General features: G+C 41.5%; 1 protein-coding gene and 1 long non-coding RNA gene across 11 annotated transcripts; one reads left to right on the forward strand and one right to left on the reverse strand.

The window, feature by feature from the left end:
* Positions 1-13,934: 13,934 nt before the first annotated feature.
* On the reverse strand, positions 13,935-30,143 carry LOC121079057. Of its 2 annotated transcripts, none has more exons than XR_005824849.1 (3): positions 30,018-30,143; positions 29,568-29,821; positions 13,935-14,080 (listed from the first exon to the last, which is right to left on the reverse strand). It is a non-coding gene; the product is annotated as an uncharacterized LOC121079057 (long non-coding RNA). The 2 variants fall into 2 exon arrangements; XR_005824848.1 differs by lacking the exon at positions 13,935-14,080 and adding an exon at positions 26,265-27,108.
* Positions 30,122-56,205, forward strand: KCNA6 (potassium voltage-gated channel subfamily A member 6). Of its 9 annotated transcripts, none has more exons than XM_040575840.1 (4): positions 30,122-36,548; positions 37,156-37,242; positions 38,759-38,944; positions 53,709-56,205. In XM_040575840.1, exon 1 carries the CDS (start codon positions 30,122-30,124, stop codon positions 31,955-31,957), a length of 1,836 nt encoding a protein of 611 aa, XP_040431774.1. In that variant the 3' UTR covers positions 31,958-36,548; positions 37,156-37,242; positions 38,759-38,944; positions 53,709-56,205. The 9 variants fall into 9 exon arrangements, with proteins under 9 accessions (XP_040431774.1, XP_040431783.1, XP_040431812.1 ...); XM_040575849.1 differs by having other exon boundaries at positions 38,780-38,944; XM_040575878.1 differs by having other exon boundaries at positions 37,178-37,242; positions 38,780-38,944.
* The last annotated feature ends 15,884 nt before the right edge of the window (positions 56,206-72,089 follow it).

Here is a 72,089-nt window from a genome sequence, read left to right on the forward strand (position 1 = left end):
GTGGTAAAAGTCCCCCCAAGAGGACCAGAGCCTGTGAATATGGGTCTTCTTCCATTTGTCTGAATAAAGCCTCATATATTCCCTCTGCTTGATCAGGCAATCTGTAGCAGACAACCCAAACAATGTTACCCATGTTGGTCTACCCACTAATCCTGACCCATAAACTGTCATCTGGCTCATCATCCTTTCCTAGACAGAGCTCCATGCATTCCCATTGTGCTCTCACATAAAGGGCACATCTTCCTCACCTTCCCTGTCTGTCCTACATAAAGGGCCTGTACCTATCTACTGCAACATTTCAATTATGTGAGCAATCTCATGATGTCTCTGTGATCCCAATGATACTGTAGCTCAGTAATTGGACATGGACTTCTAATGCCTCCTCTTTGTTCCCTGTGCTGTATGCATTGATATACTGGCACATGATAGAGGTGTGCTGGCATGCTGGTTTCGCAGAAGAGGTATGAGAGCTTTCCCATAATGCAGTTACATAGACATTTCCTTATTTATGTGCATATGCTTAAGGTGACCCCACTTCAGCCCTGTGTTGTTGACTACAAGGTCTCTTCTGTTAACATCAACCCACACTCTTTGCCTGCTAACACCATGCACCACTTCCTCACTTGGTTGCTGGTCACTCTCCCTCCTTAATCATTCATTCTTTAGAGCTCTTCTTACCAGGTTAGCCACCCTGTTGGCGAAGATACTTTTGCCTCTCTTGGTCGTATGGATCTTGTCTCTTTCAAAGAGGACCCTGCTGCAAAAAAAAGAGGACCCTGAAGCCAAAACCCTGCTGCAAATACCAGGTGTACAAACAGTTGTTGACCTGCAGGATCTGTCTACTCCTCCTCAAGGCCTTCCACCTTACTGAGAGAATCCACGGGAACACCACCTGGATCCCCATGACCTTGACTATCACCCCCTAAGCCATGCAATCATGCTTGATATCCTTCAGATCTCCCCAGGCAGTATCATTGGTGCCTACGTGGAAAAGCATAGTCTGAGGACTGGACAAGCCTTGGCAGCCTCTCCTTCAGTAAGCACGGTCACAGTTCCTTCTGGGAAACTCTTATTTTTTCTTGAATGTTGTTACTTCTCAGTGTTATTTAAGTTCATGTGAAAAGTAGCCTTTGTGTTCTGTACTCAAAGAAATAATTGTTCAAGTTTGCAGGAAACCTGCTTCCGATAACAATGTCCTATTGTATTTGTGCTGTCTCAATATCCTTGCACAGGATAATATAATATGCTAGTAATGTAATACTGGTACTATAATACTGATATAATGATGACCTGGAATGTGTTTGTCTGCAGGTACAACTATGTGTGTACAAAATATCTTGATTTTCTTGTCCAAAATGCTTTATGATGATGAAATGCTTTATGATTTATGAAATGTCACACATTAAATACTTGCGCATTATGGAGCTCCCTTGTAATCTACACTGGAGACTGAATAAAGACTTTGCTTGCTTCCTACTATGTTTTTAGTCAAAATGTAGCAGTCCTGGCAAAGGGCCTTGTTTACCTTTGTTTAGCTCTGGTGATTACATTGCTTCAAGATCAGTAGTAACAGGAAAAATTCAGTGAACTTTGACTGATAAACACAATGTGGAAAACCTTACAAGTGTGCTCCAGTTCTGCTCTAGAGTAGCTTCCAATAATGCTGTTTACAGTAATTTCTCATTCACACACAGTCCACGCACCCTGTAGGCCTGCATTCATCTGCTCTAGTCTTGTGATCCTCTCTTTTTACCGTATGAGTTATGATATCTTTCCCTGCTCCCAATTGCTTTACAGGAAAAGCAGACCAAAAGAGGAAAATTCCAAAAGACAAACCCCATAAAGAAAAAAAGGTGTAAAAAGAGATAAAAAGAAGCAGATGGAAAAGGGAATGACAGTGGAAAAGGCTGAGAGGAAAGAGAAAGATGGCCTGGCTGAAGGCTCTCCACCACTTCTCCTACTTTCCGTCCACTGCTAGATTGCAGAAGGTTGTTTGCAGTGTTAGGAGTTTGCAGTAAAGGTGCATCAGGTTATTCTTGAGATTTGTTGTTACAGGATATCTTCAATTTTTCAATTTTCAGTTTTTCCAATTGGTCAGTTTATTTGCTCTTTATGAGCCTTAATTTTTCTCAAATACAGTCTTAAAAAAAAAAAAAAAAAAAAGACGCGGCCCATACTAACAGTAATTAAAAAGTTTGATCTATTGTCTCTGACACATTTTAACTTACTGAGCAACATTATTTACAAAATAACCCATTGCTAAGAAATACTAGTGACTTTCAGAGCATCAATTTTGAAAAGTTAAAGCATTCCATATTCTCACCCCTCTCTCTCCTCTTTTTCTTCCGTTCCTCCCCAGCCCTCTTTTTAAAAACTCCAATACAGCGTCAAGTCCAAGGCCTCCTATGACTACTTTAACATCATATCTGTATTCCCAGAATTGCAAGAAGTCCATTAAATCCTGCAATCTCAGAACTGGTCAAGTTCTATACCAAAAATAGTGATTTTGCCCACATATTCCTGCAAGGTTGTTCTAGAACTTCATAGCTTGGATTGTTAGAAATTTCTCCTAAATTTTCAGCCCACATCCTTCCTTGGAGAATATAAATAAACAGACCATATGCTCTTCTGTCGACATTGTATTTTAGCTTAAACGTTCCTCCTCCTTTGTATTTTCCCTCCCGGGGAATAAAAGAAGCAATCATATCCCTTTTTCAACTTCATTTTTGTCAGGCTAAATAAAAGTAGGCATTTTTTTTAGTCTCTTCATATGATAAAACATCTCCTTCCTGGATCATCCTACATGTGTTTGCTCTGTTTCTGTTACAGTTATAAAATATCTTCTTCAAACACTGGCATAAGATTCATATACAATATTTCAAAGGAAAGCATACTGATACCTAGTGCAAAGTAATTTGTATTTTACAATTTGATTGAAATACTTTTCTTGATTCATACTAGGCTTTTCTTAAGTGTTTTCATAAGCTTGTCCTATAAATGTCTCATAATTATCTCATAATTATCTTGTAATCAAGAAATATATGAAGTCTTTTTTTTTTTTTTTGTCTAGGAACACATACTAGAGAGGAGAAATTTTTATTCATTTCTAACTATGCACTCTTGTGCTTTACACTATTGAATTTCACCACAATTCTATAATTCCAGTCCTCTGGCTTATCCATTTTTATTTGTTTTAAATTTATTTTCCTATCTCTTTCTGCAAAATTCAACATTTCTGGCAATAGGAAAAAGAAATTAACAAAGCAACTAGATCCCTTTGCCCTCTTCACCTAAAGAAAGAATATTTTAGGCAAGACATGGTCAGTAAAAAAGTTGAAAAGGTACAAAAGTGCTTAAAGAAGGAAAAGGGCAGGAAAAAAAAATGGCTTCATTTGAAGTGGGAATATTGGGTTTACATCAGCTTTGAAATTAAGGCTGTGGAGCCAGGTAGGTTGTGGAATGTACAAATTCGCATCTATCTGAGCCAGTTGTGGAGTATAGGGAAAGTTTGTTTCTGTTAGGTTGAATGAAATATGTTTTGAGTCCACAGGCAAGGACATTACAATTGATTGTCAATAGCACTAAGAAACCTTAGAAGGAATCATTGATTTTTGCAAAATTAGTTTTTACCCACGTAAACACTTGAGCCTGCAGCATTTCTGTCTGTCAGTCCTGTGCCAGTGTAGCTAGAGTTTCCTGAAGTGTGGAAGACTGACCTTTCTCTGTAGAGGAAATAGCATGAAGATAGCTATCGGTATTTTCCAAGGAACCGTGCTTTCACGGAAGAATAATAGCTTTGCAACTAAAGCATTCAATGGCATTTTGCTTCCAGAAAGCTCCTGAGAAAACATAGGCAGAAGTCGTCTTTGCTTCTTGCCAATCTCAAGGCTTGGAGAGCTCTGGCTTCTGCAGTCCATGGCTTTAGAACAAACTTGTATCCTATCTCAAGGTGAAAGGCAGAGGGTTTCCTGATTACTGAGTGTGAACTCTCCACAGCAGGGGCCATAGGAGGGTCTGGGTCTCTTCTTTATGATCCAGAAAATCTGTGCTATGCTTGAGCAGATGAGACACTTTAGAACTGAGTAAGGCACAATATTCAGACCCAGTGTCTGAAATATTTAATTTCAAAATGAAAAAAACTGAACAAAATGACAACATTTTCCAGCTGTGGAATTTGGGGTTGTGACAAACTGTAGTGAAGCAATCTGCTTACTTTGTTTAACATGTCCTTTACAAGGCTCTCCCTTCTTTCTTTCAATATTAACACAACCATGCATTGTAGTACTGCAACCTACTTCATGCTGCAGCGTCAGCTACCACTGCCACTGAAGGGAGAAAATGGAAAGCTGTGTCCTCTCAGGTGGGTGCTGCATGGCTGAATAAGTAGCCTCAAGTCAGCTCTCATTGGCAAAAGATCCCATGGAAAAGAGGAGGTATTTCCATTCGTTAGGACTAATAGGTACTGCATAGAGCAAGTGTAGAGCAAATTGTCAGAGCAAGGACCCTTGTAAGCTAGCTGGTGGAGTCTGTTAGTGGCTGAAAGAGCCAGAAATGTTTGGAGGTCACTAAGGAAATCACTTCGGGTGAATTCTAGCGCTGATGTAATGCTACAGTTCAAACCAGATGGCTCAGTGCAAGTGGATTAAACACAAACACTTAATGTTTGCAAAACTTAAGGAAATATTCGTAAATCAGAGGAGTTACTGCTTTTCATCTGCAACAGCTTCTGTTTTCATTGCATAATTCTTGGATAATGCAGAGATTTAGAATTTCTTCTCTGAATTGCTCCTTTGTGTTCCTGACAGCTGTAAAATTGATATTATCAGACACACACCCACACGTGCATACACACACAGACACAGAAAACAAACAACAAAAATAAAACAAACCAACCAAATGAAGGAAAAAAAAAAAACAACAAACAAAACAAAAACCAAAAACCAAAACAAAACCAACAAAGGCAGTTTCCAGGTTGCCCATTTTATCAATGGTTACACAATTTCTTTGGCTCATGTACTGTATTAGCAGATTTCAGGGTGTAAAGTTCAGCTGGAGATTGGAACAGGGTCAGAGAAAGTGTATGGAGCTGTAACAGGGATCAACTACTCACAGCATGGTTAGAGTCAGGTAGTGCAATAGAGTACAAGTCAAGAAGATGGAAGGAACATCTGTGACCAAAATTAGAGATCAGCTTATATGCTATGTACAAGGAAGAAATTGAAAGAATGACAGTCTTATCTGGGATATGGAAGTTCAAAGTCTTAAAGCTCTAGTATCACACACTGTGGAAACACTAGAACCAAATCTTTTGCAAGTCAAAGTACATTTTTAGACACACGAGTACATTTTTAGGGCAAAATTTTTTGAGCTGTTAAGTCACATGGAGCAAGAGAGGATCTCACTATGGAAAAAATTACCTAGTAGTTTACTGTCTCAATCTTCAGAGTACACCACTTGAAAAACTATGGGCTCTGGATTTGGAAAGATTAAAAATTGTTGATTTTGCTCACAAAATTTTAAATTCCTGCTTTAGAAATGTCAGTTCATAATTTTCCTGTGGGCTAGCTTTCAAGAAAGTAGCACCAAAACATTTTTTGAACAATGCACTAAAGAATATTTTACCATATACGGGATCTCCAGAAATCAGGTGTTGATTGATGTTGTCTCTGAATGAAACATTGATGTAATATTGAAGGCTGTTAGATGAATAACATTCTAGGAGTTTTCATGAATCTTTTGATATTTGCAAAGAAATTCATAGAGCTGGTAGAGTAGGTGTGATTTTTTATTTTACTTTATTTTATTTTTTATTTTGTCCTGGCAGAATAGTATTCCAGCAGGAAATACAAATTTCATGGCATCAAACTATTTTGAAGGCACATAATGAAAATCCATTCTGTTAGAAGTTCTAGCAGCTTCTAAGAGGCTTGGTCAGCTGTCCCTGACCCAAGGGTGCCTGGAGCCTTGTTGCAGCTACCCCCTGATTAGGGAGGGTCGGCAACAGGGTTTTGGTTTCTATCACCATGAGACTCTGTCTGAAGATTACCTGGGAGATATGGGATCTATGTCACTAAGCAGAAAAAGGATCTTTTCCAGCAGGATGGCTGACCTGGTAAGATGGACTTTTAACTAGGAATGATGGGCAAGGGGGATAAGATACCAGTAGCCCTACGAGGGAGTGAAGGCAGGGTTGATGACCAAAGGGCCTGTGGTGATGATAACAGAAAGGAACATAAAATCAACAAAATGGGTCTTAAGTGTGGTCACCTCCAGCATTTGCATGTGAGCAAGCAAATGTAGACAAGGCATCATTATGGGGAAAAAAAAAAAAAAAACACGAACCATTTCTGGGAAATCAGCATGCTGGGTTGCGTATTTGAAGTGCCTGTACACTAATGCACACAGCACAGGAAATAAGCATGAAGAGTTAGAGATCTGTGTGTAGCTGCAGGTCTGTAACCCCACTGGGATCATAGAGATGTGGTGCAATGTCTCCCATGACCGGAGTGTTGCAATGGAAAGATACAGGCTCCTCAGGCTGGGAAGATGAAGGGGTGGAGCTGCCCTTTGTGTGAGAAAGCCGTTGGAGTACCTGGAGCTCTGCCTGGGAATGGGTGGTAAACCATCTGAGAGCTTATGACTGAGGATTAAAGAGCATACAGGTAAAGCTGATACTGTTGTGGGTGTGTCTGCGATAAGCTGCCTGACCGGGAAGAATAAGGGAGCAAAGTCTTCCACGGACAGCTAGCAGCAGTCTCATGTCCACTGGCCCTAGTCCTCATGGGGGGACTTCCTCCATGCTGGTATCTGCTGGAGGAACACAGCAGGGCACCAGTAATACAGGGGGTTTCTGGAGAGCACTGATCACTCAAGTGATAAAGGAGACAATGAAGAGAGGTGATCTGTTGGACCTCACACTCAAAAGTAATGTACTTTTTGGGGATGTGAAGACTGAAGGAAGCCTTGGCAACAGGTGAATTCATGAACACTGACTCATCTGGAAGGAGTTAGACTGACCCCCTATGAGACTGCCACAGTAAGTGGGTATGATCAGATTAACTTCAAAAGCACAGTTCTGATCCAAAGTAAGCAAACATGATGAATTTCCCAAGACTATGAGTAAATATATCATATCATAGCAATGATCTGTGTATTACTGCACTAGGCCTCTGTGTGAAGGAGCTTTTGCAGGTCTGCAACTAGAACGTGGCGAGCAGATAAATTTTCAGTGTTCAAACTAGTCATGGCCTTATCAGACAGCTCATGAGGAATGAACATCTTTAAAAATCAAGCTTAAAATGAGTAAGGTAACATTGCAGCTACTGTGCAGGTTTACGAGGCTGAGACAAATGATGTTGATACAGCTTCTGAGGACAGCAGCACACAAGTAGCTGGTGAAGATGCTTAGGCTAGAAATGTAGTAGAAGTGCATATCCCAGTGTTGCGCAACATGCCAGCAGGCAGACCTAACTGGGGAAACTTTGCTTCTGTCAAGCAACTCAGACACAACCCAGCTGAAATTAGATGCACACTTCCCTTTCATCCTGCTAGACGAATGTTTATACTTCCCTTTGTGAAAGCTAACAGGGGACTTGGCGGTACCATGCAGTATGACTTTACTGTGCAAATATTTGCTTCCCTTGCATGTACATTTGCAAATACTATTCTCCTTAGAGTATCACCAGCATTACACAGCATTTAAACAAATATCAGTTTTGGAAGTATATCTCAATGGGGCTGTTTAAGGCTGCAGGAAACTGTAGAAGAAATGCAGCATGTTTTTCTTAAGGTACACGATTGTGCATAGCTCCGGTCTAGGTCTTCTGACATGGTAATACAAAATTCTAAGCCTGCAATTTCAGGTTTGCTATGATTACCCCTGTATCTTCTCTGATCCAATGTAAGGAAAAACTTTTTCCCCATCAAAGTGATTCAACACTGGCAAAGCTCCAAGGGGCAATAAAATCTCCATCCTTGCAGCCTTTCAAAACTGGGTAAATTTTGAGCAAGCGAATCTAAATTTGAAGTTTTGACCTAGGGAATTGTCCTAAATGACCTCCAGAAATCCCTTCCCACCTTAATTCCCACAGAACTACTGATTTTGTTTGTACAGACACTCCCTCTAGCTCCAGTATCTCCCCTGACCATGCTGTGATCTGTCCTGTGGGCTGTGTTCTTACAGGGAAGGAAGGTACCACCCTGTGTACTCTTCTTTTTTTTTTTTTTTCATTTGAGAAAGCTTGACTAGAATCAAACTATTGTGCTATACAGAGTGATGGGGTGGTTACTGTCACTGCTGGTAAACAAAGGAGTTATGTACCAAACCATGACATCTCCATCTGTGGGCAATGGATGGCAGGCACCCAGAGCTGTTAAGTTTAAACGGAACTTGAAGAATTTTGAGACCACAATTTAGGCAGCTTTTGCATCTTCTTAGTGTACAGTTGTGGGACAGCCTGGGAGCTGAAAAAGTGGGGGCAGGAGCTGGTACGGGTTTTAAATTGGAGGATGGTCTACTGCAATTTATCACTGGGGGTGTCTGAGAGCAGAAACTATGCTCAATAAACCCATTTTTTTTTGTCTTAGACTCCAGGTGCAAGATGCTACTGGATGACAAAACAACTCTGCCATATGCAATACCTTTCCTCATGCGAAGCAGGGAAAATGAGTAAAAACCAAACTGTCCTAAAGAACCAAAATGGTAAAAAGTAAGACCCCCCTCCCAGCCCTGGCTCCCAATGAATTTCTCTTACTCAGCCCACTTGTGAGTTCTTGCTGTGAAAGTTTTCACAAAGCTTGCTCTTGCACCTGCCCAGGCTCACGTTCACCCCAGGGATGCTCTTCCTAGCCCCAGACCCCCGGACCCAGCTCTGGCTGCAGGGCAGCCTCCAGAGGGGCGCAGGTAACACAGCTGCGCCCGAAGGCTCGCTGTCCTCTTCATTTAACGGCACAGAAATCTCAGACCCCAGAAATTCGCAGACCCCAGAGCCGAATGTACCCGGCAGCCGGCTTCCTGCGCCTGCTCTGCCACCCCCAGGCACGGGCGCGAAATGCGTCCTGTCTCCGTTTTTTTTTTTTTTTTTCTTTTTTCCTCCTGATTAATTACTTTAAACCCTACAACCTCTCTGCCTTGGCTGCTTATCGTCAGATTTCTGCAGTATCAGCTGGGTATTAGTAGTGCTTAGTGTTGAAGGTTTTTTAGCCATGTGGTTTAGTGCACCTGGTTGCACTTGCTGATATATCACCTGTATTTCCAGCACTATGGCTTATTGTAGATACTGAGAAATGCACTTACTCCTGAAAGTCTAGATGAACTTCAGAATTTATTGATGGCAGGGTTTCTTTTTGTTTTCTTTTTTTTTTTTTTTTCCATGCAGAAATGCCATCTTGGTTTTCTAAATTTCCATTAAATTCTGCATGTGTTTTTTGCATGTCGAACTTTGCATTTGAAATGTTTTTTTCCTCTCCTTAAACAACCCATGAGATAAGAGTACTATCACATAAAAATTGAACTGTTCTTATACTTCAGAAATCGTTCCTACAGCTTTGAAATGTGTGTGTGTGCTGGGGGAAGGGATTTCACCTTGTCTTTCTTCTCTGGGACAAAGCCATAACAAAGCTTCAGATCTTTTCAGGTTGAGAAATGCAGCTCCCATCCGTTCCTTGTCAGTACTTTTTGAAACCTATACATGAAAGCTACACAGTTCATCAGAAGAGTCCTGGTTTCCAAATGGTTGAGTTGTATCCCACTCCTAGATTCACCCACGGTCTAAAGCCGTGAACATGCAGTGAAGTAGGTGTGCAGGGATTTAGCCCCAAATGTGTCTGCCCCCCAGCTTTTCAACATGTTAACAGAGCTTGTTAAACAAACTTACAGCAGGCTTAATATGCGGGCATCCAGCCGAAAAACCCTCTGCTGTATTTCTTATGTACAGATCAAAATGCAGGCTCTGTGCAGCTCTTTATGCTGACTAGCTGCTTGCCTAACCACCAACTTTATATTTTTGTAAGGAACACCTACACAAACATCGCACTATACACGTTAGTAGCAGTCTGAGTGTGGGAATAAATAAATAAAAAAATAAAATAAAAATAAAAAAAACATTAATTCCTATGCATTTGTGCTTCAGGGATGAATTCTATAAGGATTTTTCCATGTTAATAGAGTTGAGGCTTTTCCCTCTGGCACAGAAATTTCGTTTTTTTCTCTCTTCTGTGTTTAGCAATTTCTGTGAAAAAGTGGGAACTTGCTATATCAGAGATCTATGACTTTCTGTCAACTTTCTCTTGAAATTGGCTGGTGGTGGAAGTGATGGCTTCCAGAGAGAGACAGTCATTTGGTCAGAGAGAAATCAGGTGGCACTTGAGTAAAAAGCAGTTCTTGGACAATTTTAGCATGACTCCTGTCCTGAGGCTATGTTTTATGACCCGTTAGCAGTTGTGCTGGCATGATAGCTTCCAGAAAGTGAGCCAAGGAGGGTTTCTAAGCCTGATCTTGTTCCGATTCTGTTCACCTTCTTACTGAAGCCCCCCACAGCCCCCATGGGTGTAGTAGTGCTCCTGGAAAGCCATTCTGATCTCAGATATGAAAAGTTGCTGGAGCTTGGCTGTAAGTTGTTGGTGCCTTGAGATCCTCAGAAAAATGATAATTTCTCATATAGTCCTATTAAATTTGCAAAACTAGTCTAAAAATAATGTAGACAGGCTCAGTTATTGAAAAATGAGGTTTAAACCAACAGAAAGTATGCCAGTTTCAAAGTTGGACCTATCTTCTCTTATAGCTATGCTACTTAGAAAGAACTTGAAGAATCTGTGGTTTATTGGATCATCGTCACTTTAATCTTAACATATAACTTCACAGATTACCACATTTCAGTTACCAAATAAATCAGAAGGCCTCTCAGTTGAGTATAGTAGATTTTGTACAAGGCCAATCTGTGCATTAAATGATAGTTTTTGACAACTGTGCAAGTCAACATGAAAGAAATGTAGCCTTAGCTACAGTCTGTATTTCAGTGATAATAATAATGATAAAAAGGAATAGACACTTTGATAACAGATACTATGTCTTAAAAAGATTTCTTCGACACTCTGAGTAATAAATCTGGCTTCATAATGGTGGTTGTATTGAGGCTATGAGCCTGCAAACACACACTGGTATGGTCTCCTTCTCCTAGATGGAAAGAGCTCCAGGCTTTTGTGGAGTAAATTTTCATAATATTGTTCTTAGTATAAATCCTTGGTCCTAAGGTTTTCTCCTTTGGCTAGGAAGGTTCATTCCAGATTGACAGCTAGCACAAAAATGTCGGTGTGACCTCATGATCCAACTTTTGTTTTTGATACATCTGATGGGAGCAAAACAACTAGTTGAATACTTCTCATCAGTGGACAAATTTCAAAACAGGAGTATGACAAACCTCTGTAGCATGGGATTTAAAACTGAATGACTCCTTTGGACAGGAGTGCTGTCTCTGTCAGTGTTTGTACAACAGTGAAGTATAACATAGCCTGTATATCACCTGGTAACTTTGCCCAATATTTTAATGTATTCTTGAAGTATCTACTTGTTTAGTTTTCACAGATGCTGTAGAATAATGCATCTAGCCTAACATGCTGAATTATGGGGGAGAGTATGACACTTCACGTAGTTTTTAATATGTGGACACAAGTGAGGAGTTGTGAAGTTTCTGTTCAGAAACAGCCACGAAAAAAATGTGCTTGATGCATTGTGCATTTTGGTGCATTTTCCATGAGCAAAGTTGATTTAATGAAAATTGGCTGGGTGCAACATCATCCTGTGCTGATGCTGTTATTTGTATTCACCTGTGTAAGGTGGCATACTGCACACAAAGACAACATATGGGGTAGACTTGGGCATGGCGTTGCAGTGGGAAGATTTTCGAAGTACTCAAATGTACTTAGAATTTCCAAGTACTTTCATGTAGATGGAGAATTTTGGAGAAATTCCTCACAAAAATGTGAGGAGTGTCCCACTTCCAGTTTTAAAGAGCATCCCAACCTGGACAGTTTCTGATTCACTACAAAAATACAGGCTGTGTATTACAATATCTCAGTCTAGAGTGTAGCATGGCAATGTACTTTCTGGCCACTTGATAGAAAAAAAATATACACAGGTATTGCTCCCTGTTGAATGTTAATCTATTTTTAAGAGATTCCCTGAAATAGCTGTTTATGGTTTAAGTATTTTTTATATTTCCTCTAAAAGGATGGATAATAATAGATAAAATATTTTAATTGGATGTCCTATAGGCCTGTGTTCAAATATATGAGCAGAGCACCTGCTTCACATTTCCTTGACATTCTGTCTGGGTCATCTTCTTCTTTTTGTGTCATGTCCCGTGTGTCCCCCCCCCAACCAGGAGTCCTGTTTTCTTTCCATGAAAACAACACGTTTTTTTACTTTGGACTTAAATGAAGCTGCAAACGAGGTTCTCAAAGTTTTGTCCTACTCCTACTGCCTGTTTCATCAATTAGGCCAAACAGCAAGGAAGTGCTGCTTAGAAATATACATCTGTGTTTTGTCTGAGTATTGCTGTGTATGTCATATCACCATGTTGAGTGTTAAACAATGCAAGTAATTTACATTAATAATGCAATTGAATGAGCTTTTCTGTCAATTCATCAGAGCATATTATATATAAAGCCAGGCTTCCCCCACACATCACTACAAAAGAATGTTCCTTCCCTTCTCAGACTTGGTCAAGAAAATTATTTCAGGAATAGAAATGAATTATATAAGGCTATATCCTGGCCATCTGACAATCTTACGTCTTCCCAGTAGGCACAGTACTAACTTTATCCCAGCACAATGCTCGGGCTAATATGAGTCATCTGATAACCTCCTCATTGTGCATTGACCTCAACCTTGGACCAAAATAAACATAAATTAAATTACAAACCTATACTTGGTATCCTCACGCTCTCTTTTGTGTCTCTGAAGCTCTGAGAAGTGTGGCAGACTTGGAGGCTTCACTTTCCTTCCATCTGGCTGTCGTGAAATGGGAGCTGAGTCTCAGAATATATTGTTGCCTTTGTCCTTTGAAGAGCCTCTTGGGCTGATCCTGTTTTCACTGGGTTCTGCACTTATGCTGCTCTGTTCATTTCAAGTGAATTTCTTCTGGCTGATACTCGTGTAAGTGTGAGCAGGTATCCTCTGTTATATGGGAAAAACACTTCGTCTTCCTCTGAAGACAGGACCTTGCTTACACTATCTAATTGACTTTGTGTCTGATCGTATCAATGGATGTGAAAGGTCTCTGAAGCTTTAGGTTTTTTGAATTGTATTTTATCATTCTCCCTGCCTGAAAGACACGTGTAAGTTGAGCAGAAAATAGACCTTTTTTTAAATTTTTTATTTATTTATTTTTTTATTTATTTTTTGTTTGGTGGTGGTGGGGAGGGTGTAGATAGGCTTTTTGAGATAGACAGTTCTCTGAAGCAAACCAATCTAAATCTCTGTCCATCCTGGCCCCTCTAGGTAAGGGTCCCTCAGCCAAATGCTGTATCCAAGAATGGGCAGCTGAGAAGATGTCCTTTGAGTGTGATGGCACATTGCCACACATGGATATGGGTTTATTTAGAGCTCTGAACAAAAGTAACCTCAGCTCTAGGGTTTGGTCTGCTACTGACTTACTTTGTGTCCTTTGGTAAGCCATTTGGCTTGCTTGTTTTTTCTGCAAAAAGGGGACCCTCAATAAGACTGACCCGTTCCAAAGCTGCATGCTTCATCTGTTTTTTGATAGTGCATCTGGAGAAGATATCAATGAGAACAATGTACAAGTACTGGTGAGTGACCCTCCAACAAAATATGACTGCTCATTTTCTAAAGCATTGGTTTAAAGCTCACTAAGCTCTTTTCAGTGAGTAAATTATACATCAAATTAACTTGGATTTAAGCCATCCAGTCCTGATTTATTTTTAAATGAATATTTGAAACTTTGCACTGAATAGCAAAGGTGAAGTCATCTTATTCTGCAGGCTGTCTTTGAACTCCTTGCTTTAAAGTAAGCCTTCCACCCTTCACTGTTTTTCTTGGTAATTTGCTCCCCAATGTCTGAAACTTTAAAGCAGGAAAGTAATTAATGAAGAGAGAATAGTGAATGTAACACTTTTTTAACATACATTTCCAGATACATTGTACAAAAACTCCCTAAATGATTCAAAAATGTATTCTTGCATAAATTTACAAGGATACGTATTTTTATGACCCGTGAATAATTCTGCAAGTAAGCACAGACCTGCAACCAAACATATGCATATAAACATGCACACGTACACAAAGAGATATGTGCAAATCTCACCATTATTTGTTTTTAGTAACTACCTTAATATCTGGAAAGAATAAAGAAATTTTAAAGGTGAGTCAAGAAGTTTGGGTGGAAGATATTACTGAAACATGAAATAATTATTTCTAAAAAGACCCGTCAAAAATAGAAACTTGCAGACAGTTCCAGTAAACTTTCAGTGACTGAACATAGCAGAGAAAGGAAAGATGGTTAAGTTCCAAAAACCAGCCTACTCACTTAACTTGTACCTGAGCTATCCCGGAATGAAAGGACTCTTTCATTTGAAGCATTCAGACTCAATGCACCTTTTATTCTACATGAAGCCTGTCAGTTTACTGGTAAAATGTTTTACATCCTTTAGAACTTGATCAGAAGATCTTTGTACTCAGCAGAATGTTCCCTTTAATGTCAGTCAGTTAGGGATGATTTGTACATCTTGGTTTTGAAAAAAATGGTTAATGATTCAGAAGAGCATTCATTTTGAATGCTTCAAGGCAGGCACCTTAGAGAGTGTGATCCTGAGAAGTGGTAAGAAGCTATTTTGCAAATCAGACCTTCTTTTTCTGTGTGTACAGAATACACAAACACAGCAGTTGCTTGTGGAAATGTACTAATGAGCATAAGCTAAATCTTTTCTGTAAGCAATGTTCATCGTGTGGGATAAAAATTTGAAATTGAGACTGAGTGTAGTGCCTCTGTAGTAAGCACAGAAGAAAAAAAAGGTGTTCTTTTTTCTTTTCCTTTTCCTTTTCCTTTTCCTTTTCCTTTTCCTTTTCCTTTTCCTTTTCCTTTTCCTTTTCCTTTTCCTTTTCCTTTTCCTTTTCCTTTTCCTTTTCCTTTTTTTCCTTTTCCTTTTTTTCTTTTTCTTTTTCTTTTTCTTTTTCTTTTTCTTTTTCTTTTTCTTTTTCTTTTTCTTTTTCTTTTTCTTTTTCTTTTTAGTTTTCTTTTTTTCTTTTTCTTTTTCTTTTTCTTTTTCTTTTTCTTTTTCTTTTTCTTTTTCTTTTTCTTTTTCTTTTTTTTCTTCTTCTTTTACTTTTTCTTCTTCTTTTTCTTCTTCTTCTTCTCTCCTCTGGAGAGCATCAGTATGCTTCTGAATAAATCAATGAGATGTTTTGGCAATGCATAGTGTTTGGAACTTCCTATGGAATTCCCTGGTGTGGTTCTGCCCTTGCAGATATTGGCATTCATTTGGGAACAGCAGAGAAAGAAATACATTTCATGATGATCTGTGCTTCTTCCTCCTCACCCAATGACCTGAATCACAATATTAATCTGTGACTCTGATTTTATATGCACTACACGCATTGGTATGATTTCGAAGCACACAAATGCTGATACTCAGCAGTGTTTAGGTTTTTAGAACTGTACCTGTTATAATACCCTTAAAAATAACAGCTGCTGTGGCTGGGCTCTGGAGAAAGCCCCCTGCCAGGCTTTAAAAATTTGTGTTATCTATGTTATGTGCTATCTATGTTACATTTTATATTTAAATTTGTGTCTGCTAAAAGATTCTAGTCCATTCATTTCCATTTCTGATCTGATTTGGGACCAAATGCTGCACACCACTGTCATCCTAGGACTGAGCAGTTTTTGATAGCTCTCTGTGGATCTCTTGGACCTCAGTTACCCTGATCTAGACTCACAATAATCCTGATGGCTGCTGTGGAATTTCTGGATGTTTACCCAAGGATAATCAATAACAATTAGTAAGAAACTGAGTAATTCTTTATTGTTATCCTCTTCATTGTTCTTACCCTGAATTAAAAGATGGGGAGATGGAGATCAGACATCCTTTATTTGAAACAAAGAAGATGACAGTCCTTCTTTGTTTATGGGGATTTAGGAATTACATTTTAAATAGGACTAGCTGGGAATCTTTTACCTGGTCAGTTTTCCCATGAAAAAGATGTCAGACACTCAGATTTTATGCAGAGAGAGCTTCCCCACTCTATCACATGCCCCCTCTCCTGGGATGACTGGGCAGAAGGATCCTTGGTTGTGTGTTCTGAAGGTTCGAGCTTCGGAGGAACAGTGAAACTCAGAAGCACTTACCAAGTGCAGCACAACAGCCACCTCCCTGCCTGCATCACTCAGCATCCTCTCTGGCAGACAGGGACTGGGAAAGGGGGGAAGCAGAGAGGCACAAAACTTGGGTTCTCAGCCTCACGATTCCTATAAAGAACTACTGGCAAATTATCTTTCTCCTTAGAAGTAGCCAGGGAAAATGGGGAAAAAATAAATAAATAAGGCAACAAAGCCCTTAGTGACATACATCTAGTTAGTCAAAATTTCCACCAGTGTATTTCTCATGCAGACAGCTAAGAAAAAGTGGAAGACTGGCACGTGGTGTTCCTTGGGGTTGTGATTTGAGTGGGTGCAAAGGTCAGATGAATTCATCTGACATGAGGCAAGATTAGTGTGTGCAGCTTGATACTGTTTTCTTGCTACACTGTTCTGCCTCAGCTAGATCTGTCTGCAGTTTTCTGCATAACTCAGAAATAAACAGCTGATGAGACATCTCCTCATACCACTGCAACTGATATCTCTGAATCTATCAGTGTAAACTGGATAGGTTTACATGTAATTGAAGGAGCACTGGAAGCAAATCCATTTAATGGGTTTTCAGTAGTACTGATGTCCTTCTAATAATGTAGCGGAGGAATGAATCTCAGGTCAGTATTGCCCATAGTAAATGTCAAGGAGAGTGGAGAGAGAGCAGTCCTGTTTCAGCTTGTGTAAATGCATTACCCTGTAGAAACATCTGCCAAAGGTGCCTGCTGGATTGGAAAACAGTCTGACCCTTGAAGAGTGTTCACTTGGGAAATGGATATTCCTGCTTGGTAGAAGCACTGGTTGGCTGCAGAAAGAAAAATCTGTGCAAGATCCCTCATCAGAAGGCTCTGGGAAACTTTGTCTTGTTTAACCTTCCTAAAACACTGTTGAGGAGTACACACACAGTGTTTCACTGGACTACAATTGTCCCTAGAGCCTGGGCGTCAGGTGTCACACATATCTCAACATCTTTGTTTGAAGAATTATTGGTCACTTTGGGCTCACAAAAATAGAGTGGATCCTTAAGGCTTCATTCCAGTAATTGGCTCTGATGACAGCTCAAAATGCCTTACAAAATGAAATACAGTTAGTGCTATTTCTGTCCTCAGCTAATCTTTTATTATTTTTTTTTAATTCTTAAATATTAATAGCAATGTCTCTGCAAAAGATCTTACATTCAGAATTCCACATTCACCAATCATTTAGTCAGACTATTCCTCACATTAGGGGTTATTTATGCAAAAAAAGGCTAAAGGAATGCTTCTAAACTGTGTAAAAAGCTGCAGGATTAGGATTACTATCATTATGTGAAATGGTTCCCTTGGGAAAAGTCCTAGAGAATATGCTCCTGAGAAACTACTGGAAATGAGAGGGATTTTGTTTGTTGTTAAAAGCTTGGAATACTTGATTTATTTTTAGATGTCTGGAAACCAATCTGGCTGCTTTGAGGATGTTTAAGCTTGTCATCTAATCAAGTGATGTTGCTTATTTTTCATCCAACATCAAGATGTCAACAATAGTTTTGATTACATAGCCCTGTCAGTTCAGTTATGTTTGCTTCATTAACAGTGTTAGTTTGATGGAGTCTTGTTTGCAAATACCTAGTTTTAAGGGATGGGCTGGCCTACTGCACAGACAGGATATAGCAGAAAATAGTTAGGCGATTACATTTTTGTAAAGACAGCCTACTTTGTAAAAATCACAGGCTAGTGAGTCCAGAGTTTTACAAAGGGTGAGTATGTGATGATGTGTACAAACAGAAACAGAAATTTCTGTTTTTCAGGGCTGTGGAACTGAAATGTTACAATGGATTTATGAAGCAAGTTCAAAAACAGTTTCCATGACAAATTTAAGGCTCCTGTTAATTTTTTAACAAATAGTTTAGGGTTTTTTCCCACAGGGGGTAATTGACCCAAGTGAGGAAAAAATTAGAAAGAAATTCTGCTCTGAACTGTACTGACTAGAGTTTTAAAACCTTGCTGAAAAGCTATGAGAGAGATGTTATGCATTTTTCATAGAAAGAAATAAAATATTAATTCCTTTTAGTGACTCAGATGAGCACTATAAAAAAAGTATCAGAACTGGAGCAAAAGAGTTACATTATTTAACCACAGCCTCTTCATTATATGTTATTAAAATGATGTTCGATATTTTGAGAAGAAAAAGTCTTTTATAGTTCTGGTTATTAGAGTACAAAAATTAAAATCTATTCAGTCTTGGGACAGAGAACAGAGACAGTAAGATGTTTCTCCTTCTTTTTTCCCCATCTTCTAAAGAAGCAAGAATCAAAATTGTAATTAAGAATTTTGTTTGACACATTTGTGGGCACATACCCGGTGCTGGAACAGCATTTTGCAAGTTTGCTCATCAGAAAAAAACAAACAAACAAACAAAAAAACTCATGAAAGTTAGAGCCTAACTCGACAAACATTGACATGCTAGGATAGCTTTACTGCCTTTGAGCAATCTCAGAGAGGTTAGCGGGATTCCACAGGCCAATTACAGTTGCTCCCATGCCTGTCCCTACAATAGTACCTAAGTAACTATATAAGGCTTCTCATGAGTACAGGATTGTGTAGTATTTTTTTCTTACAACCATAATCCATTGGGTGTTGACATCTTCACAGCAAGCTGTGACCCGGCAAGGATATGCAAGGTTAACTGTATGTATATCTCACTAAACTTTGAGAGACAATTTGAGAAGGTCCGTGTTTTATGTGCAGGCAGCTTTTGCCTGTTCAGGCAATTTTAAAAGAAGAGCAGTTCTGCTGTTATTCTTCCTCACTTAAGATCGTGTCTGTGGAGCTGAGGCTTGGTTTGGCAACCATTAAGAAAATGCTGGATATAAGTGGATAAGACAGCTCTAATTGTAGAGATGTCATGGAAAAAGTGTGATTCATTGCTTTGAGCTGTGCACAGAGCTCAAATACTTGGTTTAATTCGGTATTAGGTGCCAAATTACATCTCCGGAATTTGACACCAGGACTAGGAGAGATTACTTTTTTCCCTTGCTCTTGTTCTCTGATCCTGAAACACTTCCTCCTCTTTTGAGGAGGCTCTCCTGAATGTCCCAGGTTGACCACATTCCAGTTAGATAATTATATTTCAGCACTATAGACATGCTTTGCAAGGAGCAGTTGGAGCTTGAAAAGGGCACACTTTCCTGGGAAGTCCTTATTCTTTAGGAAGTTTTATACCAAAGATATTCCAGGTCTGCTTCCCAGATTAGTTGATATGGCTTTAAACTGCATCTAGTGCTTTAAGTTATGATTCTGCCAAGATTGTAATTTTGAAAAATCCTGAAATTGGAAGACCTGTATCAGAAATATCTACAGTACAGTTCTCTATTTCCATTGCTATTTAACACATATTTCAGGATTCATTAAGTTGTAGGATGGTGGTGGTATACATGGTGTGGAGAAGGTAATAGCTTTTGTTTCCTACATTGGTGCACATTTAAGTATCAGTGGATGTTTTATGAGACAGGGCTACACTGGTCTTGCGGAGATGCACACATTTCATTTTTTTTTCTTCTTTTTTTTTCTTTCTTTTTTTTTTTTTCCTTTTCCCCCACAAATTTTGAATTTGTTCTTTGTTTCCTGCTAAATCTCAGAATCACAGACTCATGTAGGTTGGAAGAGACCTCTGGAGTGGTGTGTTCCAGCCCCCTACTCGAAGTAGATCCAGCATGTCATGTAGCTGAGGGACTCATTCTGTCAAGTTGCTAATATCTCCAAGGGTGGAGATTCTTCAGCCTCTCTGGGTACCTGTTTCAGTGTTTGATCACCTTCTTGGTGAGTTATTTTTTTCCGTATATCAAGCTGGGATTCCCCATGTGCCAGTGTGTATCCAGTGCACCTCATCCTTCCATTGTGCAATTCAAAGAGTATACTTTCTTCAACTTCCTCATATTCTTTCACAGGGCAGTTGAAAACAGCAGTAAGATGTCCCTTAAGTCTTCTCTCCTCCAGGTTGAACAAAGTTAACTCCCTCAGCCTCTTATCTGTCATTCTCCAGCCCTCTCACCATCCTAATGGCCTTTCTCTGAGCTTACTTCAGTGTGTGAACATCTTTCTTCTGCTGGGAAACCCAAAATTAGGTACAGTACTCCAACTGTGATCTCACAAATGCCAAAGGGAGGAAAGAACCAGTTCCCTTACTCTGCTCTCTATTCTCTTGCTGATATATACCAGGATGTGTCTCACATTCTTTTCTGCAAGGGCACCCTGCATACTCATATCTTATTTATGTCCCATGATGACCCCAGGTCATTTTCTGCAAAGCTGCTTTCTATTCAGTGTATACTCAAGCTATCTCAGTAACAACAAATGCAAAAAAAACACCACCACCAAACAAACAAACAAACAATTAACCTTTTCTTGTCTTTTTCTTGTCCTTTGTCCCTAGGTCCCCTGTCTCACTGAGCAATGGGATCATTGAGCAAAGGGGTTAGTTAGCCTTCCTTTTTCTGGCAGTTTACTTATAGATCCTGTTCCTGTTGCCCTGAAATTTGAATCAGACTGAAAGCTTGTGGTTCTCCAGTGGTTTCCAAAAGCCCAGGAGTGAATGGAGATTATTTTGCATGAATAATTCCTACCAGATGTGTCATTCCCACCTTATCAGTGGGCTTTTATGCAGTTTCCCTGAAATGCCACACTGACTTTCCTTTTCATCCAAGGAAAGAGATGGCTCATGTTACTAGACTGGTGCTTACATCTGTTTTTTATTGCTTCATATTCAAAGATCATCTTATTGTCCCAGTGGTCAAGAGTAGGGGAAGTTACATTTGTTCTTTATAGGCATTAAGATGGGAGCAATGTGTGAATTAAATTTGTCTGTGTAGTGTATTTTCAAGTATCAGGCTCCTCTGTTGAATTTTAATTGGCTTTAGTGCTTATTTGGTCAACATTTGGTGAAAAAAGTTCTGAAATGTTGTCAGTATGCACCACACACATGCTACTTTTATCTTAGAAGAATCTGTCTCTCCCTGCTCCTGCTGGAGGGTTTCTTGTTGATCTTAAGACTGTTCAAACTGCATTTTTTTCATGTTGGTTTTATACCTTGGGGCTAATTTGTTTGTTTGTATTTAGAAATCTTCTGCTAAAACAAACAAACAAAAGATTATTTGGCTGCTGCTGAAACAAAGTTGGTGGAAAACGTTTTGCTTTGCCTGTCAAAATTTATTACACTCATTTTGCTGCAAAGCTCTTCTACTTTTTGAGCAGATACAGAATATTTGCCAGGGAGGTTGTTCTGATGTTATGATTTCATTTTTGCCATCCTTGAAGAAATCTGCTCAGATCTATTCCTTTGACATGTATTTCCATAGAGACTTGTCAGAGATTTGCCACAAAATCCCCAAGGATTTCCTTGCACGGAGAAGACCAAGGGTTTTCAGGTCAGTAGGAGGAGCTGTGCTAAGTAAGACCTTGCTGCTCCTGTCTGTGCAGGATGGATGTGATGACAGGCAGCAGAACTGAGAGCTGTTCCTGCAGTGCACCAATTGCCTGCAGGCAGGACACTGGGGAAGTAGGAAGCTGTGTGTCAGGAAGTCAAGAAGTGCATGCAGTGGCAGAGGGAGCTTGAGATGGGAGTAGGAACACAGTATTGACAATTTTGTCTTCATGGGTAGTGACATGTTCCATTTTGGCCAAAGAAGCTCTAGAAATCGCATCATTTCCATTCCAGGGGTGAAGAGAAATCCCTGTGAAGAGCAGCTAGGCAGGGCTGTTGCAAAAAAGCCATTTTTTTTTCTCCTCCCCTTCGCAGGTGGAATTGGGAGGGACAGAGAGAGTGAACAAAAAGATCCATGTGGCTCTAGGGTCTCTTCTTCCCCTCTTGTGCACAACTGGTCAGTCTACTGCCTACACTTGCCCTAGCAATACCTTGGGGAAAAAATGGAAAGACATCCTTTATAGAGACCCTCCCCTCAAAGACAGCATAATGAAGATGCCCCACATATCTGGGCAGATCTGGGGTTGAGAGACACTGCATTTACATGCACAGAGGGATTCTCAGTCAATGGGATGAGCACAGATGCATTATTTGGGGGACAACTGGGTCATATGGAACCACAACAGGGGAAAGAGCTTTGTGCATCCAGGCTATTCCTCACAGCACCATGTTTGTGTGTTGGGGCGGGGAATTGGGTGGGACGGGATGAGGGCTTACCTTGGGTTCTCTTCCCATCAGAACTACACAAATCTCACTAAAACATGTTTTATCATTCTGTCTTAATAATGATATGCAGTGCCAACATAAAGTAAAGGAGTTGACATTGAACAATGCAGGCAACACATAACAACATGCAAAGAGTAACAAATTTAAATATGTTTCCACAGTTGTTTCTGTTGTTGCTGTTGTTTTTTGTTTGTTTGTTTTTTAGTTTTAAAATAATGTTTAAACACACTTAATGTGCATGTGTCTGCAGAGATTTTCTCAGTGGAAATTCTGCTGCTTGACCCTAATCTCCCATTGATGGGTGTTAAGGGATGCTATATCTATGCATACGCTAAGGCCTATAAGTGGCCTCTGCAGCACCCAGAAGCTCCTCACCCAGAAGTTCCTCATTCCTGGATGTTGGTGCACAATCCTGAGCCCCCAGAGACCCAGAGGTCTCTATCCCAGGCCAATGGACATTTGTAGGTTGAAACAGTAGTGAGGCCGAGTGTACATCCCAGAGACAGACGCACTGACATAGCCAGCTGCACAGACTGCCACAAACCAGGCACTGCCTTAAGCAGCTCCCAGATGTAACACTGCTAGGTCTCACGTAACTACAGGCAGATGAGTCCCTTTCCTCCTCTCTGGCTGCTCAGGACTGCTGTTCACTGGTGACGGCCAGCACAGAGCCCTGCCCTCTCCTCACTCAGCCCAGTTCCCCAGAAGCTGGTTTTTGGGACGCACACACTGGTCCTAACCCAGTGGCAGGGCTGAGACCCTTGCCTGTCCCAGTCTGGCACTGCAGGCTGGGGTGCCAGCACCCCAACCAGGCTCCAGCCACAGGCACCAAACCCACTCATACGGACCCCCATTGGTGGCACTTCGTCCTTACAGCGCTTACACATGGGTGATGGTGAGAGCATGTGAGAGGTAGCTGAGGCTGGCTTGAAGAAGACAAGTCAGGCTACCAGGCTCAATCAGATGAGCACACTGACTATCAACAGCTTACGTGTGCCTTCTGTTGTTATACAGCATCTATTCACTCTTTTGTTTCTGCCTGAACCCCTTCCCCTAAATGTTCCTTAACAGGTTTTGTGTTAAGGAACACAAAACACAGACTCTCCTCAAATATCCTAAAATAACCTAAATCCTCCTGTTCCTACGTTTTCCCCCTCCTTATCAGTTACAAAGCCCAGGCTGGCCCTCTCCAAAGCTGTGTCTTGAGCTTCTTTGCTACGTTGGCAAGCAATGTAGCAAATACCACAGCATGATTTTAAAGAAGTGTTTGTTGTTTTGCAAATAAAGTCATTCTCCTGTGTGGGAAAGGACATCTGTTGAAATACTTGGAATTTGAGGAACTGAACCAAATTTAAATATAATGATTAGGAAGGATGAACTAGAAAATGAGATAGGATAAGAGCAATGAATTGAAAGGACTGGGAGAAATAGAAGATGGGAACAGAAGGAGTGAGTATGGGGAAGAGCCAAGGCACAGGATGGCAGGGTAAACATTTGGGGCCAACTCAGGGACTATAAGATATAAATAAATTAAGAAAATGAAATTGGATAATGGAATCCAGAAACAAAAGAAGATGAACAGAACCAAAAGAAAACAAAGTCAAGCTGAAGGGTGGACAGACATCTCAAAGGAGCTGCATCTCTGACATTGCAGAACCTGAATTTGGACAACATGTCTCAATAATTCTAAGCTGTCTATCAAACAGTTATGAAACCCCCTCTTTTTTTCTTCTTTTTTTTTTTTTTTTATATATATATATATCTTTTTGTATTTTTTATTTGGTTTTGTTTTCTGGTGATAGGTCTGCATGCTGTTATCTTCTGTTTCACTCATTCACTTGTTCACATGACATAGGGTTGTGTTGTGAGCCTAAATACCGTGGCCGTCTGACAGGCCAGCATGTTTTTCAACTTGTGATAAATATACCCCTGAAGTTCCTGTAATAACTCTAAGGTATTTCTGAAAGGCAATTAAGAAAAAGTGTTTTCATGGAATATGCTTACTTATTTAGAAATAGTTAATTTTTAAATGTTACTCATCTGTGGGACAAGTTTGGGGATTTTCTTTTCAATTTTAGTTTTTTGAAAGCCCGAAACAAACACAACTTTAACAACACTTTTAAGGTTACAGAAGTAAGTACTTGAAAGCTAGGAAGTGCTTGCACAGAAGTTTCTGATGCAACCTTGTTTCCCTTCCACTTCTCCCTCTATTCCAGGATTGTGACACAATTTTTAGTTACATGGTGGCATATTTTTCCCAATACTAGAACCTATCCTCATTCAATGTACAGAAAAGATAGTGCTCCAGGAATATTGCAGAGTGACGTAGTGAATGAGACTATCATCTCCAGGTTATTGTGGAAGTGTACTTCTTCCTCTATCACTTAATGGTGACATAGGCGTCCTATTCGAAGTGTAGTGTAAAGAGAGCCTGTGTTGTTGTATTCGACTTATGTGGCAATGTTTTGGTAGTGGGGTGGCTGCTAGGGTGGTCTCTATGAGAAGAGTACAGAAGCTGCCACATGTCGGGTCAAAGGCTCAAAGACAGTTCCAGCCAGTTCCAAAAGGGACCTGCTGCTGGCCAGAGTTGAGCCAACGAGCGATGCTGGTTGCATCTCTGGGAGAGCAGATTTAAGGCAGGGAAGAAATCTGCTTTACAACGGCTGCTGGGAGAGCGAGGAGTGAGAACCAGCCCTGCAGACCCCAAGGTCAGTGAAGAAAGAGGGCAGGAGGTGCTCCAGGCATGCAGCAGCAGTTCCCCTGCGGCCTGTGGAGAGGCCCCTGGTGGAGCAGGCTGTCCCCCTGCAGCCCATGGGTCCCACATGGAGCAGATCTCCACGCTGCAGCCCGTGGAGGAGCCCCCGGTGGAGCAGGTGGATGTGGCCTGGAGGAGGCTGCGGCCCATGGAGAGCCCCCACAGGAGCAGGCCCCGGGCCAGAGCTGCAGCCCGTGGAGAGGAGCCCACGCGGGAGCAGGGGGTCTGAGGGGAGCTGCCACCTGGGGGGGACCTGTGCTGGAGCAGTTTGTTCCTGGGGGATGGATGGACCCCGTGGTACAGAGCCATGTGGGAGCAGTTCTTGAAGAGCTGCTCACTATGGGCAGCCCCCGCAGGCTCAGTTCGGGAAGGACGGCATCCCGTGGGAGGGACCCCATGTGGAGCAGGGGCAGAGAGTGACCATGAAGGAGTGGTGGAGATGAAGTGCTATGGACTAGCTACAACACCCATTCTGCATTCCCCTGCACCATTCAGGGGGAGGAGGGAGATGAGGGTGGATGGGGGGGGGGGTGGGAAGGTGTTCTGAGTTTGCTTTTAATTTCCCACTGCTTTAGTCTCTTAGTAATAGGCTACAAATTATATTACTCTCCCTACGATGAGCCTGTTTTGCCCATGACAATAATTGATGAGTGATCTCCCTGGCCTTACCTCAACCCTTGAGCCCTTTTCCATCATATTTTCTCCGCCTGTTCCAATGAGGAGGGAGAGTGAGATCACTTAGCTGTTTATCAGGGTGAAGCCACCACTGTTGCATGTTGTAAATATAAGAGCATTGGAAACTACATAGCTTTTTGTTATGCATTTACAACTGTAATCTTACAGGAAAAGTTCATTCAAATGTGAACGTGTGAATGCATGTATGTGTGCATGCATGTGTATTCACTGTGCTATGGCTGATGTAATATCCATATAATAACATATCCACAGAGTTTTCTGTTTTATTTATTTATTCATTATTTTTTCTTCATATGTGTAACTGATGGGGGAAGGAGGGAACTTAAAAGGAAGAATTAAAGGTGACAACACCTCAGGGATCTGGGATGGATGCACTATCACAGAGTAGTTGAGGTTGCTTCTATCGTGGAAAAAATGGAAGTTTGATCACTGTACATTGTGGCAGTGGTAGACATGACTGATACATGAAGAGGGTATTGTTAAATGCCTGGACTCTGTTCACCTTGTTGCCCTCTGATGCTTTGAGATCTGCAGATGTATGAACTGAGAATTCCTCATAAGGTAATTTCTTCCTTCTTACAGTGTAATGTGGATACAAAAGCCAATGTTTTATTTCCTGTAGTCAGTGAAGTTGCTCATCTTCTGTAAATGTACCTAGCATTCTACCAGGTGAAAACAGTACCATTTTGGACAAATACAGTTCTTCCCCTATCCTTGTTCATGTCCACAGAGCCAAACGCTTGATAACCAATCCACCTCAAATATAAAGGGAACAGTTGAACTCCTTGCTGGGGTAGTCTCTGGCCCACGTTAATTTTCTTAACTGCTCTCAGGACTTTTCTGGACAGTTATAGTGGTTCCAGGCTAATACCATGCTAGGGAACAGGCTAAACAACATTGCTGGCCTTGCAGTTTGCTGTTACGAACACTGTTTTGAGGTCTGTGTTGTAGTGTTTCTAGTAGTAGGTTGTTGTTCTTCTGGTCACTCAGTATCTTCATCTAGTGAGTCAGGCAGTCAGCCATCATCTGTAATGCTTACTGGGCAGGGTCCAGTTCCAGCAGGATTTTTGCAAAATGGTTATGAAAATTATACTGACTTTGATATTGAGGGCCACAGATCTGCAAGTAAATGAAGAAACTGGTAGGGTCAGAGGGAGGTGATGCTTCATAACCGGGAAAAGTACATGAATGTGGGAAAAGATGACACTCAGGGAAGTCAGGGAGTCAGGGAAGTGGGAGATAGGGGTAGCACAGAAGCCATGGAAGAGAAAACCAGAAGGTTCGGGAGAAGATAGAATGACTGGGAAACACAGAAAGAGAAGAAATGGAGAAGTTCTGCATATGCGAGACACAAATCTAGATACCCATTTAGGATATCTCAGTTTTGGAGTACTTACCTTTAGGAGCTCTGAATTTGGCTTTGTTGAGAAAATGCTACATACCCATAATTTTGTGGCAGCTACAGTGCTGAGGACTTCAAATCCACTGAAAGGGATCTAAAGGGATTTCAGAGGGTTACCCAAAATACTGAACCACATTCAGGGGTGTGTAAGACATCCAAGAAACTGATTTACTTGTTGAAGCTGTACTGCTGTGCCACAGATTGATAGGTGGCTGTCAGAGCCAGTCTCCAGGTGGCATGCCCCTCCAGCTTCTGGACTGTGATGAGAGCCCAGAATCAGGTGTCTTGCTATGCTAGAACCAGCAGCAATTTCCATTTTCTCATGGATTTACGGAGATCTTTTTGTGCATTTTGGGATCACTGATTGATACATCCTGGGGGGGGTTGTGATCATCCTTAACTCTTGAACCATAGCAACCTGCCATACCTGAGCTAGGAGGGGTGAACATGGCCACCACCTCAGAGACATGTTTAGTAGCACCTTTAGCTGGCACTGATCTTGAGGTTTTGGCCCCAGACCTAGCAGCCAAATCACTCTTTGGAGTATGTTATGGTATTGCTGTGTTGCATTCTGGAGTACTGTTCTGGGGTTTGCATCTTGTCCCCCTCCCTGACATCTCTGGATCTCTCTTGCTGTGCTTCTCCAGCAAATTGTATACCACTGCAAGATGCTGGCCCAGCAAGATCCGGCACGGAGGCTGAACAGTGGCAGCTGGCATAGCCTCTTAATATAGAAGTGAGGGGTGTGGCTGCACAGGCAGTGTGGTGCTGATCAGTTCGGGAACAGGCTGTGTGCTAAAAAGAGTTTAGTTGCATGTTGCAAAGGCTTATGGGGCTGATACTGAGTCTGAGGGGCAGCCTAAGTACTCAGAGGGAAGGAAATAGAGGGACTTCCTAAGGGCTTCCAGGAGCCAGCGCAGATAGGCTGGGTGCCTACTCTAAGATGGACTGTGGTAGCAGCTGAGTAGACATGGCTGGATGGGACTGCAGCTCATGTGGAGGCACCTGAGCCATCCGCAACGCTGCTAGCTCAAGGTAGTGTGAAGACCAGAGCTGTGGCAGCATGAAATGTCTGCCTGGGCTGGCAAATTGTCCTGCGAACCATTGCAAAGCTCCACACTCTCTGCTGTGCTGCTTGAAGCTCACTGGTTTAAACCTAGTACATGGTGAGTTGAATCACAGCAGTGATTGCTATCTAGGCATGCCTTGTGTCCTCTTATAAACCTCAGGATTTTTTTACATCCCTCCCAAAAGCTGTTTTAAAAAAAATCTCAATAGCTAACCACGTGAATGAATAAATCATAATAATTATTCAAATAATCCTATGAATGAATTATTCATTGTAATAATTGAAAAGGAATCCCAGCAAGAAGCATTTTACTATTATAAAGGTAAATATTGATTCATTTTTTTAGAAAGTATATTCTCCATCAAAGTATTTTTCATCTGCTTGCCATACCCTAATTATGTATAATATGAAAGAAAAATATGCTTCCTTGTGTGACAGCCATTTTCATATAAATGAAAAAATATGCTTCCTTTTGCAACAGCCATCTTCAATGTTATTCAGAGAGAAAGGAAAAAGGATTAAGCAACATTTAGATTATATTCACCTCCTTCCTGAGGACAGAGCCAAACAAGACACCCACTGTCAGCTGGTCAAAATGTCCAAAGCCTGAAGTAACTGAATATTACCAGCTAGTTATAGAGGATTTGGGAGGAGGGGTAAAAAGGGAAATATTTTGCTTCTATTTCTGTGCTGATAAGATAGTGTAGGCTAAGCATATGGCTTGCAGCCAGCAAAGGCATCAGATACTATGATGAGAAAAGCCTCGTTAGTAATATTTAGCACTGACAAAGGGCTTTCAAGGGAAAGACAGACTTTTGTCCTGGGAACGATGGATGCAGCCTTACCTGTTAGCCCTGTTTTCAGAAGGACAAAGTGAAATGTCATAAATTTCTTTATGCTTTCAGATCCCAAGCACGACATGGATTGAGCAACAGGTGTCTGAAGGCAAAAGGACTGGAAGTCTAATTGCCTACAAAATGTAGTGTTGGCTCCCAGGGAGACGGGGTAATGTGTGGTGGTAAACAAACAAACAAAGAGCAAGCTCAACTGTTTGATAACTGGAGAAGGGACAAATCCTACACACTCCAAATCAGAAAGTGTATTTACCTGTGTTTTTCCCCAGCTGCGGTTCAGTGTGTGACAGGTTGCCTCCATCTGTGAGCGGCCAGATGCCACTGCCGTGCTTGCATCTCGGCAGTGGCATTTATAAACGGAGGTCTGCGAGTCACAGGCACGGAGAGCCTCGCTCAAGGTCAGCTGGAGAGCCTGCAGCGGGGGCAGGCACAGCACCGAGGGCTCCTGCCTCCAGCATCGGGGCACTGGTCGGAGCTGGCGGTGTCCGATCCTCGTCGGGGGTCTGCCTGCAGGGGCAGGGGCAGGTTTTGACGGTGGACGGGTGGGGAGGAAGAAGAGCCGGGGGGTGCCACCGCTTGGGCGAGCTGCTGCAAAGCGCCCGGCCGGGAAGCAGCCCCCTGCAGCTGGATACACGCGGGGAGACCCCCAGGGTCGTCCCTCCCTCCACCCCCCCCGGGCTGGGGCTGTTGCATCTCTCCGTACCTAGGCGTGTGGGTGCCGGCGTGCGTGTCCCTGGGTGCCTCTGTCTGTCCCCGCGTGTCCGTCCGTCCCTCCCTCGCCGTGTAACCGGCGGGGTCTGTGTGTGTATGTGCGCGCCTGCGTGTGCGCGCAGCGGGGAGGGCAGAGCCGGGCGCGCCGCGCAGCAGAGCACGCCGTGGCCGTGGCCGTGGCCGTGGCCGGCACCGGAGGAGGAGTTGCGGCGCTCCGGCAGCCCCGCGGAGCCGCCGTGCGAGCGCGCCGAGGCGCAACAGGCGGGGCGGCTCCTCCCGGGCGGTGAAGGGGAGGCGGCGGGGAGCGGGCACGGGCACGAGCACGAGCACGGGCACGGGCACGGGCACGGGCACGGGCACGGGCAGGGAGCTGGCGGCATGCGGGCGGAGGAGCCGCTGGCGCTGGCGGCCCCGCGGGCGGGCGGCGGCGAGGCGGAGGCGGCGGGCGAGGAGCGGAGCGGCGGCGGCTGCTGCAGCAGCGAGCGGCTGGTGATCAACATCTCCGGGTTGCGCTTCGAGACCCAGCTGCGGACCCTCTCCATCTTCCCCGACACGCTGCTGGGGGACCCCAGCCGCAGGGTGCGCTACTTCGACCCGCTCCGCAACGAGTACTTCTTCGACCGCAACCGGCCCAGCTTCGATGCCATACTCTACTACTACCAGTCCGGGGGCAGGCTCCGGAGGCCGGTCCACGTACCTCTCGACATCTTCCTGGAGGAGATCCGCTTCTACCAGCTGGGCCAGGAGGCCATCGAGACCTTCCGGGAGGATGAGGGCTTCATTCAGGAGGAGGAGAAGCCCCTGCCCCAGCACCACTTCCAGCGCCAGGTCTGGCTGCTCTTTGAGTACCCTGAGAGCTCCGGGCCGGCCCGGGCCATCGCCATCGTCTCCGTGCTGGTGATCCTCATCTCCATCGTCATCTTCTGCCTGGAGACCCTGCCCGAGTTCCGCCAGGAGCCCAAGGGCTCCCAGCCCGGCTTCGGGGAGGCAGCAGTGCCCGGGGACGACACGCTGCTGCTGCCACCGCCACCACCACCGAGCGGGACCCCACAGCCCCTGCGACCCGCTGCCGGCGCAGGCCCTTTCTTCACTGACCCCTTCTTCCTCATCGAGACCCTGTGCATCATCTGGTTTTCCTTTGAGCTCCTCGTGCGCTTCTTCGCCTGCCCCAGCAAGCCCGAGTTCTCCCGCAACATCATGAACATCATCGACATCGTGGCCATCATCCCCTACTTCATCACCCTGGGCACAGAGCTGGCCCAGCAGCAGCAGCAGAAGCAGCAGCCTGGGAGCAGCAGCAACAACGGGGGCCAGCAGCAAGCCATGTCCTTGGCCATCCTCAGAGTCATCCGCCTGGTCAGAGTCTTTAGGATCTTCAAGCTCTCCAGGCACTCCAAGGGGCTGCAGATCCTGGGGAAGACTCTCCAGGCCAGCATGAGGGAGCTGGGCCTCCTCATCTTCTTCCTCTTCATCGGGGTGATCCTCTTCTCCAGTGCTGTCTACTTTGCAGAGACCGATGACCCCGATTCCCTGTTCACCAGCATTCCCGATGCTTTTTGGTGGGCAGTGGTGTCCATGACCACTGTGGGCTATGGGGACATGTATCCCATGACAATTGGTGGCAAGATTGTGGGCTCCTTGTGTGCCATTGCTGGTGTGCTCACCATTGCCCTGCCTGTCCCTGTCATCGTGTCCAACTTCAACTACTTCTACCACCGAGAGACTGATCATGAAGAGCAGTGCCAGTACACCCATGTCACCTGTGGCCAGCAGCAGTCACCCTTCTCTGAGCCCAAGAAGGGGGACAGTAATCAGTCTCTCAGCAAATCTGAATTCCTGGAAGCAGAAGACCTGGAGTCCATGAAATATTCCAACTTCATTCCCCCCAACAATCAGGGTTATAAAGAGAAGAAAATGCTGACAGAGGTGTGATCGGTTTTGTTGTCATGGGTCCAGACACAGAGCTGCAAGCTGCTGCACAGCCGTCTTCCCACTAGCAGCTGGATCTATTCAACATTTACATACCAGACTGTGAATTGTGATACCGTAAACAGAGTGATTGTGATAATGGGCTCTTCTCTGCTGATTTGCTGTTTCTCATTACTGTGTGCAGTCAGAAATGTTCTTGCTTTATTCTGTGGAGTGCTAGCTGTCATCCCCCACTCCCTCATGAATATCTTTTCCTTTTTTTTGAAGACTGCTGTAAACCAATATTAGCTCTGAAGCCTAACCTTTCTTCTCCACTAGCAAAGAACCCCTTGCCACAACTCCAGCTGAAGGATTCAACAGGGAGTAAATAGTTAAAGGGGCTACAAACATCTGGCTCAAGCTGTGCCCTTCGTTCCTGTGCCAGCGCAGTGCCCTTGGCTGTGGGATCAGTCACGCCTGCCATGCCATTGCCTTTGAATAATGGAAATGCTGTAGCCAGCATCACAGTGAGTTCTGTAGCTGTAAGGAAGAAGTCAACAAACAGATGCCTTTCTTCTTTGCAACACTTGGCATGCTGAAGACCCTCTTGGTTTATGTTTCAAAAAAGGTGCATAGATCTAAAAGCTCTTTGCCACTCCTGACCATATACTATTCATCAAAAATGAGCATAAAGAAATCAACAGGCTTGTTGAAGAATCTCTGTATTGTGAGCTTATTTCAGCCTTCTTTGTTCCAGTGCCCTGATGTTAATTGGCTTTTATAATACGAAGTTAATCTTCATAGTGCTAAGTGCCTTCTGATGCTAGGCACATTTGAGAAAATTCATTTGTTATCTCCGCAGTTTATCTCTACACAATAGTGTTTAATGAGATATACTTTATGCTTCAGATATCCAGTTCTGTATTCAGGCATGTGAGAGCAATTGACATCACTGCATTTTTATTGAAGTGTTTCTATAGCTGAGGGAAGTTTGTATGTTGGTATTTTGTTGGCATTGCTGAAAAACCCCAACCACCTGTGCTATCTGAAGATTGCACTGATATAACGGGTCACAGTCATAAATTACCCCTGGGTAAGTGTGTCAACATTAGAGATTTAGACTGGCACTGATACAAGCTTGCCTAAGCCATCTGCACAAACTCGGTACCCCAGATCTTTCAAATGGGAGGGAAAAGAGCTAACCTTGAAGAAATGTTTTTGCTTTTTTTACTGATTCAGCCAGTTCTGTGTATTTCTTACATAGAAGACAGAGAAATGTCTTTTGCGTGCACTAGGTCTTATGAGAGCAGCTTATAGTAAGTAGCATTGCAAAATGCATACCTTGGCCCGTAGTGCTGGGCTTGTCAAGGGACCAGAGATTTGCATCTTAAGACGCATGTTTTGCTTCCCAGGTAATATCTTTTCCTTCCTTCCTTCCTTCCTTCCTTCCTTCCTTCCTTCCTTCCTTCCTTCCTTCCTTCGGTCTTTCTTTCGGTCTTTCTTTCGGTCTTTGTTTCTCTTTCGGTCTTTCTTTTTTTAATCAGCTGTGTCTTATACCCAACTTTAAAATGTTTCAAATGCTGCCAGTGTGTGAGAAGGGGAAATGGATGCTTTTAGATTCTATGAATATTTTTTATGCAAGAAAATGCCTTTGTTTGTTTGTAAATGTAAATGTATATTCTGCATTCACATGTGTGCATGTATATGAAAGCAAAGGCAGCCATTAATGCCTTGCATCATACAGTATGATATACATATTAGAATGTACTACATATTGCATGTGACACGTGTAATACGTAAAACACGTAATATCAGGATGCAAAATCTATAGAGTACATTTTATGCAAATGTATATATTATGCTTTTCAGTCATAGGGCTGAGAATGCTAAAGACATATCCTTCAATATAGTCAGAATTGTCAGGGTTGTGAGATGGTATCTATTTGCATCTTTGTTTCCCTGCTTGTTTTTCATTGTCTTGAGATCTGGCTCCATGCTTAGAGAGCTTTTATTGTGGCCTCTCCTCATCTGGGTCCTGATCATATGGTAGAGGTTGTTTGTGTGAGACCTAACTGCTGCATTTCTCCAGAGTCCCATTGCCTTCTCAAAGGGTTTTAATGTACAGGGATCTCCCCCGGGGTCGGAGCACAGCCATTATATTGAAAACTCTCTTCTCTGTCTTGCTGAAGTCAGTAGCAAAATGCTACTTGTCTCGGTTACTGCAGGTCAGTCTGGGAAACGCAAGTGTGGTGTGGTGAGGGCCCTGTAGCTCAGAGGAGCTTGCCTGAATAAAGAGAGCAGAATGTGTCTTTCAGGGCAGTGTCCACAGAGATACGTAAGTGCCCAATTACTCTTTGGTTCATTGGGACTGAGGCAAATGTCTGTGATGGTCTGGGCCTTGGGAGTCATTCTGCATCCTCTGAAGCATGTAAATGGTGGATAAGTAATAAGTAGGACTGAGGAAGGGTCTGCAAGGTGGGATTTTGTGTAAAAAGTTGTCTTGGTCTCTGAGTTAATTCTGTAAAATGCTGTTGTTCTTATCTGTGTATCAGGTTCACTATAATGAAATATTTTTCGGAGTAAAAGAGAGTAACTTCAAATTTTAAGTTGCTCTAGCAGATGCACTAAACTAGCAGAAGAACCTGCTATTTAAGAGGGATGTGTCAAGGCTGTTGCAGTCTCCTAGTAGCCCATGTTTGGTGCTATTTTATGCCTGAGTGTATCAGCTGATATAAGTTTTCCCAAAGTAAGATATAAAAAACTCAGGTTAAGCACAAGCCACACTGAGCCTATGTCAAAAAATTCCTGTGCTCATACTCTCCCTTGGGCCTGACCCCACTGGCCCTGCCAGGCAGGAGCCATCCCTCCTAAGAACAGGCTGTTCTCCTGGCCAGTGTGACAAATGGCTGGACATGGAGGCTCCAACAAAAAAAGATGTGAGGCAAATTACCAGTAACATAATCCCAGCATGTCTTGCAGAGAGCTTGTGTAGAGAGGTGAAGAGACTTTCTGCTCTGAGGCGAAATTCAGCAGTGAGTTTCTAGCTGGAGTGCTGTGGCTTTGGGCAGTCTCCACTGGTGCAAATTAAATTTGCTGCAAACATGCAACTTTTTGTGCAGTTTTTGCATTCCATATTTCTCAGTTCTGGAAAGAATGCAAATGAAAATTTGTGAAATAGGACTGGTGGTTGCTCCCTGGATGTTCTATGTTAGAGCTAAGAGAAATACAAAAGGAAACAGAAGCTTGGAAATGTAACCTAGGTGCTTTCATTCAGGCATGAAATCCTTTTCTAAGCATCTCCTAAAAAACAGTATAGTGTAGTCCCACAGTCATCAACAATGCTATATATTATACTGCTTCTGGTATTCATCATTTTTATTAAGCAGCTTTCAGAATTTCTTCAAGTGACTTAAGTGACATAGTGGTGACATAGTGGCACCCATGCCACTGACTTTATAGATGGCTCATGCCACCAAATCACAGATGCTTTCAAAAATCTTACCTCAAGTCCTCAGCTGTTAACACTCACTCCTGGATGTTTGAAATGCAGTTCTGCCTGTCTGTCTAGATATTTCCTTCTTAAGGCAGAGCACATCCTTGCAAAGTAAAGTAGGCATCTCCAGGGACTTGTTTCCATAACAACCTCCCAGACTGTTTCTCTACCCTGTGACTTTGGCTACAAGCGAAAGCACTCGTTGAATACTTTCAGTTCTCAGATATTAGTACCCCATCTTTACAGCATTTTTCTTTGCTTACTGAAGATCCCATCACTTTATATCATGTACAACTGCCCTGTCCAACTCCAGACTGACAGAGCATTATCAGCATTTGAAAACTGACAGTGCAAACCAGGAGATGGAAAAGGACTTTGTATATCCTTGCACACAGAGAAGAGATGAGTGTGTGAAGGACAATCTGAACAATCATGGACAAGGAGCATTGCATTAAAAACCACAGAAACATTTTTTTTTCAACAATCTCACTATGAAATAAAGATTTTGCTGTGGATGAGACTAGTGCTTTTTCCTGAACCCCTGGCTATTCTGTGACAATCAGTTCAACAGAAAATTTCAACAATTAAGAACAGGGCAGAAATCATCTTCTTGTTGGAAGTGAGGAGGGAAGGAAAGGAATAATTTTATTGAGGGCACCTTTTTTATCCAAAACTTATCCTTATGTGAAGGACTGTAAGAGTGAAAGGCATGAAGAGTTGTTTTGCAGTATTTCAGAGTCTACATTACTGAAGGATTCCTGCCCTTTCCTCTAAGATGAAATTTTTATTCTGTTCCTCTTTGGCAAATGTCACATTTTGAGATTTCTGAGCAATTTTCTGTTTTGGCCCTGTTCCTTCTGATCCAGAGTATATGGATAAAAGTCACTGCTACAGCAGCTGTGGAGGTGAAGGTGACTGGACTTGGTGTTCTCTGCTAGGCCCACTCATTCAGTGTACAGAGATCCCTATGGAGATAAAGAAGAATGAATATAAAGGATATTCAGGGCAGCCAAAGGCAGGGTAAGGACTGAAGAGTCTTCCATACTGTGATGGAAAGAACAGCATCATCCCTAAAAGCAATGGAACAAACAGCTCCAGCTTCTGCTTTACCTGCAGAAGTAGGTAAGGTTTCTTTTTTATCTGTGAAATTAACAACTATGAGTTTCTTGCAACTAATGAGAAAGGGTTTCCTAATTAACATTTGCAGCCTAAAGGGAGAATCTGGTTCTGGATGAAAAAAGAGAGAAAGATAATTATATACTACAAAATGTAGTATGAGCCAGATCCTCGCCATCTTCTGATACAAGTTGGCAAAATTCCATTTAGTACAACTACTTTTGTTTATATTGATCTCCAACTTCAATCATCTGCATAAAGTCAAATCATGTGTAATATCTGTTAAAATGCTTATCTTTGTTCTTCTCTCCTCTCCTCTCCTCTCCTCTCCTCTCCTCTCCTCTCCTCTCCTCTCCTCTCCTCTCCTCTCCTCTCCTCTCCTCTCCTCTCCTCTCCTCTCCTCTCCTCTCCTCTCCTCTCCTCTCCTCTCCTCTCCTTCTTCCCTTCCCTTCCCTTCCCTTCCCTTCCCTTCCCTTCCCTTCCCTTCCCTTCCCTTCCCTTCCCTTCCCTTCCCTTCCCTTCCCTTCCCTTCCCTTCCCTTCCCTTCCCTTCCCTTCCCTTCCCTTCCCTTCCCTTCCCTTCCCTTCCCTTCCCTTCCCTTCCCTCTGTTCAGGTCCTGTTTACATTGGGGAAAGATCTACAGATTACAGCAGGAGTTAACCACAGCTTACCTGAAAACTCTCATCTAACTGGAGTCCAAGTAAGTCTAGTGAACTCTGAAAAGTTAGGCTTTTCTTTAAATTTATAGTGGCAAAAATAAGAGGAGTGGCATTATTATTACTATTTTTAATGCAGTGGTAGAAATACGCAGGCCAATTCACAGATAAGTTTGAGACTAAATGAGATTCTGCCCTCAGCTGTGGCCATGTATGCATAAGATAGCTCTGTTTACATTGTGGTAACTGAGGTCACAGTCTGAGTTCTTCATTTATGATTTTTGGAGCTTGCACTCTAGACAAATCCCATTCTGACAACATTTGTAGCCATATTATCAGCATGCTCATAGTCGAATACCTGATTTGCAGCCATCTGCTTTACACATAAAGTTAAGGGGAGGAGCAGGTGTCTGCATGATCAGAAGATTTAATCTTCTGATAAAATGAACAATTGCCAGTGAATGCTTAGTGTCCTTAGCTGCCACAAGAGACAGTTGGTAGTGAAATTAATGTTAATTACAGAAAGGAGTTCAGTGATGTGTAGATCAGATCCTAAATAAGGCAAGATGCTGGCCAGGGAGATAAACCCAGGAAAATGTTTTTTGGGGAAGCAAGCAGGACAGCAGGCAGTAGCATTGATTTGTGTTATTAGTACACATCAATTCTATATGCCTTGGCTAACTGTCTGAGTTTTAGTTTGCTCCAGGGTAGCCTGTTCAGGGCTTGTTGGCTGGCACAAGAACTTGAATATTACAGCATGATTTTACACTTTGGAAACAAGTAACTGTGATCATTGTAGGTTTTACTTTCCTAAAGCGTAAACATTGCTAAACATTCTCTGTAGGAAATATCCATGTTGTCTGTAGTGCAAATTTGCAGGTTAATCCTTCCAGTGTCCGACTTTTTCTTAGTGTAAGAAAGGAAAAGATTTGCAGGAGGGAAATTTTACAGAAAGTGCTCATCAACTTCTGTGGTCACCCTAAAATACTGAAGCTGCGTTGCCTCTTCATCAGACAAGACTTACAGGAAACCTTGTCTTCATACAAAATATCATCAGAAGTTCAGTAAGGCCTTCTTTGGATTCACTAGCACTAAGTGGATATAAAAATGTTTACTCAGTGGTGTAAAGTTTTGGAAGAAAAATTGTCAAAAAGTACAGTAAATCCCAAAGTATTTCACTGGGATTGTAGCCATTTTTGGTTTGAAGAAAACTGGGGTCTTGATTCAGCTCTCCAGCTGAGGTTAGGCAGACGTATCCTTAGGGATATGAATGCTGTTCCTTCTAACTTAAGTGATTGTGAGAGAAGAATCAAGCCCAAAAAACAGGGCTGTAAATGCAGCCATCTGCAGCCATGTCTTTAGGTGTTGTAGATACATATAGTTTCATTCACCTAAAAGGTTGTAAAGAATTTTATACCGACAGAAGATTTAGCTTTTAGAGCACATATTGGTTTATTCTCATACATTCTCAGGAGAGTAATGAAATGTTATTTGACAAGAAAAGTGGAACATTACTGTCTCCTCTTGCTGCTCATTGATGCATCTGTTGTTTTCAATTAGCTTGATGGTATCCATTTTCAGGAAGCAGATGCTGCCCTCTTTTACACTGGTGCAATTCTGGAATAACTCCACTGACGTCAGTGAAGTGAAATTTATCCCAGTTGAAAGCAGAATTGGACCACAGTCTCATCATCTGCTTGTATGATATGGTGCTCTCAGGAAGGTGCACCATTACCATACCATAAGGTGAGCGCCTATCTGCTGTTCCATACTCGGCACTTTTGTGCCCTTGACGGTCACATGCCTAGCAGAAGTTAGGCTGGTGTAGGGCTTGTGGGGTCACCAAATTCCCCACATCAAATGGAGCAGATTTCCTTCCTAGATTCTTGTCCACTTCCCTATTTAATTTCCATCAGCTTCCTCTTGCTTAGATGTGATTTCCAAGGAGACAGAGTTTTTTATGGTAAGGAAATATAATTGCAAGTCTTAAATAATATAATAACAGAAGGGTAGCAGAGATAGACATGGAGACAAACTGTACCCCTCCTACAGATTTTTGCTGTTATGGCCATCTGTTAAAATTGCTGCAGTCCTGGCAGGTTGGCTATAGATCTGATGGCTCTAGGGTCTCCATCTTCAGGATATACCAGGTTTAAACAAATTGGGTCACTTCTTTCTTGCTCCAGCTCTGTTTATCTTAATGATGCCTTCCCTGAAACTAGACAAAAAGCTTCATATAAAAGCCATTAGCACGCTGTGTGGAAAAATACCACTTAAGATGGGGCAGATGAGGGTCACTAGAGAAAATACAGAGTCAGTAAAACAGAGATCAGTATGAGAAAGAAGGGAGGTTCATAAAGGAGTTCTTCAGGGGTTAGTCCCTGGATTGTTTAAAATATTAGCTGTAGGGCTGAATTTATAAGATTTAGCAATGATGCAACCTAAACAACCCCATTAGGGCTGTGGATTAGGACACAGGACTAGATGATTGAATAACGGACTTAAAGTAATGAAAAGATAGTAAATAGTATAAAAATTAAAGTTGTGATATGGATTTTGGTAGCAAGTTTATCAGTTGGGGAAGATAGAAAAGAAGAATGATTGGGAGTGCTAAGATCAGTCAAAGTATCAATGTCACTTACTAAGCCACCAGAGTAATGAAGCTGCAAAATCGCTCCTTGAAAGTCTTAGAAGGAGAAATTTTTATACCACTTGGGAAATGTTAATTCTATAAGGCCTCATCTGGAATGCCATGGGTCTTTTTGGTGATCTGAGTTTGGTTAAGTTTAACTTAGAGTGGGAAGGATGCATGGAAAAGCAGCAAGAATGATCAGGTGAATGGAAACTGCCTTGCAAGATGAATCTAGAAGAGCCTGCCTCTTCTAGCCCTGCAAAAGATTGGCAAGACCTATAGTTACAATAATACTGGGAGCAGAGTAGCTAGCAAGACATAACAGCTATTTAAGTTGAAAGGCTGTGTTGGTATTTGAACAATAAAGCAGAAATTGTCAATGAATATATTTATACTGGAAAGCAGAAGGTGATTTCTGCTATAACAGATGAAAGAGAAATGAAAGCCTGCTCTAGATTGAATAGGAGAAATCAAGGCAAAAAGTAAATTATTTTTTTTTCAGATGGAGTTTGTTAAATTTTTGACAGGCTTTACATGAAAGTAGTTACATGCAATAGAAAGAGCTTGGTTTCAGTGACTTCATCTACTAGAATCAGTCTATCCTGAACCTTGGATGTTTTTCAGATGCCGAATATATAAGCAATTGTATCTTATTGCCTATGTCCTCTGAAAAATACAGCCACACTATACCTGCTTAGCTAACAGACATCAAATCCTGTTGATTATATTTTTTAATACTTGGGCTTTTGGTGTGTGTGTAGGAAAGAGAAGTGTGGGAGGAACTGCCTGTCTTTGGAGATGGTATTTCTCCATGCGACCAGGAAAAGAGAAAAAAGTCCTTGGAGTGGGGTAGAATGGGGTGGGTGTACCAGATCAGTCTAGGAGCTAGTCTGGAGACAGATGGAGGGTCTGTGCCTTAATATTTTCTTACCTTTTGCACTTTAAAGACCCAACAATCTCTGTCCACTGCTCTTCCCCTCAACTTGGAACCTCTGCTGACTGTGTCTGGTCCTTTCTCCCTATCCAGAGCTTTCCAGCTGTCCACTGATCTTTCTACTTCCTGGGGCCTCTAGTAATTCCTCACTCCCATTAACTTGCTGGAGTCACTTCAGTAGTGCATTGTACCTAATTTTGAGAATAGCCTTGAGATGGCTCTGCTGCAGCTCAGCCTGGGTTTCTGGTTTGGATGCAGAAATCAACAATAACAAATGGCCTTCAACGACTTTCATTGAACTGAAGGTCAGATAAGTTGATAACAGTGGTCACTCTTGCCTGAAGAGGTTAGCAGAATAATTTCCTATTGCAGGCATTGTTCTGACAAAGACAAAATAAAGCCATGGCTTCATGTTTCCTCTTTTACCTCTTTGAGTTCATTTTACCCTATGAGAAAGTGACCAAGTATGCCTTTGATCTCAGAGGATAGAACAGACATTGACCAAGGTGGGATCTTCACCCATTCATCCATCTCTGTGTCACAAAAGCATGTAGGAAAATCTAGACATACTTTGTTCTCGAGCCTTCTAGCTTGTTGCTGCTCTGTGCTCACTTATGTGATGAAGCCATTAAGTTGTGATTTATATCTATGTTAGCAAATTCATTTTTAAAACTTTGGAATAGCTCTTTTTTCTTCTGTAAGTAGAAAAAAAGAAAAAGCAAAGCAAAATTTTACCAATGACTATGAACATTATGAATGCATGTGAACATGAATGCCATCTGAGCTTTAACAATGACGTTAGCAGAATGGTTCACACAAATGCAGTTGTACGTAAGTAGTCCTAAAGGCTTATCATCTTTTCTAGAGCTAAGACAGTAAGGAAAATGAAAAAAGAATTTTCTTACGACATTTATAGAATGAGCCGACAAGTTTCATTTGAATGATGAACAGTGTTGCGTCTGTTTCTGAGCTCAGTTGATTTTGACATTGATATAAGAAGTTCATTCACTATTAGTTCATGTGCATCTTAATTTACAGTTGTTACATCATGTGCACTGCAGTTGTGTATAGCAGCCTTAGTCTTGAGGCATACAACATATTAATGGTAAAGATCTTACTGCAGTTATCACTACCAGCAAAAAGGTGGTCAAAGTGCTTATATGATTAAAATTATATATACCTCTATGGAACTCAAAGAACATTCCAGTGGTGAGAAAACATTATTACATTTTGATTTTATAGTAGGGACAGAATAAGGTGCAATTAGCTATGCAGAGCGGTGGAAAAATAAGAGTCTAAATGAGCAGAACCCATGACTTCTTCTTTGGTACGATAGAACAAATCTGCATATTCTTTGCCCTGGCAACCATGTCTTTTAGCAAGAAAGTGTTGACTTTGTAAAGGAGTACAGGTACCAAATAGCACAGGAGCAAATCCTACAAGTAAACGATGTTGATTCATGATGATACGTAAAAAGCATGGGAAATGTATTTATTGTGAATCTTCAAGCCAATCTGATTTATTTATGCATAAATAAATGAGGATGAGAGGCAATGGGCACAAACTGAAGCACAGTTGGTTCTGGCTGAATATGAGGGGGCACTGCCTTACTGTGAGGGTGGCAGAGCAGTGGAGCAGGTTGCCCAGAGAGGTTGTGGAGTCTTCTCTGGAGATATTCAAACCCCGCCTGGATGCCGTCCTGCACAACGTGCTCTAGGTGATCCTGCTCAGCAGGGTTTGGACTAGATGATCTTCAGAGGTCCCTTCCAACCTTGGCCATTCTGTGATTCTGTGGAATAGTATTTACACATACTCCTTTTTTTGGGGGGGGACTTGACTTCATTGCAAATTGAACAGCTCAAGAACACTCTATCCAGTGTTTGAAACACTGACATGCTCTTAACTTGTGACCAGGTTTTGACTCTATTTGCTCTTTCAATGCTTCTGTTTTAAACCTTCCTCAATCAAGAGCTTCATTCTTAGAATGGGCTTATATTTTTAAGGGTAGAGCTGTCATTAACAGTAAAGAGTTCTATGCAAAAGCTCACTTATCAGTGATGGAAGGACAGACTGCCTTTGTGTTTGAATCCCACTTCATCATCAGTACAAAACAGAGAGGTACAAGTAGATATTTATGTATTGGTCTCTTTTCTAATATGTTGCCTGATGGCCAGAAAGTTAGAACATCTATTTTATTGCTCTAATTTTTCTTTAGATAGGTACCAAAAAGACATTGTACATTTCTCAAGATCTGAATTGTGCTGCAGTTCTAATGTATCAGAAATAGTACTGTCAGGTACATTCCTTTTATTGCTGTAGACTATGGGCTTTCATGCTTACGAAATGGTGCATACAAAGCAATTGATCTTTGTAGTCTGTCCTTGGAGATGTCACAGTGACTTTCAAAAACACTCTGGAGGGTATTCACTATTGCTTATCCATTAGTCTATTATCTGATATCAATTTCAGTTTTCTGTACTGGACTGCAAACATTTCTGCAGGATACATTTCCATCAAAAGACGCCTCTTCCTCAAGACCTGGCATGTTTGAGAGCAGTTTCATTTCACTTTATGTTGGTGTTCTTTAGAAATTGAATGCTTGGAAAATTTTGTAATATGCATGAACATTTTTGTAATATTTTTTAATAATTTAATTTTTTTTTGTAATATTCTGAATGTTTTTGCTTTTTTTTTTTGTGTACTAAGGTATATATACTAAGGTATATATACCTTGTATACATGCATACAAGGTAAAATGCAGAGTTTTGCATTCATGTCTTTTTTACTTGGATCTATAATGAAAGATAAAATTATTATCGTTATTATTTGTAAAACAACTTTTTTTTTTTTTTCAAACAATATAGTAGTAGCCATTGACTGCTCCTGATTGCTGTCAGCGTGGCTCCAATGTCAGCTCCAATACTTCTTTGCATTCAGTTAAGTGCTATTCATATGCTCCAAACCAGATGAAATGACAGGTCAAATGACATGGATACTGGAGCATGTGCTAGGAGTGACAAGACTTTAGGGAAAAAGAAAAAAAAAAGAAATAAAAAGATTACAGTCCTGATAATTTTCTGGGTGCAGGGAGAGGAAGAATTGCAGAAGAAGGTGCCATCTGGAGTGTGCTGTAGCTCACCTCATTATTTACTTTTTTTCTTTGGCTCTTAAAAAAACGACAAACCCACAACAACAACAAAACACCTCTATGCAGATTTGCGAACTCTCAATAACACTTACTTGGATAAGTGGATTTCAGAGAAGATGAATAGTGAGCTCTCCTTTGCATAGTAACCCTTAATCAACATTTCCATAGAAGATGTCTGAATACATATTGATCTAGCCAGCTGCAGCTGTGATATAGCTGTGAGGGGTGTTGAAGAATGATGCAACTTTCCTCTCCATCATCCATCCCCCGGTCACGTAACACAAGTAGCCAAAAAACACCAGCTGGTACTTCTGATGCTGGCAGCATTTCTGCTTATGAGGGAGTTGCATCAAAAAGTAAAAAAGTGGAAAGTTTTCCATTAGTTAAAGGACCACTTATTAAGGCAAATCTTGTAATTAAATATTAGGCTTAAAGTCAAGGGGACAGTCCACAGCTCTGTCACATGACCTTTGGGTGTCCTGTATTTCTCAGTGCCTCAGCAATAAAATGGTGACATATTAGTTGCTCCTCCATTTTGTTGCTCCCTTTTCCTAAGCAAATTAGACAGTAAGATCTTTCTGGGTGTGCCCCATCTCTTACCTAATACCTGTTCAATGTCAGGTACAGCTGAGAACCACTACTCTATAAGGACAGTGTGTTGTATTACTGTCATAACAGTAATAACTAACATATGGATCAAACAAACACAGAAAAACTTTTGGATCTCTGCATGAGACTCTTGGAATACGCAAATGCTAACAAATCCTGCTACTACCTAGCTTTATGTTGGCTTTGGGCCAATGCTGTGGCCATGCTGATCTGATTTATATTTTTCAGTCTCAGACACAAAATATTCTGCCCAACCCCCCTTATTTGTGACTCTCTGTTCCCTTTCAGGCTGCTTTATAATTAAAGGCGTGCAAAATATTTCTAGCTGACAAAGCCTGGAGCAGACTTATTGCAACGTAAATTAAAAGCCTGCTGAATGCACCATAGAGATAAGAGGCTGACATCAACTTTTCACAGCTAGTCCAAAAGAAGTAAATTTATGCAGATTTTCTTTTTTCAACTCTTGAATTGCTATTAGGGACCAAGGTATTGAAGCAGCAGAAGAAAATATGCTGAAGATGGAAGGAGTACACCAGTAACATCTCTCACCTAGATTTTTATTAGTTCTTCAAGCACAAAGGTGATTTGGATGGTAGCAGCTCACTGGTACTGAGCAGTCAAATCTGCTCTTTGAATCTGTCAAGGTCATTTTTAAAAAATATATTTTCACTGGCACGGTTAACAACTGTGAATTTAATCCTTATTAAATGTTTTGCTGTTTTTTGTTGCTTCGTGGTCTTCCAGGGGAATATGAGGATACATAGATGGCAATTAAGGCTCCTCATGTTTTATATTTAGTCATATATTGGTGATTCAGATACAAGCATATGTGAAAAGGCCCAGATGAAACCTCTTACAAATTCCTTCCTGTCCTATGAGACATATTTATGTGCCTGAGTCAGCTACATTTCTATTGAGGGCCATTGTCATGTTTTTCTGCCCACCGCAACGCATGAAGAGTTTTCTTGATGGCTGAAATATTTTAACACCCCTACTGATGCAGAAGGTTGGTTAGACAAGTGGAGCCAAATTCTCAGCTGGTATCTGTACATTAACACTTTTTTTTTTTTTTTTTCTGATGCCAGCTAGGCAAGGTGGTAGAGGATGTTTTAGATGTATTCCAGTTTTCAGCTGCTCCATTTTCTGTACAGGTAGGAAATGAGACCTGTTATCTTCAAAATTCAGTGTCTTGAAGCAGCTAAAGCTCCCATCTGAATGTTTTTGAGTGGGCACTTACTGTCAGATCTGCCACAAGGATTTAACAATCCGTGGATAGACTGAGGCTCACAGGCATACTCAGGGTCTGGATCTGATGTTTTATTTTTCCATGCCTCAACTGTAGAATGGAAATAATGTGTTTCTCTCTTCAGCATGCACTTGGCTGTTTATCAGCAATAAAGATCTATAGGAACAATCAACAATTCACTGTTAAGCTCTTTTTTAAAGCAGATAAAGCAAATGACGCTTTTTCTTATAGGGAAGTATAAGTCACAAGTAGTGTGAAGCACAGCTGGAAGATTAGACTGGGGTTTGCAGCTCCAACAGCTGGTTACAGTTGAACCTTCAGTCAGATTCTCTGTAAGCCTCTTTATGATTTCACTTGGTTGTAACTTCCATAAAGGGCATCCTCATTTCCACGGCTGGAAGCAGGATAAGCGAGAAGATGATGAACCTCTTTACATGTCCTTCAGTGACGTTGCTGCTGTCACTGCTTCAGTGACATTGCTGACCACACCTTGGCTGCTGTGGTCATTGGGATATTTTTTTTTTTGGTGATGTTAATGAAACAGAACTGGACCAATAGCAAGCATGTTTGAAATTCCTGCTCTAGGTTGGATTATTACCTGACAGTGAAAGAGCAGTAGGACCAAAAGTTCCTTTCTTGCAGGATTAGCAACTTAGGGACTGGTGAGGTCTAAATGCTTACTATCTGTATTTACTTACTGTTTGTATTTACTTACTATTTGTATTTACATTGCTTTTTGTGATTACACTCCATATCTTCAAGTGATTATTGCTCTGGTGATCCCTTGCACATATGGTGCTATGAACTGCAGCATGCCACCTACATTCACACCTCCACATGTGGAACCCACTGAAGCGACGTCGTGGTGCTTTCTTTTAACTCCATGACTTCATTAAAGCTTAGCAATTTTTCCACGATGTGGTTGCTTTCAGTTTATTAATGTTTTACCATGCCAGCCTGATGTATATCAGCTGTGAAGGCAAAATTAAATATTGCTGCGTATGTGGGGCCAGACTTGCACCATGGGGAGGAAAAGAGAGAGAGAGAAAGGAGAACTGAGACAGGGGCTCGAGAGCCTTGTTTGCCACTCCTTGGGAGGAGGGGAGAGGTGAGGAGTGGTGACTGCTGCTGCTGCTGCCACAACCATGGCAGCATTTTCCAGTTCCCCACAAGCCTGGCTTCACAGGGTTCTGGTGTAAGCAAAGAAGACAGGAGGACCATGGCTATTTTGCTGTCCCCAGCAGGCTGTTGTCCTTAGCAACTGTTGCCTTTGCCTGTACTATAGAACCAGCTCTAATATTTTGCCGTGAATTTGTGTGCTGGTTCCCTGGGTATATGCATCCTGCAAAAAAGCATTTAAAACAGTGATGAAGATGAAACAGATAAGGTTTTAACAAGGGGTAGCAGCTGAAATTTAAACTGTTAAGGAAGATTAGACTCAGGTTGCTAATCCAAGTAAAACTCAATTTACTTCATCTTCTCAGCTACTTTAAGCTGAAAAAATTGATCTCAGTGATCCTTTAAAAAAAATAGTAAGGAAGGACAGGTATAGCTAGTAGAATTTTAATTTACAGTAATTGACCCTGCAGTGCTCCCAGAATATTTTCTTTAGGAGATGCTTAGGAGTTAAGGGAAATACTTAAACCCTGCGTGAGATGATCCTCAACCACTGAGAATCAAAGAAGACTTTGAAACCTGATGCACTGTATAAATTAGGATGTCTGTGGGTTGGCCCCATCTTTGACCCATAAATAGGCAGGGGTTGAGTAACTTCATGATGCTGTATCAATCGATCTAGAGTGTAGGTGCCTAGTGAGTACCCATGCATGTGCATGTAAGCATTTGAGCTCTCTTCAGTCCTCGCTTGATAGCTGCAGTCTTCATAAACTCCAAGGTTTTGGGGTTATCTTAAGTAGAATACAAGTGATGTGGTAATTATCAAGACTGTTACCTGAATTTGGTTTTCTACAGTATTTTGAACATACAAAGCATGTTGTAAGCAATAACTGTTATTAATTAGTTTCAGGCTGCTGAGAAAATACAGTTTCTCAGCAGCAAAAAGAAGCAGTTGTTCTGGTGGCTGCTGTGTATGTACTGGGTTAACCCTTTGGGGGCTTTATTCAAGCAAAATGCCCACAAGAAGCAGATGGTGATTTTTCTGAGCAAGGACACAGAGGATCGGCTGGTGTGTCGTCCTGAAAGAATTTGTAGAATTACTCTGAATTCTGGAAAGCCTGGAAATTCAGAGGAAAGACCCGTGATATGACAAAGTACACCTCATACTGACAGTTGCTGTCAGGAAATGCTACCAAAAGCCAGTTACCAGTTTGTGGAGTGGCACAGTGCCCTCCTGTGGGCCATGGAGGTACTCAGCAGGGAACGCGTGGATGTGCGATGTGCACTTCAGTGTAAGGTGTATGCAGTTTGCAGAGAGGAGGGTTAGGCCACGTAGGCTCCGTTTTCATGGGGAGGGTTGTCTGCATCGGCATTTAAGGTATTTAAGCAGTTTCCTTTGCTACTGAAGAGCTATGTATATACATATATATATATACATATATACATACATATATATATATATACACATATATGCATGGCTACATATCATATATATATATCGTATCATATATACATATATATATTATATCTCTTTGACCCTTTCTTCTTTTCTGGTGAGAGTTTTTCCACCAGCAACTTGGGAGATTTGCCTTGCTCTGTCATTCTGCCAGTGCTTTTTGAAATTGTAACACTTTGCAAAGCCCAGGTAAACAGGCAGCTCCAGGAGCACCTGGTGGCCAAATTGCTAATGTCTGGGGCTTTGGAGCTCTTGTGGGAGGCAGCTGCAATAAAGGAGAACACAGAAGCAAGGTGTCTGGTATCCTGGATGAGTGCCCTCACCCCTGAACTGTTTGTAAAACAAGACAGCTAACCTGCCACTGTCTCTTCCCCTTCTGGTATGATTTGAAAGAGGGTAGCAGGGGTCAGCATGCTCAGTGTGGAACATGTCTTGTCAGCCATGCTCAGAGCTGGACCTGTTGCGTGGGGTTTCAAGCAACATGTGCAGCGAGGTGTGGACTGCTGGTATGTGCTGGGGTGGCCCAAGACAGGCTTGGGGACACTGTCATTTGCTGTAGACACATGGACAAATTCAGTGTTTTCTACATTTTGTGAGTCTCTATTGCTTGGTGGCAGCATGATCACAAGCACTTGGCCTTGTTATGTTGGATTTAGGCATACAACAAGGGAACAAAAGTGGGACTTGACCATGTGAGCCACTTTTTAGGAAAGTCTGCATAGTTTCATAAAGGACATTAAATCCAACAATGTTATTTTAACTGTTAATGCCAGAATTACACACATTTTCTTGAGAGTTGAGATTCCTCAAGGATTTTCACCTGGCTTCCAGGGAGAGTATACAGGTATGAGATACACATCACCAGCACTGTGTGGGGTTAAAATGGGTATTCAGTTTGAGGAAGGATGGTGGTATACCGGGATTTTCCCTGAATATTTTGATTCACTCAGTGCTGCAGGGGCAGTGCTGCAATCTTTTACCTGAACCATACATCAGATGAATGTGCATTACCTCTGTTTTCCTTTGCTGTGGCAGAACACTGAGAGGATTTTGCAGTTTTATCCTCCCATTTGAAATACAGTTGCTTGTTTTACAATTCCATTGCTCTTTCTTTGGTGCTGAAAGTTTCATTAGTCAGTCTAGTTTGGGGATGAGCACTATAAATAAATTGGATCTGAACTGTTTAATTGCCTCTCCCTTATCCATGCACAGTATAATAGCCTGGTTGCCACATTTGTCTATCATAACAGAGGCGAGTAAAATTTGCTTCAATGGAGTTACACCCACTCAGTGTAACTTTCCCTTTATTTTTACTATCCCCAGTCTTTTTGAATATGACAGAGATACTCAAGGCCTTAAATTCATCTCGGTTAGCTTCCAAGTAATTGTTCATTTGTAGTTGTTGAGAGTTTGTTCATTCTCATCATTAAGAAGGATTCAAGGATCTTCCATGACAGCAATTTCATTTATATATATGTATATATATATATGAAGATTATTGCATTATTTCAAAACATAAAGGCACTAAGTGTCTGCATTTGTCTGCAAAATTGCACAGGGAAGTTAAATCCCATTCCAGGGCATAGTCCATTTTTTAATGTCGCTGATTTCAGAAAGCCTCTCTGAGGATTAGGAGCTATTTACTATGAACTTAAGCATCAATATCTGACTCCCCCAAAATAAGAGTAATAAGGGGTATAGAAATGGGTCCCTAAAATTAGTCATTTTCCTCCCACCAAACTTATATATGCCCTTTCACATAATCTAAAATGAGCATGTTCCCATCTATTTTGATATGGAGGCTCCTTTCTCTTCTTTACCTTCCTGAACAATATGATTCTCTGCACGTGTAGCTATATAACATTATGCAATTTAGTTTTTAAGTGCATTATCTGACATTAGAGTTACAGTTCGAGATTACCTTGCATTTTAGTTCCTCAATGAAAAAAGATTATATGTACAGAACATCACAATTTTTCATCTGACACAGACTCCTGAATATGGTTTGGAGGTTCTGGAGAACTTATCCCAAATTTGTTTTTGAAAATTTGAGGCCCACCTTTTCAAAAATGTTGACAATGTAGTAAATCATGTTTCTGGATGCCCATACAAGACCTGCATTCTCCTTTCTGAAATTTAATTTGTAAAGCTGAGCATCTAATGTCACTGGCCAGTCTGGAAATTCTTGGTCTCTTTTTCTACTTCATATTAAAGTAGTATTTAAAAGTAAGTGATCAATAACTGAGTAATGAATAAGGCTGATGTAGCCTTAGTATTTCATTTATCTTGTGCCTCAACAATTGCCTTGCTTCACTTCAGTTCCTTTTAGATATTTTATTACTTTTACAATAGTGGGATTATAGGCATAGAAAAGTCTGTTTTAAGTCCGTCTGCCATTCGTCTGGCCCAGTCAAAATCTTTTCTATCACTTCCTTTGTGTGAGTGATTGTAATCTTTATTTAAATGGTGCTTTCAAACACCATTATAAACTTGGATCTGGCTCCTGGTTTCATGTCAGTCCCTTCACTGCTGTATTATACTAGTTAATCCCTTGCTTACTTGAAAGATTTAAAATGACAGTTTTGCTATCCTGTTGCCATACGTTTGAGTTTTTCAGAATATTTTCAATATTGAATGACTATGCATTAATTAGGTATACTTTCTGAGATGTTTTCACACATCTGCTTAATGTTGTAGTGTTTGATCCTTGCAGTTCCTTTGTTTTTTAGAATATTTGATGAAAAGTGTTCCAGAAATAGTTAGATTTGGGCTTTTGGATTTGCCAACACTACAAGAAAACATATCGTGCTAAATTCATAACCAACCATTTATGGTGTCTGTTTTTAATTACTGGGACCATTTCTATAGCTATTGAATTTAACTTTTGCATAATCCTCACTTTAAGCAGGCAGATGACATTACGTGCCTTAACCATGCAATGCATTCAGCGCAAGCAGAGTCTTGTTTGCTGCTAAGGAGTCTTACTAAGTAAATTTAGAAACCATAGAAGAGCATGTTTTTGTTTTGTTTTGCTAGAAACAAGCTATAAGGAAGAATATTTTACGATTTCTAAGTATTTGTTGGGCTATTACTGTACACAATGGAAAAAAGGAGATCCGAGATCTCAGGTATTGAGTATGTAAACTCTATCCTCTACAGTCTATCCACTGACTGAGCAGCATCCATGTCAAGTATATCAATATAAAACTAAGAGTAGAATCAGAACAGTAAGCCCCACTGTGATTGTTGATTGCACAGTAAAATACAATAATTTGTCATAACTTAGTGCAACTCCTGCAAATATCTGTTTCTTCCTGTAAACAGTCTGATGGGGTCTCTGACTTACCAAACTTCAAGAAATCACTATATCCAGTTATTGTTGCTCTGCATTTTTGGAAAACCAGGAGCCAGACTTCTAGGTTGTTCAGTATTGGTAATCCCTGGATTGAAAGCTTCCATATCCAACATATAAATCTGCAGGAAAAAGCTTACATAAAAGAAAGTTCACTGAGGGAATTCTGCTTTAAAGATCAGCACAGATTTAGTCTGCAAATCAGATATTTCTCACAATCTTGGTGAGCTTATAGCAACTGGACAAGTTGGTAGATTGATGTACATTATTAACAGTTGAAGAACTGGATTTTTCCTAAAAAAACATTTTAGAAGGTAAATGAATTTTACAAATTCTTCCTTGTAATATTTTACATATCAATATCCCTATCTATCTATAGTCTTTGCTTATATATGTAGCTTATGCCTGAGAGTAAAAGCATTTGTATATATTCAAGTTTCTATATGCATGCATTAATATTTACATAGTTTATGTATCACCGCCAATTTCTCTTTTCTGAATCTATGCAGAGCTCTTGACAAATTTTGTTCACTTTGTAGGCTTCTTCTGTCTCTGATATTTCTCTCTATCTTTGTCCTTCTGTGGGCTGTAGCACTGCTTTGACCATCTTTGGGGCCCAAGTCTTTCTCACTGGTACACTCTCTTTATAGCCTTTTCTTGTTTTTCTGGTTACTTGAGTCATTGTTGAGCAGTAGCAAGAGTTGTGGGAGCATGAGGACTAGGAATATATGGTCTTCATGGTGGAAGAAGCAGCTTTCACATTCCTGTACTGAGAGGGAAATGGAATTGTCATGGGAAAATGCTGGATGAAAATATAAATGCTGTAAAATTCTTTGCAATGTAAGGCTTGAGCTGCTTGTGGCATTTCAGCACATGCTTAACATCCCTAAGTTTAGGTCTAGCCATGTCCACCACTCATACAATTAAATCAAGTATGGGTCTCAAGCTTTTGTTTTTTGGAACTCAAAAGCCCACAGATTATTACTTTAATACATATCCTAACCATGTGTCACAGGAATATGTAAGCCATCCTGTGTACAGAAAAAATGCAACTGGAAACTTTTAGGGGCATGTTAGACTAGCAGAATTGAGGCGTTGTACTGTTGACATACAAAGAGGAAAGAAACGTGAGTATTGCTTGCTTTATGAGAAACTTTTATTTGACCTTTCAGGTTTAAATAGATTTTGTCCAATTTAGGCTCTAGTGCCACATTTATTCCAGTTACTTCATCTTCCCTTTTTATCTCTCCCACTATGGAGGACTGCAGATATTTTTAATAATTCATAATTTTTAAGAATAGCCCTTTAGGTTCAATTTGTCACCAGCACGGATGGACTTGTGCAGCTAGAAGTGACTGTATCAAAGTATGACAAAATTTGTACATGAAGAAAAGTCCTTGCAGGCCAAACATGTTTTTGCTTCTTTGCTTCAATAAATGGTTTTATATCGTATTAAATGGTTTAAATTAAATTAATTAAATGGTTTCAGATCTGATTTTTTTTTTTAATTATCTTTCTGTTGCTCTGATAGACTTTCCTGACCCTGGCATGGGGGAAGAGGCTTACAGGCCAAATTGTAAAGAATGTAACTTTGTCTTAAGAGGACTTAAAATTAGACAACAAGAAAATGACTATGGGAATGTAGTAAAGTCCCAGTTACAGTAATGGTCAGACTTGGGTCTCTGTCCTTGGAGCAGCACAGTACTGCAAAACATCCTACCAGACTCTGGAGCATTCCAATATGCATAATTCATCTCATGCAAGAAGAAATGTATATAGTTCCCAGCAGATGGAAGGAAAGATCCCCAACAAACCAGATACCAGTAGGTGGCATGGTAAAGCGAAGCAAGCTGGCTGCAGCTATATTGAGAAGATGCTCTAAACTGACTTCCTTCAAACATTCTCATTAAAAAATTAACCATTAGGTTGTCATATCTTAGCTGTGATCCATTCAGAATAAGACATTTCTCTTGGCCAATTTTTTAACATTTAACACTTTTTTTTTTTGTCTCACTAGGCTGGATTCTGGATGATGCAAGGCTGTTGTGTCAGAATGCTGCAAAAGATGTTGCATCTCCTCCTCATGGAGTTGGTGAAGTTTCACTCTGTGCAGGGAATACAGCATTTATGGACAGGAAACTGCTTTCCTTGCTTAGAAGTTTTCTTATTTTCTTTAAAGGGGTTAGCTTAATTACAGGAAACTGAAATTAGATGTGAACAGGAGTTGGAGGAAGGAGGCAGGGAGAATCCTCTACAAGATTCAAATGTGTATGATTTCTGGGAAAACTAAATAAAACAGAATTTAATTCCCAGTGGCTAAATAGCAGCAATTTTTCATCTATTAATCAAAAGCTCCAGACAAGCACTGAGTCATGTGGGAAGCTGGAAATGGACACAGGACACCTCCAAACCATTCTGTTAATGACACCTATTTTAAATCTTTTTTCAAGTGGAGGACCCAGTCCTGGCAAATGCGTAAAGTCAGCCCTTAGAAGAGCACAAAGCTTTCTGTAGAGAACTGAACAGCTGGCCAAAGCATGCCCATTTGTCTGCCTGTCTTTTGCCCCTGGATTACTGTGCTTTTATAGACTGTTTTTGTAGCTCAGATAAATGGTAGAAGTTTAACATAGCTCTACAAATAATAATCATCCTGATCATGCATAATATGTGTTATGTAAGAGGTGGGCCCAAACTAGAGGTATTTCTCATTTCCCTATGAAGTGTCTTGTTTGAGTGTATTTGCAGTTAGTTCTTCTTGTGAATATGTGAGTTTATTGCCTGCTTTAAAGGAGGTAGTGACTTAGTTTCAGTGGCTGTAGAGAGTTTCACTGAAATAACAGTTTATAGTCTTTCATGTGATTTAGAAGGCACAATTGCCATATAGTTCTGAAAACGTAATATAATTGTATACAGTGTTCATGGGAAACATTCTGAAGTTTTTTTCCCACTGCACCATTGTGATAAAAACCTCTGTTGCTCTTCATGCTCCGTGAGCCCATGCTGCATTATGCTGAAGCTGATGGGAAAACCACTTAGTAATGGGAAGTGACGGACAGAGAGGGATGCTCTGGCCTGGAATCTCCTCTCTTTGGCAATGGCACAGGTCAGCCCTGCAGCCAAAAGTCCAGAACAAAAGGCAGATCTACCCTCGGTGTGTTGCCAGTTCTCCGTGTAGGTGAATGGGAGGGTGAGAAATGGAGAAGTGATTCTGGAAGGAGAGAGACTGAGAGGAAGAGTGGAGTAAAGGGGGTTCTGATCATTACCACTGGGATTTTCAAACAGTACTCTGATTGATGCTGGGCATCCAGCTCCCCCAGACTATTTATCAATAACACTCTCTAAATTTTCATGCATGACTTTTAGCTTGTGTGGCAGGCCTTACAGTCAGCGCGTGAGGGACAAGCGGTAGAAAGCATCTCCTTCTAATGTGACAGTTCTTGGCACCTGTAACAAGCGAGGATTGTAATATCTCCTCATGGCTGCTGACCGAGGGTCTGGTCCTCAGATAAGCTGTGACCTCCTGGCTACCTGTGACTCAAACAGGTAATCAGTGTCTTATAGGACTGCACTTAAAGCAGCTGTGATGTGGCAAATCCAAAGATACTTCTGGAGCAAGTCTGCGCAGTAGTCTTGAGCATGGATGTAAAACCACAGTTCCTAGGAGGCAACATTCACTCCGTATTCATATTATTTGGGTGCAAACAACGCAGACACCTACTCTGACTCTCAGTGCAGGCCAGCTTGCAGTGTGAGGCTTAGACCTGTGTGACAAGGCAACATGGCTGGCACTGGGCAGCCAGAGCTGCCACAGACCCTTCTTGCAAGGGCAGTTGTCTTCAGAGGTAGCCTAAGTGTAGGCTGCCTGCTGCAGAAGTCTGTGAGCCTTCAGATGCATGGCATGCAGGTCAGAGACTTTAGGTGATACTGTGTGCCACCACAAACAGCGCGGATGTTGGTTGCAGGATCCCTTTGCTTTTGCTGTGAAACCTAGATCCTGTACATTATTTCAAGGAAAACAGTTGGGATTTGCAGGCCAGGTCATGTGATGACATAAGTATTTCCAGTGCCCTCATTGGAGCTAGGCTGATTTATACAAGTCTAGTCCAACATTTCTGAGAAATTGTGGATGGTAGTTTTTTTTTGTTGTTGTTGGCTGCACTGAAAACCTGAAGCCTTTCAAATAAAGTATGTGAAGGAAACAGAATTTTTAGATGGAATAGTGAAATGCTGTTTTCTGGATTCAGACTTTGAGACAAGTTTTTTGCAGAACCCACATGTTGTGGGAGAAGAGGGTATTGGGCTTGAAAGCTGACCAATGAAATGGGACTCAACTGAGCTTTGAAAAGCAATTATTGTCCGTATTGGTGTTGCCATAATATGTGCTTAACTCAAACCCAATCTTGCACAAGCCAGAACCCAATGAAACCATGTAGCCAGGTATTTGTGATTGTTCCTATCAGTGTGATCCACTGTTGAATAGGCTGGACATATGAATAAAACCAATATTTTTTAAAGTGTTGTGTGTTTTTCATGTCAAAAAGACTGGTTGCACTCTGGTACTTTACTATGTTCATATGAAGTATTTAATGTGGAATTAATACAACTGTACAGCTTTCTTAGGACTATTGGCAGCCACTTGCTGAAGAGCACTTTTTCCTCCTCAGAGGTGATTGTTGCAGTACTGCACTGAACACCAGTGAACTGGGTCTGACTGGGATGGAGTTAACTCTCCCTGCAGTGGCCCATACGTTGCTGTGCTCTGAACTTGTAGCTAGAACAGCGTTGGTATCATACTAGAGTTTTGTCTATTGCTGAGCAGTGCTGGCACACCATCAAGACTCCCTCTACCCCAGAGCCAGTAGGCTGGGGGTGGCAAGAGTTGGGGAGGGGACATCACCAGGGCAGCTGACCTAAACCGACCAAAGGGATATTCCAGGTGGGAAAGGGGAAAAAGAAGGGGGTGCTCTTTTTATGAAAATGTTTGTCCTCCCAAACAACCACTACGGGTATTGAGGCCCTGCTTCCCAAGATGTGGATGAACATTGCCTGCTGATGGAAAGTAGAGAATAATTGTTTTCCCTCTTTTTGCTTCCGTGTGGCCTTTGCTTGTCTTTTTTTTTTTTTTTTTTTAATGTGTCTTTTCCTTTAGTTAAATAACCCTTATCTCAAACTGTGAGCCTTTTTTTTTTTTTTTTTTTTTTTTTCTTTTCATCATATTTCCCCACACACACTTCGAGGAAGGGGAATGAGAGAGAGGTGTGCTGGAGTTTGGTTGACCATCGCTATGAAAACACCACATCCTGTCACATGTAAAGATGTGAAGATAACTTGGTATGTCCTCCTCCTAGTCCTGTAAGGGTTGTCCCTTTATTCTTTGACAGAGCAGTCAAGTCCACTCAAAGTTCCATCAAAGTATGGGTAAGGGGAGGGATAGGTGTGTCTCACACCTGCTGCTGCTGCCTGTGTCCCTCCCTTTGTCTTACAGCTCTACAAATACTAAACAACAGATGTATTTTGAAAGATTTTCTCTATTTCTATTTGATGTCTGGCTGCATTCCAGCCCTCACCCAAGAAAAGATGTTTTCAAAAGTACCGCTGAGGTACCTTTGTATCTCATAGATTCTGGGTCTTGTTGGAAACCTGGGCAGACTTGAAGCTGACTCAGACACTTCTCTGAGTGTTGCTGCTTCCCAGGAGAGCTAGCTTGCTTCATCAACCTGACGACAGCTGGGAATGCTCTTCATTAATCTCCAAATTATTCCCGACATATGTTGCTTGCTCCTTGACTTGGCAGCCACAAAGGTAAGTCCCTTTACGCAGAATTTATCCACAGGGAATGCATTCCCTCTACTTCACAACCCCACTGAAATAGAGCAATGAGACAAGGGTCAGGAAAAAGGCCAGACCCTGCTCCCTTACTAGCTGCAGTGGTATGTCTCCTGCTGAATGAAGAAAGGACAGTAATTCAACACACAACATTAGTTTTCATCTATTGACAATGTGACAGTGCTGTTACCGGTGGTTATATGAACTTTTCTGTTCCCTATCACTCATCCTAAGACCTCTAATCACAGCCTCAAACACCATTACATAATTAGAATAATTAAGATTGGAAAAGACCTCCAAGATCCATCCCCCTACTACCAATGTCACCCACTAAACCGTGTCCCTAAGCACCATGTCCAACCTTTCCTTGAACAACCCCAGGAACAGTGACTCCATCACCTCCCCCAGCAACCAGTTCCAGTGCCTGACTGCTCTTTCTGAGAAGAAATGTCTCCTAATTTCTAACCTGAACCTCCCCTGGCACAACTTGAGACCATTCCTACTAGTCCTATCACTAGTTATCTGTGAGAAGAGGCCAACCCCCAGCTCTCCACACCTTCCTTTCAGGCAGCTGTATAGAGTAGTAAGGTCTCCCCTGAGCCTCCTCTTTTCCAGACTAAACAACCCCAGTTCCTTCAGCTGCTCCTCGTAGAACTTGTGTAGCCCTTCTCTGGACACGCTCCAGGGCCTCGATGTCCTTCTTGTACTGAGGGGCCCAAAGCTGAACACAGTACTCGGCGTGCGGCCTCACCAGAGCAGAGTACAGGGGGATGATCACCTCCCTGGTCCTGGTGGCTACACTATTCCTGATAGAAGCCAGGATGCTGTTGGCCTTCTTGGCCACCTGGGCACACTGCTGGCTCATGTTCAGGTGAGCATTGACCAACACCCCCAGATACATTTCCTCTGCACAGCTTTCCAGCCACTCTGATATCTTTCTAGTTGCTTGAAACTGTCTCAGTTTCAAATTAGAGTTCACATGCTCCTTTTGTTTTTCTTACAAAGTGTTTGTTCTCTAAGGTGCCTTATTTCAAACTGCAGTCTCAACCTGACCCCACTTGCCTGTTTGGTTCATCTTTCTTTCTTCTTCTTTCATTCCAGGTGACCTTTAAATATCTTCTATTTGGAGGAAAGCAAGGACAGGAAAAAGTTACTCAGCCATAAACTTCATACTAAAGTCAACAGCAGAAACACCATTGAGGAACCAAACAATGTATCAACATTGGTTCCCACTGTCACGGAGACTGTCACAGCAAGCACTTCATCAGCGGTGGTCAAAGCATGCACAAACACAGTGAAATGAGAGGAATCACAACAGGCAATAGTGTCAGATAAGTGATTTTCTTTTCAGCCAGAAAGTCTGTTAAAATCAATCAACTTTGGGTTACAGTTCAGGTGTAGTCATGTCAATGATGCAAAACCCCTTAACTCCCCCTGCCCCTGTTCACCACCAACTTTACCCTACTTTTGTTTCTTAAGTAAAACTCAAAAATGCTCATAGAAACAAAACAACAACAACAACAACAACAACAACAACAAAACACACCTATTTTATCTATCAGGCAAAAAAAGATCTAAAGTATTGCCAGGGGAGAAGTGGTTATCACATCTTTCTCAAGATGCGTGTAGGTGGTAACTCATCAACTGTAAATGGATGGTGGAGAGGAAAGCATTCCTAGTCAAGCTGTAAGTTTATCCCTGACCTCTACTCTTATAAATGCATACAGAATAAAAATGTCTTCTCATAGAAAAAACAACATTTTGCATAGAACCGTAATGCATTTATGTGTGGTGGTGCTGTATTATCAAACATCATGACTTCCTGCACGATTCAGTTCATGTCTATGTTATCCTCTAGCCATTTTATCCCTGCATGCCAACTCCATTCATACATCTATGTTCTTGCCTATTTGTACAATCTGTCTTCTCTTAGCAGGACAACATGAAATAGAACCTGTATCATTGATCCACTGATACATGCTGGGGGCTACCCAGCTGGAAAGCAGCCTGACAGAAAAGGACCTGAGAGTCCTTGTGCACATCAAGTTGAATGTGTGTGTGTGTGTCTGTGTGTGTGCGTCTGTGTGTGTGCGTGCGTGCGTGTGTGTGGTGCCCCAGAAAGGTGGTAGTGTCTCCCTCCTTGGAGATCTTCAAAAGCCACTTGGACATGGTCCTGGGCCACTGGCTCTAGGTACCTCTGTCTTAGCAGGGGATTTGGACCAGATGGCCTTCTGAAGTCCCTTCCAACCTAAACCATTCTGTTATTCTGTGACACAATCAGATTTTTGCTGCTCCATCAAGGGAAGCAGCCAGAAATTGAGGCTATTGAGCTAGTTGCACAAAAAGAAACGCATTTTAATTTTCTGTGTTGTTGAGGGGAAAACAAATTACTCTGTGGCTTCCTCCTGAAATCTGGGATTCAGAGAATCCTGACAAAAGATACAACTACTCCAGGACAGGGTCTGTAATCCTCAGAAACCTGTCCTCTTTAATTTCCTCAAACACAACGGTAAATTCATTGACACCTTCTTAATCTGACCTACTGTAATGTAACTGTATGATGGATGAGCCAAAATGTTTTTTGATCTCAGTCAGGTTTAGGGTAAGTTTGAGAGCTTTGATTTGGTGGAATGATTGAAGAAGGCTTAAGCTTTGTGAGGTTAACCCTGGAGCTGATCAGTTGAGCTACATTTGCCATAAAGGCCCATGGACCCTGTGAAGTATGCAATCATAAATACATTCATGGGTAATATAGGTATAAAAGAAAGAGCAGGAAGAAGCAGAAGCAGTAAGAAGTATAAATCTATTAATTATGAGTATAGCGTTTATATTTGCTATCATAATTGGTCTATTACAATGATTTTCCTAGAAGTGAATTAACAATCCCAGTAGAGAATACAATTTGGAAAGTCATTAAATTAGAAGAAATGAAATCAAAGAAAGACTAGCATCTCTCCTATTAAATAACCATGACAGAAATTGTGTTGCAGACATCCAGAATGAATACTGACAAATCACCAGAACTGAGTGACATTCACTCATGGCTTTCAAGAGAAACAGCAGAATTACTCATGGCACTATATAATTCATTTAAGCTTCCATTAGTGCCTGAAGTCTGGAAGCTAACAAGCATGGTGCCATTATTTGCAACAATTTCCACAAGGGTATCTAAGGAACTGCACTCTTGCAAATTTGATGTCTGTACTAGGCAAATTAATAGACAATGTAATAGGAAACTGAATCAATGAATGCCTGATAAATGTGAAAGATTTCCATGGGAAAAGTCAACATGGTTTCTATTAACAGAGGTTTTGCCTCAGAAAACTCATTTCTTTGAAGGGGTAAATAAACACTGTGATAATTGTGATTCTATTTGGTTAGATTAGATTTCCAAAGGCTTCAGAGGAAACTGTACAGCCATGGGATAGGAGAGAAGATCCTAGCACGGTTAAAAATAGGAAACAGAGGGCAAAGTCTCTGGCCTACTTATAGAATGAAGAGAAGTCACTACTGGATGGAATCCATGCTGAGACTTGTGCTGTCCCACACTTTAAAAGATGATCTGGCAAAGGGGCTGAGCAGTGAGGTGATCAGTTTTGCTGATAATAAGCTCTTCAGAGTAGTAAGGAAAAGGACTGACTGTAAAGAGCTGTAGAAGGACCTTATAAGACTGAGTGTCTGGGCGAGGAATGGGCAGATGAAATTCTGTGTAGATAAATGTAAAGTGATGGGTATGGGGAAAAATAATCCTAGCTTCACAGTGATAGGCACTGAGTCAGTCCTTGTTGATCAGGAATGAGACTATGGGGTTATGATAAATCCATCAAAAATTGTCTCAGTGCCTAGTAGCAGTCTAAAAAGTAACCCAAACATAAGGCTTTGTTAGGAAAGACATAGATGCATAAGAAAATGTCATCATGGAGCTTGAGAATCAGTTCTGGTTCCCCATCTTTATACTATAACTGGAAAAGATTCAGAGAAGGCAACGAGGATCATCAATGTAAGCGACAGCCCTATATGATGAAAGACTGAGTGGACTGACACTTTTCAACTTGGAAAGGGGACTATGGGTGGTGGTGAAAGTATGACAGAGGTCTGATTTTGAATGGCATGGAGAGCTTGAGTACGAATTCAGAGTTTCCTATTTCCTTTGGTGTAACTAGGCTAGGAGTAATCAAATGAAGCTGCTTGGATCCAGATTCGAAAGACATTGAAGGAAGTGGTCCTTCATGCAAAGCAAAGCAGTACTGGGGAGCTCATTGACAAATGATGGTGCAAATGCAAGAAGTTTATATTGAAATAAGGGGAGAACTGATAAGCATGAGTACAAGAGAGTGATTGTGAATTGCTAAATAAACAAAACACATCAGATTCAGTAGAACCTGAGAGACAGAAATGGAGAGAAGCTGGAAGAGAGTGAGGAAAAGTGTCATATATGTTTTCTCTCTTCTTATTTTTCTTTAGGTGTTTAGTTAGCATCATTTCTGGAGACAGGTGTGGAGCTATATGGTCCCTTGATCCGAGCCAGTGCAGGCATTCTTAGGGTTACTACCAAAAAGACTGCGTGTCATGTGGACCTCACAGTCACATATCGTCAGATCTTAAAGCTAGGTGCAAATTAGGATAAAGTCAACAGTCTAACAGACACTGAAAAAAACAGATCACAGATACTGTAACCGCATCCATTATACCAGCAAAACATTACAGCTACAGTGCAAAAGCAAGGTCATTAAGAATAGGGTCAGGTCTTCAGCTGGTGTAACTTAACCCCACTAACACGCAATAATCCTGAGAAGAGATAAAGTGACAATCAGCCCCACATATTTAGTAGTTACTCCAAACTACTTATTCATCAGATGTGCTAAAAAACACACAGAAGATAGGCAAAAAATATAGATCTAGACCAAATTCAAATCAATTTTAATGGTAAATAATATTAAATGGGGTTCTACAGCTTTGGACCTCTGGAGAGGCCTAGATCTGTTTTTTTTTTTTTTTTTTTTTTTTTTTTTTTTCCAAGTCCCAGTGCAGTTAAACAAATGTTTCCAAATCTTTTATTTATTTATTTATTTATTTATATTTGTAGCTATTCTGAACATTGATGGTGGAGGTGAGAATAGCAGAATAGTAATTAGCAGCTTACAGACAACTATATATTTTTTCATTGTGACCTTTGTGGTCTTTTTAAAACTTGTCTACAGACCTTCAGAGAGACTTGAGCAGTAGCTTGGTGGATGCTTGCTGTGCTGTGTAGAGCTCATCGTTACTTTTACAATTTATTACAGGCAGCAGATGCCCAGTCCTGGGGAACTAGCAACTCAGTAGACACAACAGGGAGAGTCTGAAGTACATAAAAAAAGAGATGAGGGGCACTCATCACAGAAAGATGGAAGTTCTACATCCATTTATCTTTTTGACTTGGCCAAATTTGTTTTCGTTAATTATCATACACGAAGTGTTGAATTGAAATAATGATGTTCTTGGTGGCATTATCAGCTAAGACAAGGTCTGCATAGCAGTCTCTTGCTCTTTTAAAAGGGAAGAAATGATATTGCATCCCCCAGACCAAGATGAGCCAGTGTAACATGAGTGTTTGCCTCTGAACAGAGTAGGCAATCTGCCTGTATATTGATTTTGTGCGCATTAATAGCTCCTAATAACCCAGGCCATTTCCTGGGTAGCAATTTGCATACTCAAGGGAATCATTTCCTTGTTTATTAATATAAGAATTCATCCTTTACAATACACTTTAATGCCAACCATTTCAAGTCACTTTGTAGGGGTCAAGGATGTGTCACATAACCACAATCTTTATTACGCTTGCCATCAACAAGTCTAGAGTGGATTGTGAGCCCAGCCCAGTGTCCCTATGGTTATCAAGGTCAGAAAGCCCTGTAGAAGAAGCAAATGCTTAGATAAAACTTGTTTTGCTATGAATACTTAATCTTTCTCTCATGGTATGTAATTGTGGGGGATGAAGAACAGCAGGATCCCTTCCCCAGTGGTTTTTAGGAAGCAGTCTGGAGATAGTCAGAATCCAAGCCTAAGTGCTCAATAGAGCAAAATAACCCTGTGCATTTGAACCTGAATGCTGTTTGGGAGCTGGAAGTGTCCGTGGAACCTTGATGTGTACACTTGGTCAAGCAAGGCCTGAAGGTGGAGTAGGTTGGGAGAGGTTTTTGTGGAGGTGTTAAGGATATACTGTGTTTCAGGAAGTTGCTTTCTTACATCTTCACTGTAATGGGATGAGTAGTTGTAGCTTCTTCAGTATCAGTCAGGTCCTGCTTGCCTACTGCTCACTTTCTGCCTTCTGTTTACTCTGTACTCCCAATATAGCCCTTTTCCTGCTTTATACAGCAATATGAGAATCAAACCTGAGCGTTACATAAGGAGGCAAGAAAGTGTATAGCATTTTGCACGATACCGTGTACTCCTGGTGGTGACTATACTGGGAGCACTCTAATTCCAAATTGAAAGGACCACCTAGTGCCAGAGGTGCAAATACATGGTGTGGGACTCCGCTCTGTGCTGCCTTTGGGGACCTGCTTTGTACCATGTAGTTCTACTACAATTCAGCCTCTGTACCTCCCTCTGGAGTTGTTTCTGGAGACATGGTATGGTGCCTGGTCTCCTCACTGTGACAGTGGGGAGGAGAAGGGGTTAAGGGTGTCATCCTTCTCACTAACTTGCAGAACTCCCTTTCTTCCAGCAGAGAACCAGAATACACATGAGTCACTGGATCTCTGTGTGTCCTGGCCAGGGAAACAGTGCTCTGTGATAGCACTGCAAATCTCATAGGCTGCAGGTTTATGTAGGACGAAGGGCTGAGTTTCAGCACCACCTTGCACTATGGGTGGAGTGCTCTGAAGTAGGGACAGTTTTACTCTGTCTTTGGGCAACCACTTGACACATGAGGTGAGACTGGCATGAAGCGATGGGAGGAGTAGGTATTGCTGCTCATGATGTTGGTGGTGCTGTGATGTTATTTGGTATCGGTGTTGTGAAAGATCCAGACTGTATCATCTATGACCATAGCTCAAACAGACAAGAGTGAGATGCAGTATGGCCCAAGGTAGTAGTCAGATATCTCAGAGCACCTTTCTTGGCCTATAAAAGGAGAAGCATAAATGCTTCAGCTGTGTTTTCTCTGGGGTTGAAGACCTAACTGGCCTATTGCTGTTAGACAATTCTGCCTTTTACTTATTTAAGAACAAAGCTGAGGAGGAAGAATGAGTGATGCATCCATGTAGAAGAGCTTTGGATGGTTGCTCCAAATGATAGACTCATTGGAAATCAGCTGTAGGTAAGACTAGTAAATGTTTTTGTGCTTGGCTTTGGTGTTTTAATGCCTCCTGCATGAGATGAGAAGAGCTTCATATGCGTGCTCAACAGATATACATACTGAAACACTCTGGAAAAGAAACCCATCTCTGTATAGAAAATGACACTTAAAAAAATCAAAATTAATATGGTTTAAGATCTAGACTTTTTTTTTAAAAAAAAAAAAAAAAACAACACAAAAAAAACCCTGTGTGTTTTGGCAGTCTCTAGAACGTGAAAGGAAGAGCCTCTGCCATAAACTAGAGAACACAGAACACGTTAGGCAATTTGACAGCAGTACATCCATCATCTGTTAAATTCTGAGAGGGGCTTTTCCCTTGGGAATGCTTTTGGACTCAGATCTGAGTTAGGCAGCGGATAACTACCTAAATTTGGTTCTCCCTTGAGACATTTCCTAGTGGGACCGAGGGCCAGGTCCTCACTGGCTGTAAATGGGTTTGCTTTCACTTACAGAAGGAGCTTACTTTGATTTACATCGCTCAAGGATCTTGCCTCAGATGTACTGTTGCACCAAATGAGGAGAACCCAGCCAGCTTTGCTTTGTCTCAGTTATTACTGGGGAAAGAGGGCGGGGTGGTGAGTAGCAGCAGACAGGAGGGTGTGTATTGATCTCAGCTGCATTAGAAACAAGACAAGTTCATCAAACTATCTAAAGACATTATTACCTCTGGCTGGGGGCTGATGATAGTCACACAGCCCAAGGCATTAATCTTTAACACAGATGAAGGAAAGAAGCCTAGGTTAGTACTCCGGCATCCACAAAATATTTTATTGTCACAAAAAATGCAGGAAGTTCTCTGTGCATCCTCTGCCAATTTTGATGAACTCTTAGGAGGCCCGTGATGACAGGCCTTTAGAATAGCAGTGTGAGAGTGCACCCTGCAGTACAGTGAAGCAATGAAGGTAGCTGGTGAATGTATATGAGTATGGACTGTCACATACTGTACTCAAGGGAGTTTTGGATTCCAGTCATGCTAGACTATTCAGTAGACTCATTTAGTTTAAACACTGATAGGATGGAGAAGAGATGTTGCAGCAGGAAGGAATACATATGTAAGAAAGAAAAAGATGATAGAGACATGCTGTTTCTGCTTGTGCTTGTGTGTGGGGCTGGGGTAACACCATAGTAATGTTGTCAAGAGCAGTATGACTGTATCTGAAACAGAAGGAGGCAAACCGACATCTTCTTACCTTTTCTTGTCTGTATCTGTTGTGGCCTGTCTTAGTTTAATTTTCTGCTGTTTTTATTCCTGTTTAGTTCCCCTTCCCCGGAAAACATGACTGCATCAGGAAACCTCTGCAGCAGCATTAATGTGTGTTCAAGGCACAATGCATCAGAGGATCATCTTCAGGGCTGGATATCCAGTCTTCATCTGCTCTGCATTCTTTCTGATGAGAGAAGAGGACACGCTTTAACAGTGAAATGTACAGAACTTGGAGGCTTATTTCCACAAGATGCTTAGGTGACATCTGGGCTACTAAATTAAGCTGAATAGCACTGGACACTGGAACTAACTCATCTCGGTGCCCCCTGATGTGGATTTTACCTATAAAAGCTATCTTTCTTCCTAATAACTTGGGGACCTGGTTAGGGAGCATGGGAGTTAGATCACTCCCAATAGAGAGTTTGCATGAGGCCAGAGAGTTGTGTTAGACCTAAAGCCTCATACCTTCCTAGCGTAAACGATGTTATGATTTGTGATACTTTGGGGGTTAATTTATGTCAACCAGCTGAAATGTTAAATTTATGTGAACCAGCTCTTGGAGCTTCATAAAACTCAGTGAGAACTTCAGGCAGTGAATCCAGATCCTTTGGTCTTATTCATTTTGTATAAACCTATAGAGAAGCATGATTTCCATAGAAAATTGTCATCTTCCACCTTTTGAAAGAAAATCTCAGGGTCTGATCAGCTGCTCTTACTCAGTTCTCTTGAAGTGTACAAGCCTGCAAGGGAGACGGCTGGTGTGACACCTGTAACAGCAGTGAAACTGCACAGGCAAGTCCCAGCTGCTGAGCGTGCCCTTCACACTTTATGAGTGAGTTGCAGGAAGGATCACTGCAGAGGTTGGTATTTTGTGTTGAAAGCTGCTTTTTATTCACCTTCTCTGAGTCTCCTTGATATCAGAGGCCTGTAGAAGTTTGTAAGGAACTGGACACACTACCTGTGGTGATGTCCTGTTTCAGAGTCTGAATGTGGCATATGGTTGTACTGGGAACGTCAGGAGCATTGAGACATCACTTCTGCCATTATGTTACAGACTATCTGAAAGCAAATGGTATTGCCTGCCATTGCTGTGTCTGGGCAGAAGGTCACACTCAAACTCGTGATGTTCACACCAAGACTGAAAGGGTGAGTGGGCTCCATATGTCGCGGTCTGTGTTCTTATCTTGCAGACCCCCAAAAGCCACTCCTGTGGGTTGACTCAAGCATCTGCTGAATATGGAGGAGAGCTGTGGAGGCACAGAGCTGGTTCTGCACCTCTCCTCTAGTTCAGAAGGTGAGAGGAAAAAATGTGCAGGCTTATGTAGCACACCATCTAATCTTCAGTAAGCCAAGTGTTGCGAGGGGCAACTCCTTTAAGACTGTAGCAATGGTTGGGCAGAAGAAGGGCTGACATTCATTTTCATTTTTAACTCAGTTAGATCACATTTAAGCCTACTGCAAATGAGATTTACCGCCTTGGCTTATGAGAGGTACTGAGGGGAAATCCTCTCCCTTTCTCTTTGTCTTGCTCCTTCCATTTGAGCCCTGCTGGTGCCTGGAGAGCTTTTGAGGAGCCAGCTGAGCACAATCCTTTCCTTTTGTTCATACCACTGGCTTGACTTGTGTTTGGAAAACAGATTGGCACAATTCTGCTTGATGCCTGAAACTTCTGCTCAAGTTTTTTTTTTCTTTTTTTTTAATTTTTTATTGTATTTTTTTAAGTAAACCTGCAATTCTGCCCACATCCCTACTTGCCTGCTCCATTGTAGCATCCAAATTTTGGAGCCTACTCCCTTAACTCTTCTGTGGCTTGAGTTAAGATAGCCTCAACTACTTTTGTCCTACCCTACCCTTCCCCTCAAGGCACCATGTAGGGAACAATTTCACCCCCTTCAGTGGTTGCATAGTGCTTCACTTTCCTCTCATATTATCGTTACAAACCTTGAGCTTTCTCCCCTCAGACGACCCCTGCCTATTCCTAGCTCTAATCCTTTTCGTGGCACACCTCTGCTTCCCTTTCTCTCCTGCTCTGAAGCGGCCGGAATGAACGCAGCGCTCCAGGAGAGGGCGCAGGATACCTTTAGAGACGAGCTGAAAAAAGTTTGAGTGCCTGATTTTTATTTTTTACTTTCCCTTTTTTCTCTCTAGCGCTATTTCAGGAGCACAAATACTGCCTCTAAGACATTCCCTTTTTGAGCACAGTCTAAGTGGCTGTTTGTTTGTTTGTTTATTTTATGCTGTTCTTGTATTAAGCAGCGTTTTATGGACTGGAGCCGCTCATCTTCATGGGGCACAGCTGTTTTAGAATTCCCCAGAATTAAAGCTCCTCTGGGAAAAAGCTTTTTTTTTTTTTTTTTTTTTTTTTTTTTTCTTTTTAACCAGAAATACTCTTTCTCTCATATTGCATTTTGGATTTTTCATTTTTTATTTATTATTATAATCATGGGTGATTTTATTAGCACTTGCAATATACCATTGCTGTAATGTTGTCAAATTTTAAATTATTAAAAATGATGTCATCTTATAGACAGATTCATAGCCCAGAGATTTTGCAGCAGGTGCTCTCCTGCTGCTTTGACACTGAAGTCTATACTGCTATTAGCTGTGGAGAATGACTCCATGGATCAAAGCCCTGCTCTGATGTCAGTCACAGAGGTGGACCTACATCTTTCCTCCAGGGCAGTGTCAGCAGGTAGCTTGTTACGGGCATCTGTTCTGGTATTTGACAATCAGAGAACATTTTGAAGACAAACGTTCTTGATAAAAAGCCACAAACGTGTGGCTCAGGCTCTTACTCAGCAAGGGAGGACAGAATAACCAGACCTTTCCTTTGCAAATGTATCTGGTGTCAAGAGTGACTCTCTCCTTTTCCTGTGGAAGCCATAAATGATGAATTAGTCAGCATTTGGTACTGTGGCCCATGGCTGGGGATCCTAGGGTCTGCAGCAAAGCAGATAATGAATAGTCAGGGAAGGATGTGTGCTGATATGGGAAGGATGCGAGCTATTAGAGAGACCCGTTTTAGTAACTGGAATTCTATTTTGTGCCACTAGGGGATACCCAAACTGTTGCCAGCTTTTAAAAAACGCCTGCTTAATCTCAGCCTCCTTGGAAATCAATTGCTAGGAGAAGGAAATGTATTTGGACTGAATAGAGGGAATAGATATTTAAGCACATCTAAAATCTTTCCTTCATGTTGCAATAGGAGTTGATACATAGATAAGCTTCCTGTACCTAAAAGCTGTTGCTTTCTCAGAGTCAGAAACTAGCTGTTTCCCATGAGATATGACTGACTTCACACTGACAGAGCAGATTGTTTAATTCCTCCAGAAAGAGCAAAAACCAGTTCAGACAGGGAAGAGTCTAATGATGTGATGAAGTTCTCAGGGAACTAACAAGAAATTGGTACTATATTGCTCCAGAAGTCATGCCAGGTAGGGATCAAAGCATTTTCTTACCTTGGCCAAACTAGGTTATGACAAATATACCAGCAATGCTGCTGCTGAATCTGACAACCTCACCAAAAATCCTTCTATTGGAGTGGATGCAGGAATATAATTCCCCTCTGTACTCTGATAACATTCTTGCTGGGTAGTGTCTCATTGTGCCAGAATTAGGATGAGGATGATTATCCTGGTTGTCTGAGTTGGCATATATTTAGAATGGTTAAACTGGCATATGTTGTTAATCTGTCAGTCTGAGCAACAAAAAGTTCTTTGCTACAAATAACAGAGGTTTTTTAAGGCACATGAAATACCTCCTCTTAATACTCATGGCAGAGCTTTAATCTTGGTAAAGTTACTCTTAGTGGCTTCAACCAAGACATGCAGGATTCATGCCCAGCATTCATTCAGGGACTGTCTTTTCAGTCTGTGCCTTCCAGTCCAAAGACTGCAATGGTTTTGAATGGGATATATGCCAAATGAAGGGCCTTCAAACTATTTTCTCTAGAAATTAGAGATAATTCTTTCACAGGGCTGGGTCAGGGATGCATCTGGGAGACTCCATGCAGAAAGGCTGTGCACTGGGATGTAAAATATGTTAACATGACCTTCCTTCCCAGTCCAGGTCAGGCAGACAATCCCTTTCCCTCATTCCTGCTGACACAGATTTCTTGAGTGATTGCTTATCTGTTTCTTGGTGTCATAGTACCGTGCCCATCTGAATATCGTCAGTATCTGCTGGCATGAGGGCTTGTTTCTTCTCTTCCAAGGGCTGTATATCAATGCTGAATAATGCAGCCAGAAGTCTCTAGAGCTTGTGTACTGCAAGTCATTAAACAGGAGTGACTTTGGCTCCATGTGTGGTGAACAAGCTGTTCTTTTAAAACAGAGATTTAGTGGCTTTGATTGTAGTAAATGCTGCCCTATAGAACAGGAGTAACTCCCATTTGTAGCGAGACAGTTAGTTTAGCCAAGAGAGTAATTAAAGTGTCTTCAAATACCTTAAAACAATGTTATTTCTCCTCTCTGCCTTCTTGATCTCAAAGAAGGATATAACACCTCTGAACGTTTTCATTTATTTATTTATTTATTCATTTTCTGACCAGTCATGGTCCTTTTTCACCCACAGGAGGTTTCTCCAGCTGTCCCTTTGTAATCTTCAAAATGTCTTCTGTCTTCCCCTCTCCTTCCCCACATTTGAGCATGTCTTTTTGTCTCAAAAACTATGCCAAATCCTTCCTTGAGTTCAAAATACAGACTTTCTTTCATTCTTCCCTGAGCAAACGCAGAATGATCAGATTTTTTCTTGTCCAAGGGCCTTTGTAGTAAGTTAGCCCTCCAGAATGGAAGGCATCATAATAATGCAATTTATTGCTATAGTTGTTGGAGGAAAAAATTTGCATTTACTCACTACATAGAGTTTCCAAGAGGTCCTGGGGATTTGAACTTTTGCAGACCACCACTTACATTAACATTCAGGTTTTGTAACAGCAGGAAAATACCTGAGAACTGATGTATCTGTGGAGTGAAGAAAAGAATGGACAAGTGACTCTACTTACCACCCTTTAACAGTTGGCGTTCACCTGTAAAGCCAGCTTACAAGCTCAGAAAAACTGCTTTTTTTTCTTTTCCTTTTTTTTTTTTTTTTCTTTTTTTTCTTGTCTACTTATTTATGCTGTGATTTCTGTTGGTGAACTAGGAGAGAAGGTCATCAGTTTTGGAATGAATGTGATAAGTCTTAAGACTTCTCTAGGACGTCCAGCTACTGGGTACAAAACTTGCCTAAGCCACTGTAGAAATGCAATTTAATGGAAAAAACCTGCATAATCTGAAACTAGAAAAGACATTAAATGGAAGGTGGAAAACTGAAGAGGGGAGTGCAAAGAGAGAACTTCTGCAAGAAAATGCAAAAGTAGCACAGTCCAAGAAAATGAGTTTCTACTTCAGCTACTGGATATTTGTAGTATTCTCAAAAGTCCCTTTCTCTCTGTGCTGTGTTTCATCATTTGTAAACGAGAGGTAGTTTTGCTTATCTCCTCTGCTTTATCTTTAACTGATTGATGTTGGTACACAATGGTATTCTAGGTATTGATTGTGTGCCTGTTATTATAGTAACAGTATATGCCTGATGGTTTAAATAGAGCTATTGTAGCTAAGAATTTACTTGCTTAAAGAAAGTTACAGTTGAGTTATAACTGGCTATAACCAAAAGTTTGTAGCTTTGACCTTACTGTCTGGCATTTGTAGGAAAGGGAAGAAAAGGTATTGAAGACATTTAAATCAAAGTATTTTTAATGGGGCAAAGAAAATCCTTTAGGCATCAAAATAGAACAGAATGGAATAGAATAGGTTTAGTTGGAACGCATCTACAAAGGTCGTCTAGTCCAACTGCCTGATGACTTCAGGGCTAACTAAAAGTTATAGCATATTAATGAAGGCATTATCCAAATGCCTCTTGAACACTAACAGGCATGGGGCATCAATGACCTCTCTAGGAGGCATGTTTCAGTGTCTGACCATCCTCAGTGTAAATAATTTTTTCCAGTCTGACCCTTCCCTCCTGCATCTTGTGCCATTTCCACC

The sequence above is a fragment of the Cygnus olor genome, chromosome 1, assembly GCF_009769625.2.
Source record: "Cygnus olor isolate bCygOlo1 chromosome 1, bCygOlo1.pri.v2, whole genome shotgun sequence".
Lineage (NCBI taxonomy): Eukaryota > Metazoa > Chordata > Aves > Anseriformes > Anatidae > Cygnus > Cygnus olor.

Coding starts and splice junctions, on each gene's coding strand:
- KCNA6 (XM_040575840.1), top strand. CDS start 30,122: ATGTGCGCGCCTGCGTGTGCGCGCAGCGGGGAGGGCAGAGCCGGGCGC.